This window comes from Aegilops tauschii, chromosome 7 (assembly GCF_002575655.3).
Source record: "Aegilops tauschii subsp. strangulata cultivar AL8/78 chromosome 7, Aet v6.0, whole genome shotgun sequence".
Taxonomy (NCBI): domain Eukaryota; kingdom Viridiplantae; phylum Streptophyta; class Magnoliopsida; order Poales; family Poaceae; genus Aegilops; species Aegilops tauschii.
Genome location: NC_053041.3, coordinates 617,403,885 through 617,475,973, shown reverse-complemented (window position 1 = coordinate 617,475,973; position 72,089 = coordinate 617,403,885). Strand labels below are relative to the sequence as shown.

The 72,089-nt window shown below is 43.2% G+C and overlaps 1 long non-coding RNA gene across 1 annotated transcript; it reads right to left on the bottom strand.

Moving 5' to 3' along the window:
• Nucleotides 1-22,654: 22,654 nt before the first annotated feature.
• On the bottom strand, nt 22,655-23,216 carry LOC120969703 (uncharacterized). The gene is made up of 2 exons (XR_005764059.3): nt 23,073-23,216; nt 22,655-22,957 (listed from the first exon to the last, which is right to left on the bottom strand). It is a non-coding gene; the product is annotated as an uncharacterized lncRNA (long non-coding RNA).
• Nucleotides 23,217-72,089: the final 48,873 nt, after the last annotated feature.

Genomic DNA, 72,089 nt, shown 5'->3' with positions numbered 1-72,089 from the left:
CGCAAGAGAGAGCGAGAAGAGAAGCAACGGAACAGTCGTCATCTAGCAATGACCAAGAAGTGATCCTGAACTCCTACTTACGTCATACATAACTCAGAGCGTGTTCACTTCCCGGACCCCGCCGAGAAGAGACCATCACGGCTACACACGCAGTTGATGTATTTTAAATTGGGTCAAGTGACAAGTTATCTACAACCGGACATTAACAAATTCCCATCTGCCTCATAACCGCGGGCACGGCTTTCGAAAGATAATACCCTGCAGGGGTGTCCTAACTTAGCCCATCATAAGCTCTCACTGTCAACGAAGGGTAAACCTTCTCCCGGAAAGACCCGATCAGTCTCGGAATCCCGGTTTACAAGACATTTCGACAATGGTAAAACAAGACCAACAAAACCGCCCGATGCGCCGACAAATCCCGATAGGAGCTGCACATATCTCGTTCTCAGGGCACACCGGATGAGACATCCTACGAATAAAACCAGACCTCGAGTTTCCAGGAGGGGGCCCCGCAGTCTACTCAGTTCGGACCAACACTCGAAGGAGCACTGGCCCGGGGGGCGGGGTTAAAATAAGATGACCCTCGGGCTCGCGAAAACCCGGGGGAAAAGGCTTAGGTGGCAAATGGTAAAACCAAGGTTGGGCCTTGCTGGAGGAGTTTTATTCAAGGCGAACTGTCAAGGGGGTCCCATAAATCACCCGACCGTGTAAGGAACGCAAACTCAAGGAACATAATCCCGGTATATCAGTAACTAGGGCGGCAAGAGTGGAACAAAACACCAGGCATAAGGCCGAGCCTTCCACCCTTTACCAAGTATACATAGATGCATTAATTAAATAAGAGATATTGTGATATCCCAACATATCCATGTTCCGACATGGAACAAACATCAACTTCACCTGCAACTAGCAACGCTATAAGAAGGGCTGAGCAAAAGCGGTAACTTAGCCAAACAACGGTTTGCTAGGAAAGGATGGTTAGAGGCTGACATGGCAAAATGGGAGACATGATATAGCAAGTGATAGGTAGCGGAGCATGGCAATAGAGCGAACAACTAGCAAAGCAAAGATAGAAGTGATTTCGAGGGGTGGTCATCTTGCCTGCAAGGTTCTCAGAGTTGTCGAAAGCTTGATCCTCGTAAGCGTACTCAACAGGTTCCTCGTTCACGAACTCGTCTCCCGGCTCTACCCAAGACAAGAACACAAACAAACGGAACCACAATCAACAACGAGAAATGCACAAGCAACATGATGCAAAACATGTATGATATGCAAGATATGATATGCGATGCATATGCGTGCTCCGGAAGGAAAATGATGAACAAGGCAGTAACTTGGCAAACCAAGCATGCCACTGGAAAGATGAGATGATTTCGGTCGAAATCGATATAAAGATCACCGGAAACGGATGCACGGTTTGCAAATGGCAAGCAAAACAAGAATGACACGAATCTGCGATTAACAGCATGATAGCACTTAAAATGCAACAAACAACAATGCTACATCACCCCAACATAGCAACAAAGCATATGACAGTAATCTACAGGAGATGCTTGACAAAAGATGAACACTGAGCTACGGCTAGATCACAACATATCAAGCTCAAACAAGCATGGCAAAAGTGCAAAAGATATGATGGCAAGCATGTAAACATAGCAAGTTTCGTTATCAGGTTTCAGACTTGGCAGAAAACAGAGCATGGCAGAAATAATAATATGAAGGCCTCTTTGTGAGCTTGATGCACTCACTACAGAGCAATGCATGACAAACCAAGCATACCTACAGCAAGATGGAATGTTTATGAAGCTATCCATGGCAAGAACAAAAGCATAGCAGGTATGGATCAACTACAACAAGCTTGGCAAATTACATATCATGTTAAGAATCTGCCAGAAATATTTTATAGCAAAAGTAGAGCAAGATTGAGTCATGCCATGGCACTCCATAATTGCAAACAAGGGCAGGAATGGATCCATTACAACTATAGCTACAAAACATCCTTACTGAACATCACCAAAATATGCATGGATCTCTCTGTAGCATCAAGTTTACATGGCAACAAAATAACAGCAGACAAAGACTTGGTGAAATTACTAAGTCCCTGAAATCAGAAACATTACGGAGCCTACTTTGCATGATTGTGCTAGTCACCACAGAGATCCAAAAATTACATGGACTACACCACTGGAAAGATGGCATGGCATACAAAAAAACACATGTAGAGCTATGCTCATAAGATGCACAGATTAAATGATACAAAAATGACAAATCTCCAAGTTCTTATAAGAACCAGCAGATAACAGCAACTAGCCCTCTTCCAACAGAGATTTGGGCATCAAGATGACCTCTAATGAACATGGTGCAATTTAACAAAATGAAGAGCATCACGAGGCGAACAATTTGACATATTACACGCGCGAATCGGAGCTACATGCAAGGAGTTATGGCATCACGAACAAGTGCACATATCATAAGAAATCAATCACTTAGCGAAAAAAAGGGGAGGAAGGAGGTCAACGCACGGGCTACAGTACCATATCGGATCGGGCCGGGCTCCTCGAGCTCTCCTCCGGCGACGGGAGGAAGGGAAGAAGGAGGCGGCGCGGCGGGGCAGAGAGGCGGCGCCGGCGGCGGGAGGCGGAGGCGGCGGGACCGAGGTCGGCGGGGCCGGCCGGCGAGCACGGCGGCGGCGCGGCGAGGCGGAGCTCCTCGCCGTCAATGGCGACGGGCGGCGGCCGGGTCGGGCGACGGAGGCGCGCAGGGGCGCGCGGGCTCGGGCGGCGGCGGATCTGGGCCGGGAGGGCCCCGTACGGGCTCTCCGGGCCGGCGGCGGCGACACGTGGCGCTTCCCGATTGGGCGCGAGCGGCGGCGGAGATTTGTCCGGCGCGGACGGACACGTCCGCCAGCGTCGGAGGGCGAGGTTAGGGTTTGGACTGCAGATGTATACGGGAGGGGATGGAGTTTTATAGGTAGAGGGAGCTAGGAGAGTCCAAATGAGGTGCGGTTTTCGCCCACACGATCGTGATCGAACGACCTAGAGCATGGAAGAGATTTTGGTGGGTTTTGGGCTGGTTTTTTAGGGGGTTTTGCTGGACACTCAGATGGACATTGCGGATCCCCGGTTAACCGTTGGAGTACCAAACGACCTCCAAATGGAACGAAACTTGACCGGTGGTCTCCGGGTGGTATATTAAGGCCACTTGACAAGCCTCGGTCCATTCGGAGAAAGTTTGACACCCGCACACGAAAGAAAACAAGAGGGATGCGCCGGAGGAGATAGGAGCGCCGGATTGCAAAACGGACAACGGGGAAAATGCTCGGATGCAAGAGACGAACACGTATGCAAATGCAATGCACATGATGACATGATATGAAATGCATGACATGACAAAAAAACAAAACGAAAGACAAAACCCGACCACGGAGGGAATATCATAACACATAGCCGAAAATGGCACGAGTCGGAGTTACAAATATGGAAAGTTACATGCGGGGTGTTACAACAACGTGGGCCATTTGATCTACAAGACATATTGTAAAGATTTTAGACTAAGTTCATGATAATTAAGTTCATCTAATCAAATTATTCAATGAACTCCCACTCAGATAGACATCCCTCTAGTCATCTAAGTGAAACATGATCCGAGTTAACTAGGCCGTGTCCGATCATCACGTGAGACGGACTAGTCAAGATCGGTGAACATCTCCATGTTGATCGTATCTTCTATACGACTCATGCTCGACCTTTCGGTCTTCCGTGTTCCGAGGCCATGTCTGTACATGCTAGGCTCGTCAACTCAACCTAAGTGTATTGCGTGTGTTCCGAGGCCATGTCTGTACATGCTAGGCTCGTCAACACCCGTTGTATGCGTACGTTAGAATCTATCACACCCGATCATCACGTGGTGCTTCGAAACAACGAACCTTCGCAACGGTGCACAGTTAGGGGGAACACTTTCTTGAAATTATTATAAGTGACCATCTTACTTACTACCGTCGTTCTAAGAAAATAAGATGCAAAACATGATAAACATCACATGTAATCAAATAGTGACATGATATGGCCAATATAATTTTGCTCCTTTGATCTCCATCTTCGGGGCGCCATGATCATCTTCGTCACCGGCATGACACCATGATCTCCATCATCGTGTCTTCATGAAGTTGTCACGCCAACGATTACTTCAACTTCTATGGCTAACGCGTTTAGCAATAAAGTAAAGTAATTTACATGGCGTTATTCAATGACACGCAGGTCATACAAAAATAAAGACAACTCCTATGGCTCCTGCCGGTTGTCATACTCATCGACATGCAAGTCGTGATTCCTATTACAAGAATATGATCAATCTCATACATCACATATATCATTCATCACATCTTTTTGGCCATATCACATCACAAGGCACATGCTGCAAAAACAAGTTAGACGTCCTCTAATTGTTGTTGCAAGTTTTTACGTGGCTTCTATAGGTTTCTAGCAAGAACGTTTCTTACCTACGTAAAACCACAACGTGATATGCCAATTTCTATTTACCCTTCACAAGGACCCTTTTCATCGAATCCGTTCCGACTAAAGTGGGAGAGACAGACACCCGCTAGCCACCTTATGCAACTAGTGCATGTCAGTCGGTGGAACCTGTCTCACGTAAGCGTACGTGTAAGGTCGGTCCGGACCGCTTCATCCCAATATACCGCCGAAACAAGATAAGACTAGTAGTCGCAAGAAAAATTGACAACATCTACGCCCACAACTGCTTTGTGTTCTACTCGTGCATAGTAACTACGCATAGGCCTGGCTCATGATGCCACTGTTGGGGATCGTAGCAGAATTTTAAAATTTCCTACGCATCACCAAGATCCATCTATGGAGTATACTAGCAACGAGGGGAAAGGAGTGCATCTACATACCCTTGTAGATCGCGAGCGGAAGCGTTCTAATGAACGGGGTTGATGGAGTCGTACTCGTCGTGATCCAAATCACCGATGACCGAGTGCCGAACGAACGGCACCTCCGCGTTCAGCACACGTATGGAGCAGCGACGTCTCCTCCTTCTTGAACCAGCAAGGGGGAAGGAGAGGTTGATGGAGATCCAGCAGCACGACGGCGTGGTGGTGGATGTAGCGGGGATCTCGGCAGGGCTTCGCCAAGCTTCTGCGAGAGGGAGAGGTGTTGCAGGGGGAGAGGGAGGCGCCAGGGGCTGTGGTGCTACTGCCCTCCCTCAACCCCCCACTATATATAGGCCCCCTGGGGGGGCGCCAGCCCTGGATCCCATCTACAAGGGGGGGCGGCGGCCAGGGGGGTGGCTTGCCCCCCAAGGCAAGTGGGGCGCCCCCCACCCCTAGGGTTTCCAACCCTAGGCGCAGGGGAAGGCCCAAGGGGGGTGCCCCAGCCCACTAAGGGCTGGTTCCCTTCCCACTTCAGCCCATGGGGCCCTCCGGGATAGGTGGCCCCACCCGGTGGACCCCCGGGACCCTTCCGGTGGTCCCGGTACAATACCGATAACCCCCGAAACTCTCCCGGTGGCCGAAACTGGACTTCCTATATATAATTCTTCACCTCCGGACCATTCCGGAACTCCTCGTGACGTCCGGGATCTCATCCGGGACTCCGAACAACTTTCGGGTTTCCGCATACTAATATCTCTACAACCCTAGTGTCACCGAACCTTAAGTGTGTAGACCCTACGGGTTCGGGAGACATGCAGACATGACCGAGACGACTCTCCGGTCAATAACCAACAACGGGATCTGGATACCCATGTTGGCTCCCACATGTTCCACGATGATCTCATCGGATGAACCACGATGTCGAGGATTCAATCAATCCCGTATACAATTCCCTTTGTCAATCGGTACGTTACTTGCCCGAGATTTGATCGTCGGTATCCCAATACCTTGTTCAATCTCGTTACCGGCAAGTCACTTTACTCGTACCGTAATGCATGATCCCGTGGCTAACTCCTTAGTCACATTGAGCTCATTATGATGATGCATTATCGAGTGGGCCCAGAGATACCTCTCCGTCATACGGAGTGACAAATCCTAGTCTCGATCCGTACCAACCCAACAGGCACTTTCGGAGATACCCGTAGTGCACCTTTATAGTCACCCAGTTACGTTGTGACGTTTGGCACACCCAAAGCACTCCTACGGCACCCGGGAGTTGCACGATCTCATGGTCCAAGGAAATGATACTTGACATTGGAAAAGCTCTAGCAAACGAACTACACGATCTTTGCGCTATGCTTAGGATTGGGTCTTGTCCATCACATCATTCTCCTAATGATGCGATCCCGTTATCAATGACATCCAATGTCCATAGTCAGGAAACCATGACTATCTGACCCAACGAGCTAGTCAACTAGAGGCTTACTAGGGACACGTTGTGGTCTATGTATTCACACATGCATTACGATTTCCGGATAACACAATTATAGCATGAACAATAGACAATTATCATGAACAACGAAATATAATAATAACCATTTATTATTGCCTCTAGGGCATATTTCCAACAATACATGCAATAAAAGAGCTGACCTATATAGAGAGACTTAATGACAGAAGTAGTACTACTTACAGACAGTAGCAAGTGATCGTTGTTTTATCGAGGGCCTTTTGATTGTAAAACTGGATGAAATCCTCAAATGGAACATTCAGCAGATCAATTCCAACGAGGTCATGCTCCGGTTTAACTGTCAGCGTCAAAGTATTCATCCCATCAGACTCTCTGCAGGTTTTCATGTACCAATCATGTAGTCTTCGCGTCATCGTTGTTAAAGATCTTTCATCTTTGACGAGAGGCTTCCCGTAATGGTATTTGTGTTCGTCGACCTCCATGACTTCATAATGTACATCGTCGGGCAGTTAATCTCCAAGATTGCTATAACCGGCCACCATCCTCGGATCATTAGCAACGATGTCTTTTGACACCTTGAGCGGCGGGCACGATTGGTTTGCTTGTTCGCCGAGCTGGGCAATTTTTTTCCCAGCTCGTCGTTCTTTTAACCTCTCATCACTGACAGTACTTCCCGACCGCTGCGCTTCGGCATATGTCTTTGCAAGAATGCGCTCATAGTTGCCTCTCGGCAGAGACTTGGGTGGTTTTGTCAGGGCAGCCAGAGTGCGCTTTGCTTTCACCGGATCTACCTTCTCCTCCGGAGGTGGATGTTTCTTTGCTTTCACCCCTTCAAAGAAGTTTGTCACTTTGGCTCGCACGATCTCCCTGGTTTCCTCCTCGGTCCTCTCGTATGGTAACTTCTCTGGAGTCTTCAGAGAAGGACCGAATCTGTATTGCCTCCCGCCTCTGCAGCTGTACTGCTAGACGCCGGCAGAGCAGACGGAGCGGCTGCGGCTGTCTTCTTTCCTTGCTTACGAGGCGGAGGAGAAGGACTACGATGCGCCGGAGCAGCCGGAGCGGCGGCGGGTCTCTTCCGCCCTTGCTGACAAGGCGGAGAAGGAGGAGGCTGGCTGCTCTGGCGCGCCGGCGCAGGCGGAGAAGGAGGCGGAGTGCCGCCACGCGCCGGAGAAGGAGGATGAGTGCCCTGATCACTCGCCGGAGGAGGAGGCGGAGTGCCGCCACGCGCCGGAGAAGGAGGCTGAGTGCCCTGATCCCTCGCCGGAGGAGGAGGCGGAGTGCCCTTACTCGCCGGAGCCGTCCAGTTCGGAACGTTGATGAGCTCCTTCCGCCATAGGCATGGAGTCTTCAGAGCTGAACCCAGCCGAGTCTCCCCTTCACCGGTAGGGTGGTCAAGCTGGAGGTCCTCAAATCCCTCCGTTATTTCATCCACCATCACCCTAGCATATCCTTCTAGAATCGGCCGGCAGTGGTAGGTTGCGCCGGGTTCAGGAGGTAAAATAGAGCCAACAACCGCCTTGACTTTGAAGTTCTGCCATTGCACCATAAGGTGGCAATGTTGAGACTCCATGATAGCATCCACGGGGTAGCTAGCAGGAGCCGTCAAGACATGCTCCGGCTGAAGCAGCTCGGTGGAAGCCACGCTGCTTCTCTACTGAGATGGCGGTGTAGCTGAGGGGGTAGTTTCGGCATGTCGATTGCCGTCTCGTTCCTCTAGCGCTTGAACCCTTTCGTGCAGCTTCTGAATTTGGATCCGCTCCACTTTTTTCCTCCTCTCCTGGCTTTTGTAACCGCCCGCGTCCGGAAAACCAGCCTTCCACAGAACGGAGCCTGGCGTGCCTCGTGTCCGTCCAGGGTGCTCAGGATTCCCGAGGGCCATTGTGAGCTCGTCCTTCTCTCTGTCGGGAACGAACGTCCCTTCCTGCGCTGCATCGATATATTGTTGAATCTTCTTGACTGGTATTCTCAAAAGCTCGTTCGTCCAAACGCACCTCCCTGATATAGGGTCCAAGGTTGCGCCAGCCCCGAAGAACCAAGTCCGGCAACGGGCTGTCCAGTTCATTGTCTGTTGTTCGATCCCTTTTTCAAGGAGATCATTCTCAGCCTTGGCCCACTTAGGCCGGGCTTTGAGGTGGCCACCTGACCCCGTGCGATGGTGAAGCTTCTTCTTCACAGCATTCTTCTTGTTTGTCGCTGACATCTAGTTACTCTTTTTCGATGTCTTGTGGGCCACAAATGCGGGCCCGTGATCTCTGATCTTCTCATACTGGCCGGTGAATTCTGGTGTCTCTTCTTTGTCGACAAACGTTTTCAGCTCATTCTTCCACCTCCTGAATAGGTCTGCCATCTTCTTATTACTTATGTATTTTACTTTATGATAATTCCTTTTGCTATTAAAGTTTCTATCATAAAAAGTTCTTTATGAAAATTCTTTTTACTGTATTTAGTTTTTTTGTTTTCTTTTTTGCTTTATTTATTTTGTTTTGTTTGTACTTACAACAAAAAACTTATTTATTTTATTTTATTTTGTTTCTAATTACTTATTTATCTTACTTTATGATAATTCTTTTTGCTATTAAAGTTTCTATCAAAAAAGTTCTTTATGAAAATTCTTTTTGCTTTTAATGATTTTGAACAGAAAATACTTCGATAATTTTAGTTGCATCAATTTTATATGATTTTAGTTTCAATAATACTAGAGGTTTCTTATAATGTTTTGAACAAAAAATACTTTGTTAATTTTACTTTCATAAATTTTATTAAAGTTTATTTTATTTTGTCGTAACACAAGAAGTCTGGAGTTGTAATAAGTTATTAAAAATAAAAAAGAGGCGCAATGCTCGTTGATTTGCTTCAAGCCTTTCGGAATAGTGTAGACTGCACTGCACATAGCTCCATGCAGTCTACCTTATTCCTCAAGGCTTGAAGCTAACCAACGTGAAGGTGAGCATTGCACCTCTTCTTCATCGTCTCTGCACTCAGGGCTTATAAACCGCTCCTAGTGCCTCTCAGCCAACGAGGTGGGACTAAAAAACTGCTTAGTAAGAAACTCTAGTACCGGGTCGTGCCACGAACCGGTACTAAAGGTGCTCGTGGGGCCACAGCCTCATCAGTACCGGTTCGTGGCACCAACCGGGACCAAAGGGTGGAATTGGTCCCGGTTCGTGCCACCAACCGGGACCAATGGCCTTGCACAGCGGCGTGGCGGTGGGAGTTTAGTCCCACCTCGCTAGCTGAGAGAGAGCCACACCTGTTTATAAGGTGCGGTGCGCCTGAGCTGTCGAGCTCCTCTCTAAAGCAAGCTTACGGGCCTAACCTCTCTGTACATGCCTGTGGGCCTACTGGGCCTTCTGCGGGCCTGAATCCTGGCCCATGGATGGGTTTCTAATCGTATTCAGGTCGTGGTGGCCCAATAGGTGGCATAATTTTTAATTTTTGGCCTGTTATTTTTCATGCATTTACTAATTATTTTGAGCTATAAGACCCTAAAATTGAAAAGCATTTCAAATGAACTCTGAAAAGGTTGAAAGTTGGCATGGTATCATCATTTCATCCACATAGCATGTGCAAGAAAGTTGAGAGGCTTACGGCAAAAACTGGATGCACTTCGTGTACAAAACGGACAATGGTATCATATTCGTCTGTTACAAAGTTGGCATGGTATCATCATAATAGTTGCGGGAGAAAGTCTTCACTTTTTCTTCGCTTGTGTCATTTGCTTATTGCGCCGTAACCATGGATAATCTTCATCGTTTATCAGGATGCTTGGGTCAGCCTTGACTTTGAAGGGAGGAATTTCATGAAACTTTTCATAATCTTCAGACATGTCAGTCTTGCCCTCCACTCCCACAATGTCCCTTTTTCCTAAAAGAACTATGTGGCGCTTTGGCTCATCGTATGATGTGTTCGCTTCCTTATCTTTTCTTTTTCTCGGTCTGGTACACATGTCCTTCACATAGATAACCTGTGCCACATCATTGGCTAGGACGAACGGTTCGTCAGTGTACCCAAGATTGTTCAGACCCACTGTTGTCTTTCCGTACTGTGGGTCTACCTGTACCCCGCCTCCTGACAGATTGACCCATTTTCACTTAAACAAAGGGACCTTAAAATCATGTCCGTAGTCAAGTTCCCATATGTCCATTATGTAACCATAATATGTGTCCTTTCCCCTCTCGGTTGCTGCATCAAAGCAGACACCGCTGTTTTGGTTGGTGCTCTTTTGATCTTGGGCGATCGTGTAAAATGTATTCCCATTTATCTCGTATCCTTTGTAAATCAATACAGTCGAAGATGGTCCCCTGGACAACGAGTACAACTCATCACAAACAGTGGTGTCACCTCTGAGACGTGTTTCCAACCAACTGCTGAAAGTCCTCATGTGTTCACATGTAATCCAGTCGTCACACTGCTCCGGGTGTTTGGAGCGCAGACTGTTCTTGTGTTCATCGACATACGGGGTCACCAAGGTAGAGTTCTGTAGAACTGTGTAGTGTGCTTGAGACCAAGAATATCCGTCCCTGCATATTATTGAGTCCCCTCCAAGCGTGCCTTTTCCAGTCAGTCTCCCCTCATACCGCGATTTAGGGAGACCTATCTTCTTAAGGCCAGGAATGAAGTCAACACAAAACCCAATGACATCCTCTGTTTGATGGCCCATGGAGATGCTTCATTCTGGACTAGCGCGGTTACGGACATATTTCTTTAGGACTCCCATGAACCTCTCAAAGAGGAACATATTGTATAGAAATACGGGCCCCAGAATGACAATCTCGTCGACTAGATGAACTAGGACGTGTGTCATGATATTGAAGAAGGATGGTGGGAACACCAGCTCGAAACTGACAAGACATTGCGCCACATCACTCCTTAGCCTTGGTATGATTTCTGGATCGATCACCTTCTGAGAGATTGCATTGAGGAATGCACATAGCTTCACAATGGCTAATCGGTCGTTTTCTGGTAGAAGCCCCCTCAATGCAACCGGAAGAAGTTGCGTCATAATCATGTGGCAGTCATGAGACTTTAGGTTCTGGAACTTTTTCTCTGGCATATTTATTATTCCCTTTATATTCGACGAGAAGCCAGTCGGGACCTTCATACTGAGCAGGCATTCAAAGAAGATTTCTTTCTCTTCTTTCGTAAGAGCGTAGCTGGCAGGACCTTCATACTGCTTCGGAGGCATGCCGTCTTTTTCGTGCAAACGTTGCAGGTCCTCCCGTGCCTCAGGTGTATCTTTTGTCTTCCCATACACGCCCAAGAAGCCTAGCAGGTTCACGCAAAGGTTCTTCGTCACGTGCATCACGTCGATTGAAGAGCGGACCTCTAGCTCTTTCCAGTAGGGTAGGTCCCAAAATATAGATTTCTTCTTCCACATGGGTGCGTGTCCCTCAACGTCATTTGGAACAGCTAGTCCGCCGGGACCCTTTCCAAAGATCACATGTAAATCATTGACCATAGCAAGTACGTGATCACCGGTACGCATGGCGGGCTTCTTCCGGTGATCTGCCTCGCCTTTGAAATGCTTGCCTTTCTTTCGACATTGATGGTTGGTCGGAAGAAATCGACGATGGCCCAGGTACACATTCTTCCTGCATTTGTCCAGGTATATACTTTCAGTGTCATCTAAATAGTGCGTGCATGCGTGGTATCCCTTGTTTGTTTGTCCAGAAAGGTTACTGAGAGCGGGCCAATCGTTGATGGTTACAAACAGCAACGCGTGCAGGTTAAATTCCTCCTGTTTGTGCTCATCCCACGTACGTACACCGTTTCCATTCCACAGCTGTAAAAGTTCTTCAACTAATGGCCTTAGGTACACATCAATGTCCTTGCCGGATTTCTTAGGGCCTTGGATGAGAACTGGCATCATAATGAACTTCCGCTTCATGCACATCCAAGGAGGAAGGTTATACATACATAGAGTCACGGGCCAGGTGCTATGATTGCTGCTCTGCTCCCCGAAAGGATTAATGCCATCCGCGCTTAAACCAAACCATACATTCCTTGGGTCAGCTGCAAACTCAGCCCAGTACTTTCTCTCGATTTTTCTCTACTGCGACCCGTCAGCGGGTGCTCTCAACTTCCCGTCTTTCTTACGGTCCTCACTGTGCCATCGCATCAACTTGGCATGCTCTTCGTTTCTGAACAGACGTTTCAACCGTGGTATTATAGGAGCATACCACATCACCTTCGCAGGAACCCTCTTCCTGGGGGGCTCGCCGTCAACATCACCAGGGTCATCTCGTCTGATCTTATACTGCAATGCACCGCATACCGGGCATGCATTCAGATCCTTGTACGCACCGCGGTAGAGGATGCAGTCATTAGGGCATGCATGTATCTTCTGCACCTCCAATCCTAGAGGGCATACGACCTTCTTTGCTGCGTATGTACTGTCGGGCAATTCATTATCCTTTGGAAGCTTCTTCTTCAATATTTTCAATAGCTTCTCAAATCCTTTGTCAGGCACAGCATTCTCTGCCTTCCACTGCAGCAATTCCAGTACGGTACCGAGCTTTGTGTTGCCATCTTCGCAATTGGGGTACAACCCTTTTTTGTGATCCTCTAACATGCGATCGAACTTCAGCTTCTCCTTTTGACTTTCGCATTGCGTCCTTGCATCGACTATGACCCGGCGGAGATCATCATCATCGGGCACTGGTTCCTCTTGATCTTCAGCAGCTTCCCCCCTTGCAGCATCATTGGGCACATCGTCTGGTTCCTCTTGATCTTCAGCAGCTTCCCCCCGTTGCAGCATCACCGTATTCAGGGGCACATAGTTGTCATCGTCCTCTTCTTCTTCTCCGTCTTCCATCATAACCCCTATTTCTCCGTGCCTCGTCCAAACATTATAGTGTGGCATGAAACCCTTGTAAAGCAGGTGGGTGTGAAGGATTTTTCGGTCAGAGTAAGACTTCGTATTCCCACATATAGGGCATGGACAACACATAAAACCATTCTGCTTGTTTGCCTCAGCCACTTCGAGAAAATCATGCACGCCCTTAATGTACTCGGAGGTGTGTGTGTCACCGTACATCCATTGCTGGTTCATCTGCGTGCATTATATATAATTAAGTGTGTCAAAAACCATTACAGAACATCATGAATAGATAATTAAGTGACCAAATTAATAGAAGTTCATCATCACATTAAAACCAAAGTACATACATAGTTCTCATCTAACAACATATATATAGCTCTCCAGAGCATCTAATTAATTAAACCATACATTGAAACTATGTATACCATTTCAATGTGAAAACAAATGCGATCATAATCGCAACCAAGGTAACAATTGATCCAACGGCATAATGATACCAAGCCTTGGTATGAATGGCATATTTTCTAATCTTTCTAATCTTCAAGCGCATTGCATCCATCTTGATCTTGTGATCATCGACGACATCCGCAACATGCAACTCCAATATCATCTTCTCCTCCTCAATTTTTTTTATTTTTTCCTTCAAGTAATTGTTTTCTTCTTCAACTAAATTTAACCTCTCGACAATAGGGTCGGTTAGAATTTCCGGTTCAACCACCTCCTAGATAAATAAAATCTATGTCACGTTGGTCGGTATATTTGTCATAAACAATAAATGAACCAAATAGTTATAAAAAGATAATATATACTACATCCGAATCATAGACAGGACGAGGGCCGACGGGGGCGGATACCAAAACCATCGCACCATGTAATAAGAAGGAATAATAAAAGTAACAAAATTAGACAAGTAACTATCTAAAGTAAGAATTTTTTCCTTTCAGAAAAAAGATAAGAGCAAGAGGCTCACCACGGTGGTGCTGGTGACGAATTCGGCGCGGGCGATCGACGGTGGTGAAGACGGGGACGGGACGTGACGGACCGCTAAACCTAGACAAATCTCGGGGAAAATGGAGCTCGGAGGTCGAGTTTCGAGAGGAGAAAGATTAACTAGTGTGGCTCAGACATTTCATCGAACACCTCATGTGCATAGGAGGTGTGCTAGAGCACCCAAATGCCCTCTCCTCGCCGGCCAGAAAAAACAGAGCACTCTGGAGTGCTCTGCTGTGGCGATGGGGTATATATAGGCAACTCATTGGTCCCGGTTCGTGGCACCAACCGGGACTAAAGGCCTTTGGTCCCGGTTGGTGCCACGAACCGGGACCAATGCCCCCTTTAGTCCCGGTTGGTGGCACCAACCGGGACCAAAGGCCTTGTGCTGCCCCGCGTCAAAAGTTTAGTCCCACCTCGCTAGTTGAAAGAGCTCGGGAGTGGTTTATAAGCGCTGCTGCGCCCACCCTCTTGAACTCCTCTCAACTGCAGGCTTTCGGGCCTAACCGTTCTCTTTGCCTGTCGGGCCTACTGGGCCTTCTGCGGGCCTGAATCCTGGCCCATGGATGGGTTTCTAGTCGTATTCAGGCCGTGGTGGCCCAGTAGGTGGCATAATTTTTTTCCTCTGTTTTTTTTCTCTTTTGCTTTATTTGTTTTGTTTTGTTTCTACTTACAACAAAAAACTTATTTATTTTATTTCTAATTACTTATGTATTTTACTTTAATTATTTTATTTTTATTTATTTTACTGCTGCTATTTTTATTTAATTTAATGCTGCTATTTTTACTTAATTTATTAAGGTTTATTTATTTTAGTTACTATAGTTTATTTTATTTTATTTTATTAAGGTTTATTTATTTTTATTTATTTTATTAAGGTTTATTTATTTTATAAATATAAAAAATGAACATAGATGCGCTTATAGAGAAAATTCAACCTAAATTCATAATAAATTTCTATGAAATTTACTGTGAATTTAGGTCAAATTCCCTGTATAAGGAATCTATTTTCACTTTAAGAGGAGATCAACAAGGCAGAGAGGGACGGGCTTATAAACTGGTGTGAGCGCCCTTCGGTTGGCGATGTGGGACTAAACACTGGCCGCAACTAGGACCAGCCCTTTAGTCCCGGTTTGTGGTATGAACCGGAACTAAAGGGCTGTGGGCCAGGAGCGTGACCCATTGGTCCCGGTTTATCCCACCAACCGGGACCAAAGGGTCCGGACGAACCGAGACCAATGCCCCCACGAGGCCCGGCAGGCCTCTGGCCGCACGAACCGGGACCAATGCTCACGGGACCAATGCTCACATTAGTCCCGGTTCGTGACTGAACCGGGACTAATGTGAATACTGCCCTGTGACCAAAGCCCAGTTTTTTACTAGTGCGATGTATCCAATGATGTGCATTTGGTATTCTAGATTTGCCTACTTTTCTCAATAAACATGGTCAAAGTTTGTAATGTTTGACTTTTGCAAAATTCTATAGGCACTACATTATGGAACGGAGGGAGTACTAAATACCATTGACCTGCATCTAGTACATGAATGGTTCCCTAAGGTTCACACCTCTATCTGGTACAGGGGAAAAACGGAGATATTAACCTACAGAGGAAGCGAAGTTATGGCTAATTGTAACATTAACTGGTAGTGGGGTAGGTGTTGATCCATCGGAAATTCCCTTGAAGCATCCATGCCAATTCATTAAGTCTTTATAGTATGCGAGAGGACCTGGAAAGAAAATAAATGCGATCGACATTACCATTCTAAGCAAAGAAAAATTATGATATAGGTGGAAAATGAGTGGAGGGAAGTGTGTGTAGTACATACACAATAAGAATGGATTAGCGTAGTAACACGCAGGATGACAAAACGCAGTTGTCAAATCGAAGTATAAATTTATGCAACATGGTCATAAATAAGCGCAAATATCTTGGTGATATGAAACACGGAATAGAAAAGACCAGAAATATATGAACATGAAAGATGGGCAGCACAATCTTATTCCAAAACATATTTTGTACCTTGGCCATCAACTACAGTAAGCAAAATCCAGTTCAGGGGAATACATGAGAACATTTATGCTCTATCATTTGTTCATGGTGTCACAACATAGCAGTTTTACCAATTACCATTTCAGTGAAAAATCTCTATTCTACAAAATTTCAGGAGACATGTGTTATTATATTCATATACATGAATTACATTCTTAAGGATTTCTTTGCCTTCAAGCAATAATTAGCCAGCAGTTCGTCCAAATAGACCTGATCATGAAGAGAGAAGAAAACAAGGACAAGCATAAAAAAAAAGTTTAACGAGCTCAGTTATAAAAATATCTTGAGATTACATATTAGGATATGGCTTAAGAAAATTAATTGTGGACCGCCATATAAATGCTAGGGTTCATACCAGTCAATAAAATAAAACGGCAAGAAAATAATATAATGGCAGAAAACAACAATATTTATGGGGATACTGAAGCCATTTATATAATTGTACTTGTATACAAAGTAAGCATGGACGGAACAGAGGTCATATATGTACCTGGCTACCAATTTTAGCATATGAATTTTCTATATCCATATCCTCATTGTCATCGTCCTCACCTTGCTGTACAAAGACAAAGAATTACATTTCAGTGTCAACACGGTTGTTTGTGTTTCAAGTTTTTTCAACGTGTACAATACTTACATTGACACTGTAGGATTCATCCAAACTCATATAGTTCTCCGCGGCATGTCTGTCCTCATTGAATGACAACGAGCCATCCTCGCTATTGATACATCTTCAACGTATCTATAATTTTTGATTATTCCATGGTATTATATTATCTATTTTGAATGTTCTATATGCATTAATATGCTATTTTATATTATTTTTGGGACTAAGCTATTAACCTAGGGCCCAGTGCCAGTTCTTGTTTTTCTTTGCTTTTTAGTTTTGCAGAAACGAAATACCAAACGGAGTCAACCTTCACGGTGATTTTTCTTGGACCAGAAGACAGACTTGGAGATGAAGTCGGAGGAGCCACGAGGCGGGCACAAGGATGGAGGGCGCGCCCCCCACCCTTGTGGGCCTCCCGTGCCTCTCCTGACATAATTCTTTCGCCTATATATTCCCAAATATCCCCAAACCATCAGAGGCATCCACGAAAACACTTTTCCACCGCCGCAACCTTCTGTACCCGTGAGATCCCATCTAGGGACCTTTTCCGGCACCCTGCCGAAGGGGGATTCGATCACGGAGGGCTTCGACGTCAACTCTATTGCCCTTCCAATGAAGCGTGAGTAGTTTACCATAGACCTACGGGTCCATAGCTAGTAACTAGATGGCTTCTTCTCTCTCTTTGATTCTCTATACCATGTTCTACTCGATGTTCTTGGAGATCTATTCGATGTAATACTTTTTTGCGGTGTGTTTGCCGAGATCCGATGAATTGTGGATTTACGATCAACTTATCTATGAATATTATTTGAATCTTCTCTGAATTCTTTTATGCATGATTTGATATCTTTGATATTTTCTTCGAACTATCGGTTTGGTTTGGCCAACTATATTGGTTTTTCTTGCAATGGGAGAAGTGCTTAGCTTTGGGTTCAATCTTGCGGTGTCCTTTCCTTGTGACAGCAGGGGCAGCAAGCACGTATTGTATTGCTGCCATCACATAGATAAAAAGATGGGGTTTTCATCATATTGCTTGAGTTAATTCCTATACATCATGTCATCTTACTTATTGCGTTACTCCGTTCTTTATGAACTTAATACTCTAGATGTATGCTGGATAGCGGTCGACGTGTGGAGTAATAGTAGTAGATGCAGAATCGTATCGGTCTACTTGACATGGATGTGATGCCTATATTCATGATCATTGCCTTAGATATCGTCATAACTTTGCACTTTTCTATCAATTGCTCAGCAGTAATTTGTTCACCCACCGTATTATTTTCTATCTTGAGAGAAGCCTCTAGTCAAACCTATGGCCCCCGGGTCTATTTTCCATCATATAAGTTTCCGATCTATCATATTATTTTTCGATCTACTATTTTGCAATCTTTTACTTTCCGATCTATAAACCAAAAATACCAAAAATATTTACTTTATCGTTTATCTATCTCTATCAGATCTCACTTTTGCAAGTAACCATTAAGGGATTGTCAACCCCTTTATCGCATTGGTGCAGGTTGTTTGATTGTTTGTGCAGATATTCGGTGATTTGTGCGTTGTCTCCTACTGGATTGATACCATGGTTCTCAAACCGAGGGAAATACTGATCTCTACTTTGCTGGATCACCCTTTCCTCTTCAAGGGAAATACCAACACAAGCTCAAGATGTAGCAGCTGTCGCCATCATCTTCATCGTAATCGTTATCCCGATCCATCTGTACACGTGCAAATATAGTATTTTATCAATTCAAAAATCACGTAACATAACTATAAATATAATCATAATATGAATATATCTCCTAGTCTGGGGAGGCGATGGCCAACAGCGTTGTAGACGCACATACACCATGCGGCCGATGGATCGATCGATCCTCAATGTGCAATTAGTTACACGGCAAACAATGGCGTTAGGCTCGAGAAACCCAGCGCGACAATGACCAACGCGTGTCTATGACTAGATCGATTAGAGGAAGGAGAAGCACCGCCATCAGAGGCATCGGCGACAGTTGTACCCAAGAAGAAGTGTAGAGAAAGACGAACATGCGTTCTTGTCGCCTCGGAAAGGGCGTCAACAGTCGTCGTTGCCGGTGGCGGTGCAGTTAGGGCTCCCCATCGACAAGAAAACGGCGGCGGCAAACGGTTGCCTACCCTAGGGTTTCAACTGCTGTCGGCGGCGGGCCGACCCGTATGAGTTTTTTCCCAAACAGCAGCGGGCGGGCGCACGCGGACGGGCTACGACAGCGGGCGGCCGTACTCGACCGCCACGTACGTCGATGCGGGCGGCGTACATCGGGTGGGTATGCACCCCGTATGTCGACGCGGGCGGGGGCAGGCGTACGTCGGGCGGTATGCATACACGCTGTGAAATGAACCCCCTGCCCTTTATACGTTTGGGGGGGGGGGGGGGGGGGTGTCGTACCGAACCGCTTCTCTTGAAAAAATAACTCTCTGAAATATCACGTACAAATCTAACTCACAGCGATTCTAAATTAAAATTGCTAGGAAAGAATTAGTGCAGTGCTAACACAACTCCATTCCCATGAATGGAGCAATAATTAAATAGCATGGCACAATGTGAAGTTGATGGAAAAAGAAGCAATAGTATAGTACAACGGTTGGATGAAGACTGCACTAAAAACTGGTTTTGCAGTTAAGAAAGGCCAGACAGATCATAGATTAGGAATTTTCATCAAAAATTTTGTTTTATCAAACAAATTTAATACACCATTAATATTATTTGAGAGAACTAAATATCAGTAGACAATTCGTATATAAATGAAAGAACACAAAATTAGCTGAAATAGCTACTGTGTAATAGAAGACCAGCATACCTAATATGAGTATTTGAGTAAGTCATAGCCAACAATTTAAGAAAAAACAAGATATACCAATAATAATATAGGATGAAAAAGGCACACCAATAGGCAGGCCACATCATATGTCGGTTTAAATGTTTTTTCTCATTCCTGCGTCCAAGTACAAGACGTTTATGGTACTATGGTTAGAGGTTGTTGTTAAGTTTTGGCTTGATGTAGTTGTTTAGTAGTTCAGTAAAAATTCTCAGAACTATACCGAGGTGGATATGATCCTACCTATTTGTCTTATCAGTTTCATTGAGAAATGAAATGGGGGCAACCCCTTACTTTGAGAATGGAACACATAAATTTAATTTCAAATATGAGTTCACCCTCATTGGATGTATAACGTGCTAAGCATATTTTTTACTAATACAATATGGTGTAATGCAGAATAAGTTATTGTATCATCGCATTGAGATATAAGAATAATGTTTTGAATTTTCTATTGGGCCTATTGTTGTTAAACTGAGCTAATGATAGTTAGAATTGCTTCTTTGATAGGAAAATAATCGGCAGACCATCTTACCCTTGACCCAGCATCCCAGTTTTCCTAAACATATACATGGTTCTTAATATGATTTAACATGTTTGCTAAGTTATAATAAGCTCTAACTATCATTTACACCTTTGGATCTTCTTTATTATTTTCGTAAATAAGAAACAACATAGCGTATTGTTTCAGTTGGATAAACCATTTATTGGTAACATTGACATTTACTTGTGGTTTTGAACTTTAGTCCTGATCAAACTATTTTCATATTTGATCAGGATGAGCCCAATAGGTATCTTACTGAACCTGATATAGGAAAACTTTGGTAATGAATTGCAGCTCAGAAGCTAGGTGGCATCATACCCGACCCTTTAGGCTCTGGACAATGGCGCTTCGCGCTGCACCTTGCATGCACTGAAGGTGCATATCCGGACGAAAATGGACATCTTCGTATGTTACTGAGAAGAAGGAATACCCGAACCTTCTGAAATACATGATACTAGATTCAATTCTTCGGGATTAAGGCAATAGTACGTTGGAATAGAAAGGAGTTTCAGCCACTTTCTGCTTAGCTGCACCACAGGATCCCCACTAACTGAATTAATCATGTCACATTTGCAAAAAAACAAATTGAGTAGAGCCTTTGCTTTTTCTTGGAACGATAATACCACCAGAATCACCATTGATGTGACCGTCGCCTCCCTACTCTTGCTGCCCTGTAATTACTGATTCTCTTCTGTCGATTTCACCAATATAGGATTCAATCTAAGAGTCACCTTTCACAATCTCGATTTCTTGCATAATACCACCAGAATCACCGTTGATGTGATCGTCCAAGTAGAGAAAAAAATGAGATCTAGCCACTTCTTACTGGAACGTACAGAGGAACTGGCGTTAATAGATCTGTTTTTGATACTGAGAGATGCATGTGAAGGTGATCCCTGACCATGGCGCTTAGATAGACGAGGACATGATCAGTACGTGAGAGATCGTACCAGATTCTTCCTTCCGTCTTGCTACCCATCATCGTTCCCCCCAGGACTCCTCCTTGCCGTTTAGTGGAGTTTAGGAGTTTGAACACGACGTGGAGAGAGAGAGAGAGAGAGAGAGAGAGAGAGGGGATGCCATGGGATGGGATCAACTCGCACATCCCGAGGAAAGATCAATCAGGTGCTGGTGTCTGTCGCCCGGAACTCATCGACAGTAACATCAGGGGACGGACGGCGGCGTGGGTGTAGTAGGAGAGGGTCGTGTGGAGAGGGCAGGTTATTAAGAAGTTGTTTATTTTCCTAGGTTTTTTTTGAGACGTTTTATTTTCCTAGGGTTAGGGCTATAGTAGTTTTTTTTCCTTTTACAGAGTGTAGGGGCAAATTTAATAGCGTGAGACCATGTAAAAGGATTTTCTCAGCGTGGTTTTTATCTCTAAAAAACCATTAAAGGACTATGGGCCCTATTAGTTTTTTTGTCAAGTATTATATGAGTTAATCTACACCGTAATAATTCGGTCCCACCAGATGAATGGTTATTATTTTCTTATTAACGTGATAATTTCTCGGGAGTCTCTAATTAGTATGGGTGTAGATTGCTGCCTAATCCTGTAATTACTGAACATATTATGCTGAGAATTTTATTTATGGATTGGTTGTTGAGCCATTGTGCTAAGAATTTGAATTTCACGTTTCATATTTCGAAATTTCTAATTCGAATATAGATTACAGGGAAAAATAAATTAAACATGAGCGAATAAAATAATGTACACACGGTTAGAAAGAAAACAACGTGTGTGATGAAAAAATAGAGAACAGACGGTTATTTGACATGAAACATTTGCGATGCCCGACAGACGTACACACGATTTCGTCTCATATGCGTGTGTGATTCATGGTAATACGACAAACGTTTCAAACCTGTATGCGTGTGTGATAGGAATACCTATCGCAAACATTTGTGAAGATGGTACGTTGGCGATAGTAGAGGCACCGCACACATTTTACATTTTTGAACTGTGTGTGATAATGTACCTATCGCAAACATATCGATAGATTAAATGTTTATGATATCCACCTTTTTCATATGACTATAGCGGCATAATTGTTTCGGACGTCTCTCGGATCGGAAACGTAATGTCGAGACGTAACATGTGGGACTGGTGTGACTTCTCATATGTTTATTCTATGGCGATCGTCAGTAGCTGCTCGCCTATCCCCGACAGATTTTGGGCCGTGTGGAAAGGACCCCCTATCGCCCACACTCACTAGGTGACGGTTTAAAAATCCATCATGGAAAGGGGTTAAAACCCATTTGTATAACACGTAACGGTACCAGTGAACGACTACGATAAGGGATATGCTATTGCTTGTTATGTGATGGTGCGATACTTCCAACCTTGTTGATTAATTTTTCGTTGTTTTACGTGATAATCATGATTTATTTTGGTCCATGATGATCAAATGATTTGGGACACAACGAAAAATTATATAATAAATCAACAATTCTCAATGGTTTATTGATTGTTTTGTATGAACTAAATAAAGTTCACCCAAACTATTTATTCATTCTCCTTCAGGCAATATTTCTAGCAAATATATAAACTCATTTCATGGCACTTCTCAGTCCTTTACACAGCAGCAGGAGCTACTTCTGCCTGGACAACAACTGCTCTTATCCCTGTCATAACCTTGGGCAGCGCAGCAAGCCTTGCACAGAATGTTACCAGTAGCTCGTTCTGGTGGCGAACAGTGGTCGTCAGCTCCAGCTGCACACATGTCAGTTGCACCTATGCACAAAGCACAATAGAGATACCTCAATAAAAAATATATCCCACCAGGAAAATAAATGTTTGTGTATCCAAATACGAGTGAGAGATCATGAAAGAACGAAGAAAACCATACCTATGTAACTCCTGGTTGCATGGCCTGAGACCAAAGTGGTGGCTATGGCTACAAGAGCTACAAAGCCTAGGGCCCATGTGTAGTTCCTCATATGTGGCACGGGAGATAGTTAGCTATTCCTTTTCATTTTTGTGTTGTTGGTTGCTGCGGAAGTCATGTTCGTCCCCTGGGTGCTGGTGTTTATATCGAAGGAAAGCAAGCAGCTCTAAAGATTAACACGGAAGGAAATCCCACCCTCATTAAAACCCCAAATCTCCACTATCTAAATATTGATGGCTTATCAAGTTGTCCCCCCTGCTTCAGTTATGTACCTGAGGAAATCCCACCGGCATCGGTTTTTTAATAGGCCGTGATTTTCGCATGCCAGCCTTGCCTGGTAATCATAATTTTCTCATGCAAGTTTCCATATCTTCTCCTTTATTTTCTTTGAGATGAGATCACCTTCCCACCAAAAGACCCAATCAGTACAATATCTTTCCTAACAATATCTTTTCTAATAAATGATAATCAATCCGTGCCTTCACCCTCCCTGCTCGTTCATCGTTCCTCTCTTCGGAGCCAATCGGGCACAACTAGCACACCAAACAAAAGAAGGTACACAAACAGCCACAAAGCGCGTGAGGTGGCGAGGCACGGTTTATTTTCATCCCACCACTTTCATCTCTACCCCTAATGTCTGAGTTGGTTGAATAGTACCACGGTTTATTTTCGTCCCACCACTTTCAACCGTTTTATTTCGCTAGTTTTTTTCAGCCCTTCACCTACCCCTCCAACTAGATTTTTCTCCTCCCATTAAAACCCCAAATCTCCACTTTCTAAATATTGATGGCTTATCAAGTTGTCCCCCCTGCTCCAGTTACGTACGTGAGGAAATCCCACCGGCATCGGTTTTTTAATAGGCCGTGATTTTCGCATGCCAGCTTTGGCTGGTGATCGTAATTTTCTCATGCAAGTTTCCATATCTCCTCCTTTATTTTCTTTGAGATGAGACCACCTTCCCACCAAAAGACCCAATCGGTACAATATATTTCCTAACTATATCTTTTCCAATAAATGATAATCAATCCGTGCCTTCACCCTCCCTGCTCGTTCATCGTTCCTCTCTTCCGAGCCAATCGGGCACAACTAGCACACCAAACAACACGACGTACACAAACAGCCACAAAGCGCATGAGGTGGCGACGCACGGCTTATTTTCGTCCCACCACTTCATCTCTACTCCTAATGTCTGAGTTGGTTGAATAGTACCACCGTTTATTTTCGTCCCACCACTTTCAACCGTTTTATTTCGCTGTTTTTTTTCGTCCTCTCCCCCCACCCCTCCAACTAGATTTTTCTCCTCTCATTAAAACCCCAAATCTCCACTATCTAAATATTGATGGCTTATCAAGTTGTCCCCCTGCTCCAGTTATGTACGTGAGGAAATCCCATTGGCATCGGTTTTTTAATAGGCCGTGATTTTCGCATGTGAGCTTTTGCTGGTAATCGTAATTTTCACATGCAAGTTTCCATATCTCCTCCTTTATTTTCTTTGAGATGAGATCACCTTCCCACCAAAAGACCCAATCGGTACAATATCTTTCCTAACAATATCTTTTCTAATAAATGATAATCAATTCGTGCCTTCACCCTCCCTGCTCGTTCATCGTTCCTCTCTTCCGAGCCAATTGGGCACAACTAGCACACCAAACAGCCACAAAACGCGTGAGGTGGCGAGGTACGGTTTATTTTCGTCCCACCACTTTCATCTCTACTCCCAATGTCTGAGTTGGTTGAATAGTACCATGGTTTACTTTCGTCCCACCACTTTCAACCGTTTTCTTTCACTGGTTTGTTTTCGTCCCATCCCCCACCCCTCCAACTAGATTTTTCTCCTCTCATTAAAACCCCAAATGTCCACTATCTAAATATTGATGGCTTATCAAGTTGTCCACCTGCTCCAGTTATGTACGTGAGGAAACCCCACCGGCATCGGTTTTTTAATAGGCCATGATTTTCGCATGCCAGCTTTGGCTGGTAATCGTAATTTTCTCATGCAAGTTTCCATATATCCTCCTTTATTTTCTTTGAGATGAGATCACCTTCCCACCAAAAGACCCAATCAATACAATATCTTTCCTAACAATATCTTTTCTAATAAATGATAATCAATCCGTGCCTTCACCCTCCCTGCTCGTTCATCATTCCTCTCTTCCGAGCCAATCGGGCACCACCAGTATTGCAGAACCGGGTTTTAGCACCGGTTCATAAGGCCCTTTAGTGTCGGTTCTGCAACCGACACTAAAGTGTGGGGACTAAAGGCCCCCCCATTAGTACTGGTTCAACATGAACTGCCACTAAAGGGCCATCACGTGGCATGAGGCGCGCCGTGGTCTGGGGGATGTTTAGTCCTGGTTGGTAATTTGTTTTTGAATTTTTTTTTTGAAATAAAGCAAAAACAGCCCACCTACTAGGCCGAAACGGCCTGCATACGACTAGAAACCCAACCTCTAGTTGGGCCAGGATGCAGGCCCGTACGGCCCAGTAGGCCCCACAGGGCAGAATACTTGCAATAGGCCCACAAAGGCCTGCTTAGAGAGGAGCTCGACACGGTAGCCGTGGAGGGGCTTATAAACCGGTGCGAGGTCCTCTCAACTAGCGAGGTGGGACTAAACATTGTGCACTGCGGGTGGCAGTGCACCCCTTTAGTGCCGGTTGGTGGCACGAACCCGTACTGAATGGGGGGTCTTTAGTACCGGTTGGAGCCACCGACCCGTACTAAAGGCCACCACCTCTTTAGTACCGGTTCGTGGCACGAACCGGTACTAAAGGTTCGCCACGAACCGGTACTAATGAGCGCCGCCTGTCTAGCAGTTGGAACCATCACTAATGGTCAAATTAGTGCCGATTCAATTACAAGCCGGGACTAATGAGCATCACATTAGGCCCTTTTCTGCTAGTGAACTAGCACACCAAACAACACGAGGTACACAAACAGCCACAAAGCACATGAGGTGGCGACGCACGGTTTATTTTCGTCCCACCACTTTCATCTCTACTCCTAATGTCTGAGTTGGTTGAATAGTACCACGGTTTATTTTCGTCCCACCACTTTCAACTGTTTTATTTCGCTGGGTTTTTTTCGTCCCATCCCCCCACCCCTCCAACTAGATTTTTCTCCTCTCATTAAAACCCCAAATCTGACCTATCTAAATATTTATGGCTTATCAAGTCGTCCCCCTGCTCCAGTTATGTACGTGAGGAAATCTGACCGGCATCAGTTCTTTAATAGGCCGTGATTTTCACATGCCAGCTTTGGCTGGTAATCGTAATTTTCTCATGCATGTTTCCATATCTCCTTGTTTATTTTCTTTGAGATGAGATCGCCTTCCCACCAAAAGACCCAATCAGTACAATATCTTTCCTAACAGTAGCTTTTCTAATAAATGATAATCAATCTGTGCCTTCACCCTCCCTGCTCATTCATCCTTCCTCTCTTCCGAGCCAACTAGCACACCAAACAAAAGAAGGTACACAAACAGCCACAAAGCACGTGAGGTGGCGAGGCACGGTTTATTTTCGTCCCACCACTTTCATCTCTACTCCTAATGTCTGAGTTGGTTGTATAGTACCATGGTTTATTTTTGTCCCACCACTTTCAACCGTTTTTTCGCTGGTTTTTTTCGTCCCACCCCCACCCCTCCAACTAGGATATTCTCCTCTCATTAAAACCCCAAATCCCCACTATCTAAATATTGATGGCTTAACAAGTTGTCCACCTGCTCCAGTTATGTATGTGAGAAAATCCCACCGGCATCGGTTTTTAATAGGCCGTGATTTTCGCATGACTGCTTTGGCTGGTAGTCGTAATTTTCTCATGCAAGTTTCCACTCGTCCTTTATTTTCTTTGAGATGAGATCAGCTTCCCACCAAAAGACCCAATCAGTACAATATCTTTTCTAATAATTGTTAATCAATCTGTGCCTTCACCCTCCCTGCTCGTTCATCGTTCCTCTCTTCCGAGCCAATCAAGCACAACTAGCACACCAAACAACACAAGATACACAAACAACCACAAAGCGCGTGAGGTGGCGAGGAAGGATGGTCAGAGGGGCCAGTTCCGGGCGACGAGGCGCTGGGAGGCACGGAGCAGGGGTTGGCAAAGAATTGCTCCGAGTCATGGCGGCGAGATCCACGCAGGCCATCTACGTGGCCGGCTGGACCAAGAACTCGGACGTTGAGAGGCCTCCGAGCCTGATCCAAATGCACAAGATGGCGCAGGAACGGGGGCGCGAGCTTGGTGCCAACGCAGTAGCGCGATGGGGCATCGACGATGTGTGGCCGTTGGCACCGAGCCGCGATGGTCGACTGTGCTGACGGATTAGGGTTCCAAGTTTCGACGAGGATCCCTGCAAGCGACGCAATGATTGCCACCGGGCACTGGAGCAGGATCCACCGCGGTTCCAATTCTCGATTGCGAGCCAAAGTTTCCCATCAAAGGTGAAGCCACGGGTTAGCACCACAGGTGAGTACAAGATCGATGATTATGTACAGATGAAACAATATGGACTTCAAAACCAGTGCAGATTTCGCTATTGTCTTCTACAAAGTTTGTTGGAGCATGTATCTTTTTCTTATGACATCTATCCAAATGGTCAGATTGTTTCTATGTGTTACAAAGAAGGCCAATAAACGTGTTATTATCAAGGAAACTGAACTAAAAATGAAACTAAATTGGTCATCCTATATATTGTTTAATGTTTGTCGGTTGCTTGTTTGTCAGCCTTGACTGGGACAACTGTATGTCTTCGGCTTTACATGGTATTTTGAGTTCTATATGAGATGTACTACAACTTTTTCTTCTTTTTATTTACTGGAGCAAGTTGGCATTTTTGTAGGAGGAAATTAAATATTTATCACTTTACAAACAAAAATCACATGGCATTGTGTTCGACACATATTTCTTAATTAGGAAATTTTTCCCCTGGCATTTTTTTCATTTTCCGTGGCAACACATGGGCATTAAGGTAGCTGAGCTGGTTTGGTTTGGTGATTATTCTAAAACCGATATATACCTGATTATATGTTATATCTGTCTGCACTGGTTTATCCTCTAGAGCTTTTCAAAATAGAGTTCCACTATACATAAGGGAACCATCGGTGTCACATGAAGATGCACAAACAATTTTTTTAGTTCCCACAAAAAGTGAAGGTTTTTTATTTCATTTCAGAGCACCGAAGGTGCCATATCTGCACCAACCCCTTCTATGTGATATCTCTAATGTTGATCAACATTCACAAAAGACCCCAGAGACAGGTAATTGCATATAATTTCTTACAATTCAACACATTGGATATGCATATACATAATCTGGTTTTTCAATGACAATTGTCTGAATAGTGATGTCCTCACAAGACTTTATCCCCATTTTGTAAAATATGCAGCAGATCGTGTTCATATCTTTCCCTACAGAAATGTACATTGAGGGAAAAAGGAAAGAGATCCGCTCCATACAGGAATATGGTCTCTCTCAAAAAATTTCCCTCAAGTGGATGACCTAAAGTTTATCAATCCGTGGGAGGTGTAGGATGAAGATGGTCTCTCTCAAACAACCCTGCAACCAAATAACAAAGAGTCTCTTGTGTCCCCAACAAACCCAATACAATGGTAAATTGTATAGGTGCACTAGTTCGGCGAAGAGATGGTGATACAAGTGCAATATGGATGGTAGATATGAGTATTTGTAATCTGAAAATATGAAAACAGCAAGGTAACTAATGATAAAAGTGAGCACAAACGGTATTGCAATGCTAGGAAACAAGGCCTAGGGTTCATGCTTTCACTAGTGCAAGTTATGTCAACAATAATAACATAGTTAGATCATATAACTATCCCTCAACATGCAACAAAGAGTCACTCCAAAGACACTAATAGAGGAGAACAAACGAAGAGACTATGGTAGGGTACGAAACCACCTCAAAGTTATCCTTTCTGATCGATCTATTCAAGAGTCTGTAGTAAAATAACACGAAGCTATTCTTTCCGTTCGATGTATCATAGAGTGCGTACTAGAATAACAACTTAAGACACAAATCAACCAAAACCCTAATGTCACCTAGATACTCCAATGTCACCTCAAGTATCCGCGGGTATGATTCTACGATATGCATCACAAAATCTCAGATTCATCTATTCAAACCAACACATAGTACTTCAAAGAGTGCCCCAAAGTTTCTACCGGAGAGTCAAGACGAAAACGTGTGCCAACCCCTATGCATAGGTTCATGGGCGGAACCCGCAAGTTGATCATCAAAACATACATCAAGTGGATCACGTGATATCCCATTGTCACCACAGATAAGCACGGCAAGACATACATCAAGTGTTCTCAAATCCTTAAAGACTCAATCCGATAAGATAACATCAAAGGGAAAACTCAATCCATTACAAGAGAGTAGAGGGGGAGAAGCATCATAAGATCCAACTATAATAGCAAAGCTCGCGATGCATCAAGATCATGCCGAATCAAGAACACGAGAGAGAGAGAGAGAGAGATCAAACCACTACTAGGAAAAGGCTAATTAGTGACGCACCTGTTTTTGCCACTAATGGCGCACTACAGGTGCGCCACTATTATCACACCACTAGTAACAAATACTAACGGCGCACTATAGGTGCGCCATTACTATATGTGATAGTAATGGCGCACCTATAGTGCGCCATTAGTATGCGTAGAAGTGCGCCATTACTACTTAATAATGGCGCACCACATAGAAGTGCGCCATTACTAACAATTTTTTTCAGAAATTTTTGTTTTAATTATTTTTCATTTTTTTCTTAATCTTGGGTCACTATGGCTTAATCTCGGGTCAATATGCTTAATCTCAAGTCAAATCGCACTAATTGGTCAAACTTCCCGGAAGGTCACCCATCCTCACACTACTCCAGCCCAAGCACGCTTAACTTCGCAGTTCTATCCAACCCCAGCACCACCTCACTTAACAGGCACTTGTTGATATATCTATCATATCAATCCTATTAAACCTTGTTGATGTCTAGCACTTTGTTCATGTTCATGATTGTGAAGAAATTTTGAAAAAAATTCAAACTTCCCCGTCATATTACGTATCATGTTTTCAAAAACATTTCCAAAAAAATTCGAAACCAATTTTTTTTCTGTTACTAGTGGCGCACCTAGCAAATGGTGCGCCACTAGTAAGTTTGAATTATTTTCCATTTCCCCCCCTCTAGATCTTAAAAGCCCACTATCTTTCGTTTTGTTAGGTTTTTGGGGATTCTAAAAATCTTGAACTGGGTTCCCCGAATTCAATTCGGATGTAACTTTTCGAGTAGATGATTTTTCATATAAAAAACTTTTTAATCCGAGTTCGTATGCAAAAGTTATGCCCATTTTACTAAATTCCAGAGAGATTTTGCAAATAAAGTCGAATTTCATATTTGTAAATTTTCCCAACAACTAGACCACATATCACGTGGGAAACTTATTTTCTTTTATTTTTTTGACATTTCCATCATTTTCTTTTATTTTTTTGAAAACTGAAAAGGCGGTCCACGGGGGGGTGCATTTGGTCAAAGCTACCAACAGCGCACCGCCAACCAATGCACTATTAGTAACCCTGATTACTAATGGCACACCTATTACATGGTGCGGCATTACTAGTTTTGCAAAAAAAAATTGTCAGTAGTGGCGCACTGTGGTTGTGGTGCGCTATTACTAGTTTGAACTAGTAATGGCGCACTATACCCTGGTGCGCCATTACTAGTTTTGAAAAAACAATGTAAAAAAAATTGTTAGTAGTGGCGCACCGTGGGTGTGGTGCGCCATTAGTAATGAGGACACTAATGGCGCACCTGTATCTGGTGCGCCACTCATGGTGCGCCATTAATGTCCATATTAGCTATAGCCCTTTTCCTAGTAGTGAACACATAGCTACTGGTACATACCCTCAGCCCCGAGGGTGAACTACTCCCTCCTTGTCATGGAGAGTGCCGGGATGATGAAGATGGCCACCGGTGAGGGTTCCCCCCTCCGGCAGGGTGCCGGAACAGGGTCCCGATTGGTTTTTGGTGGCTACAGAGGCTTGCGGCGGCGGAACTCCCGATCTATTCTGTTCCCCGATGGTTTTAGGGTATATGGGAATATATAGGCGAAAGAAGTCTGTAAGGGGAGCCACGAGGGGCCAATGAGGGTGGAGGGCGCGCCCAGGGGGTGGGTGCCCCACTGCCTCGTGCCCTCCTCGTTGATCCCCTGACGTGCACTCCAAGTCTCCCATATTTCTTTCTTTCCAAAAATAACTTTTCCGAAGGTTTCATTTCGTTTGGACTCCGTTTGATATTCCTTTTCTGCGAAACACTGAAACAAGGGAAAAAGCAGGAACTGGCACTGGGCTCTGGGTTAATAGGTTAGTCCCAAAAATAATATAAAAGTGTTTAATAAAGCTCATAAAGATCCAAAACAGATAATATAATATCATGGAACAATCAAAAATTATAGATACGTTGGAGACGTATCAGCATCCCCAAGCTTAATTCCTGCTCGTCCTCGAGTAGGTAAATGATAAAAACAGTGGAATGCTACCTAACATATTTATCCATGTAATTCTCTTTATTATGGCAAGAATATTCAGATCCATAAGATTCAAGACAATAGTTTAGTATTGACATAATAATAATAATACTTCAAGCATACTAACTAAGCAATCATGTCTTCTCAAAATAACATGGCCAAAGAAAGTTCATCCCTACAAAATCATATAGTTTGGTCATGCTCCATTTTCGTCACACAAGAATGCTCTCATCATGCACAACCCCGATGACAAGCCAAGCAATTGTTTCATACTTTAGTAATCCAAACTTTTTTCAACTTTCATGCAATACGTGAGCGTGAGCCATGGATATAGCACTATAGGTGGAATAGAATATAATGAGGGGGTTATGTGGAGAAGACAAAAAGAAGAAAGTCTCACATCGACGCGGCTAATCAATGGGCTAGGGAGATGCCCATCAATTGATGTCAATGCAAGGAGTAGGGATTGCCATGCAACAGATGCACTAGAGCTATAAATGTATGAAAGCTCAACAAAAGAAACTAAGTGGGTGTGCACCCAACTTGCTTGCTCACGAAGACCTAGGGCACTTGAGGAAGCCCATTGTTGGAATATACAAGCCAAGTGCTATAATGAAAAATTCCCACTAGTATATGAAAGTGACAAAACAAGAGACTCTCTATCATAAAGATCATGGTGCTACTTTGAAGCACAAGTGTGGTAAAAGGATAGTAACATTGTCCCTTCTCTCTTTTTCTCTCATTTTATTCGGGCCTTCTCTTTTTTTAGGGACTTTCTCTTTTTTTTTCCTCACTTGGGACAATGCTTTAAAAATGATGATCATCACACTTCTATTTATTTACAACTCAGTGATTACAACTCGATACTAGAACAAAGTATGACTCTATATGAATGCCTCCGGCGGTGTACCGGAATATGCAATGACTCAAGAGTGACATGTATGAAAGAATTATGAATGGTGGCTTTGCCACAAATACTATGTCAACTACATGACCATGCAAAGCAATATGACAATGATGAACGTGTCATGATAAACGGAACGGTGGAAAGTTGCATGGCAATATATCTCGGAATGGCTATGGAAATGCCATAATAGGTAGGTATGGTGGCTGTTTTGAGGAAGATATAAGGAGGTTTATGTGTGAAAGAGCGTATAATATCACGGGGTTTGGATGCACCGGCGAAGTTTGCACCAATTCTCAATATGAGATAGGGCAATGCACGGTACCGAAGAGGCTAGCAATGATGGAAGGGTAAGAGTGCGTATAATCCATGGACTCAACATTAGTCATAAAGAACTCACATACTTATTGCAAAAATCTACAAGTCATCAAAAACCAAGCACTACGCGCATGCTCCTAGGGGGATAGATTGGTTGGAAAAGACCATCGCTCGTCCCCGACCGCCACTCATAAGGAGGACAATCAAAGAACACCTCATGTTTCAAATATGTTACATAACGTTTACCATACGTGCATGCTATGGAACTTGCAAACTTCAACACAAGTATTTCTCAAATTCACAACTACTCAACTAGCACAACTTTAATATCACTATCTCCATATCTCAAAACAATCATCAAGTATCAAACTTCTCTTAGTATTCAATGCACTTGTATGAAAGTTTTTATTATACCCATCTTGGATGCCCATCATATTAGGACTAGTTTCATAACCAAAGCAAACTACCATGCTGTTCTAAAGACTCTCAAAATAATATAAGTGAAGCATGAGAGTTCGTCTATTTCTTCAAAATAAAACCACCTAGAGGATATAAGTGAAGCACTAGAGCAAATGACAAACTACTCCGAAAGATATAAGTGAAGATCAATGAGTAGTCGAATAATTATACAACTATGTGAAGACTCTCTAACATTTAAGAATTTCAGATCTTGATACTTTACTCAAACAGCAAGCAAAACAAAAGAAAATAGAATGACGCTCCAAGCAAAACACATATCATGTGGTGAATAAAAATATAGCTCCAAGTAAAGTTACCGATGAACGAAGACGAAAGAGGGGATGCCTTCCGGGGCATCCCCAAGCTTAGACGCTTGGTTATCCTTGAATATTACCTTGGGGTGCCTTGGGCATCCCCAAGATTAGGCTCTTGCCACTCCTTATTCCATAGTCCATCGAATCTTTACCCAAAACTTGAAAACTTCACAACACTAAACTCAACAGAAAACTCGTAAGCTCCGTTAGCGAAAGAAAACAAAACACCACTTCAAGGTACTGTAATGAACTCATTATTTATTTGTATTGGTGTTAAACCTACTGTATCCCGACTTCTCTATGGTTTATAAACTATTTTACTAGCCACAGATTCATCAAAATAAGCAAACAACACACGAAAAACAGAATATGTCAAAAACAGAACAGTCTGTAGTAATCTGTAACTAACACAAACTTCTGGAACTCAGAAAAATCTACCAAAATAGGACGACCTAGATAATTTGTTTATTGATCTACTGCAATTGGAATCAGTATTTTATAACGTTCTGGTGATTTTTAACAATTGTTTTCGTGAACAGAAAGTTTCTGGACTTTTTAGCAAGATCAAATAACTATCATCCAAGAAGATCCTATAGGTCTTACTTGGCACAAACACTAATTAAAACATAAAACCACATCTGAAAAGAGGCTAGATGAATTATTTATTACTAAACAGAACCAAAAATCAAGAAACAAAAATAAAATTGGGTTGCCTCCCAACAAGCGCTTACGTTTAACTCCCCTAGCTAGGCATGATGATTTCAATGATGCTCACATAAAAGAAAAAATTGTAACATAAAGAGAGCATCGTGAAGAATATGACTAGCACATTTAAGTCTAACCAACTTCCTATGCATAGGGATTTTGTGAGCAAACAACTTATGGGAACAATAATCAACTAGCATAGGAAGGCAAAACAAGCATAACTTTAAAACTTTTAACACATAGAGAGGAAACTTGATATTATTGCAATATGTAGAAGCATATGATCCTCTCTCATAATAATTTTCAATAGCATCATGAATGAATTCAACCATATAACCAGCACATAAAGCATTCTTTTCATGATCTACAAGCATAGAAATTTAATTACTCTCCACATAAGCAAATTTCTTCTCATGAATAGTGGTGGGAGCAAACTCAACAAAATAACTATCATGTGAAGCATAATACAATTGAAAATTAAAATCATGATGACAATTTTCATGGTTATATTTATTCTTTATAGCATACGTGTCATCACAATAATTATCATAAATAGGAGGCATGCTTTCATCATAATAAATTTGCTCATCAAAACTTGGGGGACTAAACATATCATCTTCATCAAACATAGCATCCCCAAGCTTGTGGCTTTGCATATCATTAGCATTATGGATATTCAAGTAATTCATACTAACAACATTGCAATCATGCTCATCATACAAAGATTTAGTGCCAAACATTCTAATGCATTCTTCTTCTATCACTTGAGCACAATTTTCCTTCCCATCATTTTCACGAAAGATATTAAAAAGATGAAGCATATGAGGCACCCTTAATTCCATTTTTTTGTAGTTTTATTTTATAAACTAAACTAGTGATAAAACAAGAAACTAAAAGATTCGATTGCAAGATCTAAGATATACCTTCAAGCACTAACATCCCCGGCAACGGCGCCAGAAAAGAGCTTGATGTCTACTACACAACCTTCTTCTTGTAGACGTTGTTGGGCCTCCAAGTGCAGAGGTTTGTAGGACAGTAGCAAATTTCCCTCAAGTGGATGACCTAAAGTTTATCAATCCGTGGGAGGTGTAGGATTAAGATGGTCTCTCTCAAACAACCCTGCAACCAAATAACAAAGAGTCTCTTGTGTCCCCAACACACCCAATACAATGGTAAATTGTATAGGTGCACTAGTTCGGCGAAGAGATGGTGATACAAGTGCAATATGGATGGTAGATATGAGTATTTGGAATCTGAAAATATAAAAACAGCAAGGTAACTAATGATAAAAGTGAGCACAAACGGTATTGCAATGCTAGGAAACAAGGCCTAGGGTTCATACTTTCACTAGTGCAAGTTCTCTCAACAATAATAACATAGTTAGATCATATAACTATCCCTCAACTTGCAACAAAGAGTCACTCCAAAGACACTAATAGAGGAGAACAATCGAAGAGATTATGGTAGGGTACGAAACCACCTCAAAGTTATCCTTTCTAATCGATCTATTCATGAGTCCGTAGTAAAATAACACGAAGCTATTCTTTCCGTTCAATCTATCCTAGAGTTCGTACTAGAATAACACCTTAAGACACAAATCAACCAAAACCCTAATGTCACCTAGATACTCCAATGTCACCTCAAGTATCCGCGGGTATGATTATACGATATGCATCAAACAATCTCAGATTCATCTATTCAAACCAACACAAAGTACTTCAAAGAGTGCCCCAAAGTTTCTACCGGAGAGTCAAGATGAAAACATGTGCCAATCCCTATGCATAGGTTCATGGGCGGAACCCGCAAGTTGATCACCAAAACATACATCAAGTGGATCACGTGATATCCCATTGTCACCAAAGATAAGCACGACAAGACATACATCTAGTGTTCTCAAATCCTTAAAGACTCAATCCAATAAGATAACTTCAAAGGGAAAACTCAATCCATTACAAGAGAGTAGAGGGGGAGAAGCATCATAAGATCCAACTATAATAGCAAAGCTCGCGATACATCAAGATCGTGCCGAATCAAGAACACGAGAGAGAGAGATCAAACACATACCTACTAGTACATACCCTCAGCCCCGAGGGTGAACTACTCCCTCCTCGTCATGGAGAGCGCCGGGATGATGAAGATGGCCACCGGTGAGGGTTCCCCCCTCCGGCAGGGTGCTGGAACAGGGTCCCGATTGGTTTTTGGTGGCTACAGAGGCTTGCGGCGGCGGAACTCCCGATCTATTCTGTTCCCCGATGGTTTTAGGGTATATGGGTATATATAGGCGAAAGAAGTCGGTAAGGGGAGCCACGAGGGGCCCACGAGGGTGGAGGGCGCGCCCAGGGGGGTGGGCGCGGCCCCCTGCCTCGTGCCCTCCTCGTTGATCCCCTGACGTGCACTCCAAGTCTCACGTATTGCTTTCTTTCCAAAAATAACTTTTCCGAAGGTTTCATTCCATTTGGACTCCGTTTGATATTCCTTTTCTGCGAAACACAGAAACATGGGAAAAAACAGGAACTGGCACTGGGCTCTGGGTTAATAGGTTAGTCCCAAAAATAATATATAAGTGTTTAATAAAGCCCATAAACATCCAAAACAGATAATATAATAGCATGGAACAATCAAAAATTATAGATACGTTGGAGACGTATCAGGTCCCCGTTCCGGCACCCTGCAGGAGGGGGGATCCATCACCGGTGGCCATCTTCATCATCCCGGCGCTCTCCATGACGAGGAGGGAGTAGTTCACCCTCGCGGCTGAGGGTATGTACCAGTAGCTATGTGCTTGATCTCTCTCTCTCTCTCTCTCTCTCTCTCTCTATCTCTCGTGTTCTTGATGTGGCACGATCTTGATGTATCGCGAGCTTTGCTATTATAGTTGGATCTTATGATGTTTCTCCCCCTCTACTCTCTTGTAATGGATTGAGTTTTCCCTTTGAAGTTATCTTATCGGATTGAGTCTTTAAGGATTTGAGAACACTTGATGTATGTCTTGCATGTGCTTATCTGTGGTGACAATGGGATATTCACGTGATCTACTTGATGTATGTTTTGGTGATCAAGTTGCGGGTTCCGCAACATTGTGAACTTATGCATAGGGGTTGGCACACTTTTTTGTCTTGACTCTCCGGTAGAAACTTTGGGGCACTCTTTGAAGTACTTTGTGTTGGTTTGAATAGATGAATCAGAGATTGTGTGATGCATATCGTATAATCATACCCACGGATACTTGAGGTGAAATCGGAGTATTTAGGTGACATTAGGGTTTTGGTTGATATGTATCTTAAGGTATTATTCTAGTACGAACTCTTGAATATATCGATCCAAAAGAATAACTTTGAGGTGGTTTTGTACCTTACAATAATCTCTTCGTTTGTTCTCCGCTATTAGTGACTTTGGAGTGACTCTTTGTTGGATGTTGAGGGATAGTTATATGATCCAATTATGTTATTATTGTTGAGAGAACATGCACTAGTGAAAGTATGAACCCTAGGCCTTGTCTCCTAGCATTGCAATACCGTTTACGCTCACTTTTACCGCTTGCTACCTTGCTGTTTTTATATATTCAGATTACAAAAACCTATATCTACCATCCATATTGCACTTGTATCACCATCTCTTCACCGAACTAGTGCACCTATACAATTTACCATTGTATTGGGTGTGTTGGGGACACAAGAGACTCTTTGTTACTTGGTTACAGGGTTGTTTGAGAGAGACCATCTTCATCCTACACCTCCCACGGATTGATAGACCTTAGGTCATCCACTTGAGGGAAATTTGCTACTGTCCTACAAACCTCTGCACTTGCTGGCCCAACAACGTCTACAAGAAGAAGGTTGCGTAGTGCATATCAAGCTCTTTTCTGGCACCGTTCCCGGGGAGGTGAGTGCTTGAAGGTATATCTTTAGATCTTGCAATCGAATCTTTTAGTTTGTTGTTTTATCACTAGTTTAGTTTATAAAAGAAAACTACAAAAAATGGAATTGAGGGTGCCTCATATGCTTCATCTTTTTAATATCTTTCATGAAAATAAGGTTTCCGATAATTGTGCCAAAATGTTAGAAGAAGAATGCATTAAAATGTTTGGCACTGAATCTTTGAATGATGAGCATGATTGCAATGTTGTTAGTATGAACTCTTTGAATATCCATAGTACTAATGATGATTGCACTTCTCATGATGAAAATGTCTCTTATAAGCATGTCAACTTTTGTGGAGTGCATAGAGTTTGCAAGTACACACCAAATAGGGAAGATAGATTTTGCAAGAGACATAGGTATTTAGAAACTAAATGGTTGCAAGAAAGGTTAGATGTTTGTGCTGAAAATTTAAAATTTCTTTGCCATCCTTGTGAACTTTGCAATGAACGTGATCATTTAAATCTCCAATGCAAATTGTTTCATGATCGAATTGTGTCCAAAAATTGTGATGACTTGATTTCCCTTGCACCTCATAATGAACTCAGTTTGCTTTTGGGTTATGAAGAAATGAAACATATCACTAAGGATATGCTAGAATTTGTCCTTAATAAAGTTCTTGATTTTGATCTAGAAGAAATTTTTATGTATTGTGCGGTGAATTGCATTGAAAATCCTTATATTGCCAATTACATAAAGAAAAGAAAACAAATAGAAGATGAAGAGAATACTAATGAAAGGGAAGAGGCTTCCCAATATCCTCCTATTATTTCTTATGATGAATCAGGTAACGAGGAGGAGCCTTCTATTCAACCAATCTCATTAATAAGGAGCTCAAAAAGGAGGATTAAACCCACACATGATGTGAAGAAGAAAAAGAAAAGATGGAGAAACAAAGGTAAAAATGTATCCCTCCCAAATGATGTTGCTCCTATTACTCATTGTGATGATGATAATTGCTATACTATTGGTGCTATCCATACTATTAATGATGAGAGTGATTATGCTTATGATATGAAAAGGCCCAAGCTTGGGGATGCTATGTTTGATGAGAATGACATGTTTGAGAATATATTTGCTGCAATTAATGTTTGTCCCAAGCTTGGGGATGCTACGCTTAATGAAAATGATATTTTTAGCCTCCCAAGTTTTGATGAGCAAATTTATTATGATGATAGCATGTCTCCTACTTATGATGATTATATTGATGAAAGTGGGTTTGGAAGAGTGTCACCTTTAGAAAGTAATGATCGCACTATTCTAGAGGATGTTGAACCTTATTGTGATAAATATGAAAGTGGATTTGGAGAGGTCATGACTTTATTTAGTGATGATTCCACTATCTTGGAAGAGGTTTCAATTCATTATGATGAGAACCAAGTTGCTACTTATGATGATTATTGTGATGAAACTTATGCTATAAAAAGTAGTGATGTTTATATTTATAAAACTTGTCATGATTATGATTACCCTTTTTCTGAACATTACTCTTTTAATATGGAAACAATTTATAGTATTCGAGTTTCTTATGATACTCCCACTATTCCGAATGAGAAGAATTTTGCTTATGAGGAGAGTAATAAAATTTCTATGCTTGTAGATCATGAAAAGAATGCTTTATGTGATGGTTATATTGTTGAATTCATTCATGATGCTACTGAAAATTATTATGAGGGAGGAACATATGCTCGTAAGAATTGCAATAATATCAAGTTTCCTCTCTATGTGCTTAATGTTTTGAAGTTATGCTTGTTTTGCCTTCCTATGCTAGTTGATTATTGTTCCCATAAGTTGTTTGCTCACAAAATCCCTATGCATAGGAAGTGGGTTAGACTTAAATGTGATAGTCATATTCTTCATGATGCTCTCTTTATGTTTCAATTCTTATCTTTTATACGAGCATCATTGAAATCATCATGCCTAGCTAGAAAGGCATTAAAGAAAAGCGCTTGTTGGGAGACAACCCAATATTTACCCCTACTGTTTTTGTGTGTTCACATGATTAAGATACTGTAGTAATCATGTTTTATAGCTTTTGTTTCAATAAAGTGCCAAGTAGAACCTTTGGGAAGACTTGGGTGGAAGTTAATGTGATCTTGCTGTAAAAAACAGAGACTTTGCGCTCACGAGTTTAGTAGTCAGTTTTTTACAGAAGAGTTATTTTAAGTTGATTCTTTTTTCAGAAGATTAATAGACAAATTCCTCAGGTCCACCAATTTATTTCATAATTTTTGGAGTTCCAGAAGTATACGTTTGATACATATTACTACAGATTGTTCTGTTTTTGACAGATTCTGTTTTCTATGTGTTGTTTGCTTATTTTGATGAATCTATGAGTAGTATCGGAGGGTATGAACCATAGAGAACTTGGAATACAGTAGATATTACACCAATATGAATTTATAATGAGTTCACAACAGTACCTAAGTGGTGATTTATTTTCTTATACTAACGGAGCTTACGAGTTTTCTGTTGAGTTTTGTGTTGTGAAGTTTCAAGTTTTGGGTAAAGATTCAATGGACTATGGAATAAGGAGTGGCAAGAGCCTAAGCTTGGGGATTCCCAAGGCACCCCAAGGTAATATCCAAGGACAACCAAGAGCCTAAGCTTGGGGATGCCCCGGATGGCATCCCCTCTTTCGTCTTCGTCCATCGGTAACTTTACTTGGAGCTATATTTTTATTCACCACATGATATGTGTTTTGCTTGGAGTGTCATTTTCTTTTGTCAGTATTTGCTTGCTGTTATTTAGAATAAGATTTTGCATCTCTAGTTTCAATAAAAATGTCAAGGATAGCTTTTACCATGCTTATTTTGCAAGTATACTTGTTGCTGTTTCAAAACAGAAAGTTTACCGCTGTTGCAAAAATTCCCTAGAAAAGTCAAAATATGATAAAATGTTGAAACTTTTTGCATATTGAGCTCTGATAAATTTTCTACAGTGTGGTAGCATTTCATAATGTTTGGAGTTAGGGAAGTATGATGAATCTTGCATTCTTTACAGACTGTACTGTTTTGGCAGATTGTTGTTATGTTTGCATTGTTTGCATATGTTTGCTTGTTTAATGATTCTATTTGAGGATAGGAGTATCAAATATGCAGAGGCATTTAGTATGCAATGTTGTATAATAGTTTTAGTGATTTGTTACAGTAGAAAATGATAAGGTTTTTGCATTGGTTTATACTAACACTAGTAGAAAAAGGGGCTTTCGTTCAGGCCTAGCCAGCCCATTAGTCATGGTTCTGCCACGAACCGGGACCAATGGAGGCATTTGTCCCGGTTCGTGAGCCCAGGGTGCCGGCCGGGGCATCGTGGGCATTGGTCCCGGTTCGTCTGGGCCCATTTGTCCCCGTTCTTGGCACGAATCGCGACCAATGGGCCTCGCTCCTGGCCCACAACCATTGGTCCCGGTTCATGGCATGAACCGGGACAGAAGGATGGCCTTTAGTCCCGGTTCCAGCCATGAACCGGGACCAATGAGTTACCTATATATACCCCATCGCCGGCGAGCAGAGCACTCCACAGTGCTTTGTTTTTTGCTGGCCGGTGAGGGGGAGGGCATTGGGTGCTCTAGCTCACCTCCTATGCACATGAGTTGTTCGATGAAATGCCCGAGCCACATTAGTTAAGCTTTCTCCTCTCGAAGCTCAACCTCCGAGCTCCATTTTTTCCGAGATTTGTCTAGGTTTAGCGGTCCGTCATGCCCCGTCCTCGTCTTCACCGCCGTCGATCGCCCGCGCCGATCTCATCGCCGGCACCACCGTGGTGAGCCTCTTGTTCTTATCTTCTTTCTGAAAGAAAAAAATCTTACTTTAGATAGATACTTGTCTAATTTTCTTACTTTTGACACACATAATTATATATAATGCACGCAGATGAACCGGCAATGGATGTACGGTGACAGACACACCTCTGAGTACATTAAGGGCGTGCATAATTTTCTCGAAGTGGCTGAGGCAAACAAGCAGAATGATTTTATGTGTTGTCCATGCCCTAATTGTGGGAATACGAGGTCTTACTCTGACAAGAAAATCCTTCACACCCACCTGCTTTATAAGGGTTTCATGCCACACTATAATGTTTGGACGAAGCACGGAGAAATAGGGGTTATGATGGAAGACAGCGAAGAAGAGGAGGACGATGACAACCATGTGCCCCCTGAATACAGTGATGCTGCAACGGGGGAAGCTGAAGATCAAGAGGAAGCTGAAGATCCAGAGGAACCAGAAGATGTGCCCGATGATGATCTCTGCCGGGTCATTGTTGATGCAAGGGAAAAGTGCGAAAGTGAAAAGGAGAAGCTGAAGTTCGATCGCATGTTAGAGGATCACAAAAACGGTTGTACCCCAATTGCGAAGAAGGCAACACAAAGCTCGGTACCGTACTGGAGTTGCTGCAGTGGAAGGCCAAGAATGTTGTGCCTGACAAAGGATTTGAGAAGCTACTGAAAATATTGAAGAAGAAGCTTCCAAAGGATAACGAATTGCCCGACAGTATGTACGCAGCAAACAAGGTCGTATGCCCTCTAGGATTGGAGGTGGAGAAGATACATGCATGCCCTAATGACTGCATCCTCTACCGCGGTGCGTACAAGGATTTGAACGCATGCCCAGTATGCGGTGCATTGCGGTATAAGATTAGACGAGATGACCCTGGTGATGTTCAGGGCGAGCCCCGCAGGAAGAGGGTTCCTGCGAAGGTGATGTGGTATGCTCCTATATTACCACGGTTGAAACGACTGTTTAGAAACAAAGAGCATGCCTAGTTGATGCGATGGCACAGTGAGGACCGTAAGAAAGACGGGAAGTTGAGAGCACCCGCTGACGGGTCGCAGTGGAGAAAAATAGAGAGAAAGTTCTGGGCTGAGTTTGCAAGTCACCCAAGGAACGTATGGTTTGCTTTAAGCGCGGATGGCATTAATCCTTTCGGGGAGCAGAGCAGCAATCACAGCACCTGGCCCGTGACTCTATGTATGTATAACCTTCCTCCTTGGATGTGTTGTGTAACGTAGCAATAATTCAAAATTTTCCTACGTGTCACCAAGATCAATCTAGGAGATGCTAGCAACGAGAGAGAGGGAGTGCATCTTCATACCCTTGAAGATCGCTAAGCGGAAGCGTTACAAGAACGCGGTTGATGGAGTCGTACTCGCGGCGATTCAAATCGCGGAAGATCCGATCTAGCGCCGAACGGACATCGCCTCTGCGTTCAACACACGTACAGCCCAGGAACGTCTCCTCCTTCTTGATCCAGCAAGGGGTGAGGTGAAGTTGAGGGAGAACTCCAGCAGCACGACGGCGTGGTGGCAATGGAGCTCGTGGTTCTCCGGCAGGGCTTCGCCAAGCACTACGGAGGAGGAGGAGATGTATGAGGAGGAAGGGGCTGCGCCAAGGGAAGGGTGTGGCTGCCCTCCCACCCCCTCACTATATATAGGGGGAAGGGGAGAGGGGGCTGGCCCCTCTAGATGGATCTAGAGGAGGAGGCGGCGGCCAGGGGAAACCCTAGATGGGTTTGGGCACCCCCACCCCCTAGGAAACTTGCCCCCCAAGTTGGGAGGGGCGGCTGCCCTAGGGGTGGCGCCCCCACCTCTCCTGGTTACGTGAGAGAGGTTGGGAGGGGCGCACAGCCCCTTAGTGGGCTGGTTTGCCCCTTCCCCTTGGCCCATAAGGCCCCCCAACGCTTGTCGGGGTCTCTGAAACCCCTTTCGGACATGATGGCCATAGCCTGGTACCCCTGGAACAATTCCGGACTCCAATACCCTTCGTCCAATATAACGATCTTCACCTCCGGACAATTCCGGAGCGCCTCGTGATGTCCGGGATCTCATCCGGGACTCCGAACAACCTTCGGTAACCACATACTATTTCCCATAACAACTCTAGCGTCACTGAATCTTAAGTGTGTAGACCCTACGGGTTCGGGAACCTTGCAGACATGACCGAGACACCTCTCCGGCCAATAACCAATAGCGGGATTTGGATACACATATTGGCTTCCACATGTTCCACGATGATCTCATCGGATGAACCACGATGTCGGGGACAAGCCCGTATACAATTCCCTTTGTCTATCGGTATGTTACTTGCCCGAGATTCGATCGTCGGTATCCCAATACCTCGTTCAATCTCGTTACCGACAAGTCTCTTTACTCGTTCCATAACGCATGATCCCGTGGCTAACTCATTAGTCACATTGAGCTCATTATGATGATGCATTACCGAGTGGACCCAGAGATACCTCTCCGTCATACGGAGTGACAAATCCCAGTCTCGATTCGTGCCAACCCAACAAACACTTTCGGAGATACCAGTAATGCACCTTTATAGCCACCCAGTTACGTTGTGACGTTTGGTACACCCAAAGCATTCCTACGGTATCCGGGAGTTGCACAATCTCATGGTCTAAGGAAATGATACTTGACATTAGAAAAGCTCTTAGCAAACGAACTACATGATCTTGTGCTATGCTTAGGATTGGGTCTTGTCCATCACATCATTCTCCTAATGATGTGATCCCGTTATCAATGACATCCAATGTCCATGGTCAGGAAATCATAACCATCTATTGATCAACGAGCTAGTCAACTAGAGGCTTACTAGGGACATGTTGTGGTCTATGTATTCACACATGTATTACGGTTTCCAGTTAATACAATTATAGCATGAACAATAGACAATTATCATGAACAAGGAAATACAATAATAACCATTTTATTATTGCCTCTAGGGCATATTTCCAACCAGATGTGCATGAAGCGGAAGTTCATTATGATGCCAATTCTCATCCAAGGCCCTAAGCAACCCGGCAACGACATTGATGTGTACCTAAGGCCATTAGTTGAAGAACTCTTACAGCTGTGGAATGGAACAGGTGTACGTGCGTGGGATGAGCACATGGGGGAAGAATTTGACCTAAAGGCGTTGCTGTTCGTGACCATCAATGATTGGCCCGCTCTCAGTAACCTTTCAGGACAGACAACCAAGGGATACCACGCATGCACACACTGTTTAGCTGACACCGAAAGTATATACCAGGACAGATGCAGGAAGAATGTGTACCTGGGCCATCGTCGATTTCTCCCGACCAACCATCAATGTCGAAAGAAAGGCAAGCATTTCAAAGGCGAGCTAGATCACCGGAAGAAGCCCGCCATGCGTACCGGTGATCACGTACTTGCTATGGTCTCTCATTTACATGTAATATTTGGAAAGGGTCCCGGCGGACTAGCTGTTCCGAATGACGCTGAGGGACGCGCACCCATGTGGAAGAAGAAATCTATATTTTGGGACCTACCCTACAAGAAAGAGCTAGAGGTACGCTCTTCAATCGACGTGATGCACGTGACGAAGAACATTTGCGTGAACCTGTTGGGCTTCTTGGGCGTGTATGGGAAGACAAAAGATACACCTGAGGCACGGGAGGACCTGCAACGTTTGCACGAAAAAGACGGCATGCCTCCAAAGCAGTATGAAGGTCCTGCCAGCTACGCTCTTACCAAAGAAGAGAAGGAAATCTTTTTTGAATGCCTGCTCAGTATGAAGGTCCCGCCTAGCTTCTCGTCGAATATAAAGGGAATAATAAATATTCCAGAGAAAAAGTTCCAGAACCTAAAGTCTCATGACTGCCACGTGATTATGACGCGATTGCTTCCGGTTGCATTGAGGGGGCTTCTACCGGAAAACGTGTGATTAGCCATTGTGAAGCTATGTGCATTCCTCAATGCAATCTCTCAGAAGGTGATCGATCCAGAAATCATACCAAGGCTAAGGAGTGATGTGGCGCAATGTCTTGTCAGTTTCGAGCTGGTGTTCTCACCATCCTTCTTCAATATCATGACGCACGTCCTAGTTCATCTAGTCGACGAGATTGTCATTCTGGGCCCCGTATTTCTACACAATATGTTCCCCTTTGAGAGATTCATGGGAGTCCTAAAGAAATATGACCGTAACCGTGTTAGGCCAGAAGGAAGCATCTCCATGGGCCATCAAACAGAGGATTTCATTGGGTTTTGTGTTGACTTCATTCCTGGCCTTAAGAAGATAGGTCTCCCTAAATCACGGTATGATGGGAGACTGACTGGAAAAGGCATGCTAGGAGCGGACACAATAATATGCAGGGACGGGCATTCTTGGTCTCAAGCACACTACACAGTTCTACAGAACTCTACCTTGGTGACCCCATATGTCGATGAACACAAGAACAGTCTGCGCTCCAAACACCCGGAGCAGTGTGACGACTGGATTACATGTGAACACATCAGGACTTTCAGCAGTTGGTTGGAAACACGTCTCAGAGGTGACACCACTGTTTGTGATGAGTTGTACTTGTTGTCTAGGGGACCATCTTCGACTGTATTGACTTACAAAGGATACGAGATAAATGGGAATACATTTTACACGATCGCCCAAGATCAAAAGAGCACCAACCAAAACAGCGGTGTCCGCTTTGATGCAACAACCGAGAGGGGAAATGACACATATTTTGGTTACATAATGGACATATGGGAACTTGACTACGGACATGATTTTAAGGTCCCTTTGCTTTAGTGAAAACGGGTCAATCTGTCACGAGGCGGGGTACAGGTAGACCCACAGTACGGAATGACAACAGTGGATCTGAACAATCTTGGGTACACTGACGAACCGTTCATCCTAGCCAATGATGTGGCATGGGTTATCTATGTGAAGGACATGTCTACCAGACCGAGAAAAAGAAAAGATAAGGAAGCGAATACATCATACGATGAGCCAAAGCGCCACATAGTTCTTTCAGGAAAAAGGGACATTGTGGGAGTGGAGGGCAAGACAGACATGTGTGAATATTATGAAAAGTTTCATGAAATTCCTCCCTTCAAAGTCAAGGCTGACCCAAGCATCCTGATAAACGATGAAGATTATCCATGGTTATAGTGCAATAAGCAAAGCACACAAGCGAAAAAAAAGTGAAGACTTTCTCTCCACAACTATTATGATGATACCATGCCAACTTTCAATCTTTTCGTAGTTCATTTGAAATGCGTGTTGTAACCGACGGGTTTCCGTATGAAATCCTGATACTTCGAAACAGATTGTCCGTTTTGTACACGAAGTGCATCCAGTTTTTGCCGTAACCCTCTCTACTTTCTTGCACATGCTATGTGGGTGAAATGATGATACCATGCCAACTTTCAACCTTTTCAGAGTTCATTTCTAGTGCTTTTCAATTTCAGGGTCTTGTAGCTCAAAATAAACCGTAAATGCATGGAAAATAACAAATATCATAAAAAATAAATAAGTAATTAGAAACAAAATAAAATAAATTTTAATAAAATATATAAGTAGAAACAAAATAAAATAAACTTTAATAGCATAAATAAAATTTATGAAACTAAAATTATCAACGTATTTTCTGTTCAAAACATTATAAGCAACCTCTAGTATTACTGAAACTAAAATTATATAAAATTGATGCAACTAAAATTATCAAAGTTTTTTCTGTTCAAAATCATTAAAAGCAAAAAGAATTTTTAGAAAAAACTTTTTTTGTTAGAAACTTTAATAACAGAAAGAATTATCATAAAACAAAATAAAATAAATAAAATAAGTATTTTGTTGTAAGTAGAAACAAAATAAAATAAATAAAGCAAAAAAGAAAAGAAATAAACTGGGAAAAATAAAAAAACGCCCGTAGAAGGCCCAATAGGCCCACAGGTAGATACAATGTGTTTAGGCCCAAAAGCCTGCATTTTAGAGGAGCTCGAGAGGGCAGCGGGAGTGGGGCTTATAAACCACTCTCGAGCTCCCTCAGCTAGCGAGGTGGGACTAAACTTTCGTGCTGCGATGCGGGCAGCACAAGGCCTTTAGTCCCGGTTGTGCCACCAACCGGTACTAAAGGCATACATTGGTACCGGTTCGTGGCACAAACCGGTACCAATGCCCCCCCTTTAGTCCCGGTTTATGCCACCAACCGGGACCAAAGGCCTCTGCTTCCCGCCCTTTGGGCTGCTGAAAAGAGGCCTTTGGTCCCGGTTGGTGGCACCAACCGGGACTGAAGGTGGGCTTTGGTACCGGTTCGTGCCACGAACCAGGACTAAAGCCTTCCCTATATAAGCCAGCACTTAGCATTTTTTCAGATTACATGGCCAGTTGCCGCCCGACGACTCCGACCTCCTCGACGCCGCCAGGCTGCCCCGCCGCCGTCGCCCATGCCCCCGAGCCCACGCCGACGCCGTCCGCCGCCCTCGAGCCCACGCAGTCGCCGGCCGCGCCCCTGCGCCACGCCCCGACGCCGTCAAGCCCCGCCCCGACGCCGTCAAGCCCCACGCCTCCCCTGCCCCGAGGCTGCCTCCTCGTCGCCGTCGCCGCGCACCCTGTGAGCGCCGCCCCGATCCCCTCCTCCTCCTCCCTGTAATGGCCGCCGCCGCGCCACCGCGCCCCCTAGCTATTATATATGTGTAGTTTAGATTTGTAATTTAGTTGTATTAATTTGGATGTGTAGTTAGATGTGTAGTTAATTTAGTTGTAGTAATTTAGATGTGTAGTTTAGATTTTTTGGTGATATTATTATTGAATATGCAAATGTTTGTATGTTCATATGCAAAGAATATGTCAATTTTTTCATAGAATTTTTATGTTTTTTTCTGTTGTAATTTTGTTCATAGAATTTTTATGATTTTTTTTGTTCATAGAATTTTGTTTGTCAATTTATGTATATGTTCATATTGTGTAGGAATCTGAAAATTGTGTATGATCAAAGTCATTTATGTATGCTCATATTTAGAAGAAAAAGAAGGAGAGAAAAAGGAAAATAAGAAGAGGAAGAAGAAGAAGAAGAAGAAGAAGAAGAATAAGAAGAAGAGGAGAGGAAGAAGAGGAGAAATAAATAAGAAGATGAAAAAGAAGAAAAAAAGAGTAGAAGAAGAAGGAATAGAGGAGAAGAAGAAGAAATAGAATAATATATTATTCTATTTTTTCTTCTTCTCCTCTATTCCTTCTTCTTCTCCTCTTTTTTTCTTTTTTTTCTTCGATCTCCTCCTCTATTCCTTTCTTCTCCTCCTCTTTTTTTCTTCTTCTTCCTCTTCTTTTTTTTATCGTGTATGTCGTTGTCGATATACGTACCCCCCTCCCCGATAACTTTTAGTAAGTACTACTAGAAAGTGTTTAATAGAATTCGTTAGAAAAATAATAGAACTAGTTAAACTAGCTAGTTTATTTTTAGTAAGTACTACTTTATTCTATTTATAGTAAGGAAATTAATAGAACTAGTTTGTTTTTTAGTTAAAACAATTATTCCCGCATCGACGTCGACGATGCCTATCCCGCATCCTCGTCGTCGACTCCGCGGAGGAGGCTGGCTTGATCAGAGGGGCCATGTCCGGGACTGGGCTCCGCCGGGCTGGTTTTGGGAGGTGCTACCTTTCGGGGGGCGTAGGTTGGTGAGGAGCCAGCCCGTCGTTGACCCGATCCTTGTTTGGTGGCGGTCGCATGGGCCAGTGACGGTGCCGAGGCTTCCGGACACCGCGGAGGTGGTACGTCACCGTGTCAGCGAGGAGGACCAGCACGTCCGTCGGTACATGGTTGCGTTGGAGGGCAGGTTCGACAATACCTGGCAGGTTCTTCTGGGATCTCACTGGAGCTATGATCATGTGATGGTTCCTTCCCTTTGGGTGTCAACCGCCCGCGCCGATACCCGTCGGGCACTACGGTTCTAGCTGTACAGGCGATGCTATATGTATGATAGTATTCGAGGTGTATTAGTGATAATATTCGACGATGTACGGACGCATGGAGATGATGTAGTTTTGCTTATTATTGAATGCATCCTAATTTGAATACTACTTTATTTTGCGATTTGATTTTGCTTATTGAATGCTTAAATTGGAAAAGTACTCCTACTTTGAATGCTAAAATTGGAGAGCACTATGCAAGGCATATGCATATGATTAGTTGATAGCTTATAGGGTTTTTGTTTTCACAGAAATCTAGGAGCCCCCGGCCCGTCCATCATCCCCGCCGTCGTCCCCGTCACCGACCCACTCCGACATCGAGGTGAGACCAGCCAAATCCTCTTTTAGAAAGATAATTAAACGATATTTCGGGTTGACTTTAAGTCTGTCGAGTCTCCACCATATATGAGAGGACGAAGAATCCCGACTGTTGTCGTGGGGGTAGCTTCTCCTTCATTCCCGTGTGCTAGACAATTTGGTGTAATGCACTCGGTAACGAAAGGAGGAGCTACCATCACCGACGGTCGCAAATGTCAGAGAGGAAGCAGTGAGGGAGAGTTCCACCATATATATACATGAGAGGACAAAGAATCCCGACTGTTGTCATGGGGGTCGCTTCTCCTTCGTTCCCGTGTGCTAGACATTTTGGTGTAATGCACTCGGGGACAAATGGTGGAGCGACCATCACCTACGGTCAAATGTATACACCACGTGAGCTGAGAGTTTTCAAGAAAAGACTCGACAAACCGATAGTCAACCCGTGATGAATAATAATGATCTAATTTAGTTTTTGTAGTACATATATTTAATTGTACACGTTTAATCTTTGAATTATGAACGTAGGAAATGTCATCATCGGACGATGAAAGTCTCCCGGGCAGTGTGGGTGGTGCCACGACGATCGAGGTTTGTGCGACAGGCCTCTCATGGACGAAGGTCGGCGCTTCAGCATTAAGCTCGAGGCGACCTTCGATGTTGAAACAGTACGCAACGGCGACAAGTGTTTTTTTCGTAATTAAGCATGACTGCAACTATTTCAATGTGTAATTTTCATCTTTTACAATTCGAGTATAGCTTATCCCATGCCATGCAAGACGCTATGACTTGGAGAGGATGGATTTTGAAGACCATGAAAATTTTGAAACGAAGAAAATTCACCTAAGGACCCATCATGATGTGATTTTGAAGTAAATCTGTATAATGCTGAGAGCGTAACCCATTTTGGTTGCAAAAATTAGGAAGCATTTTGCAAGATGTATGGTTTTGATGAGGGTATGCTTGTCACCATGGATCTTGGTGATCATGAAATCGAGCAAGACAATATGGACATTTGGGTCCTTGTTGATACGCCTCCAGTTCTACCACTATGTGAGTTTCTCAAACATAGTTATTAGCTAATTTATATTGTTTATTTCAAAATAGTTGATAGATTATTTCCATTGACAGCTTACTTTTATTGTTCAAACAATGTGTGGAACATGGTAGACAAAACCCACTACACCGATGGCTCCGAATTAACTTATCAGGAGAAAAATCATCTGGTCGGATTTTGTACTGATATTGAGAATTACAATATCTACAATCAAACTCCTCGACATTATGGTCAATACGTGCCACCAGTGCGCGTGTTGAACTACGGTAACTACCATGGAGATACCCTGGTAAGATATTTTACTATTACGACATCCATGCATCTTTTGCATACTTCTAAAACTAGTACATCATTGCTAACTATGAAGTTATTACTATGTTTTTCAACAGAGAATCCCAGAGGATTGTGTGCCTCATTTGATGTATCAGAATGGCAGCCTTCGTGTTTTGAACATATATCCAGGTCATCCTACGAATCTCAACTGTCCATACCGGATTTCTCAAAGAAGTGGAGACATGCTAATCAATAAATGGAAAAAATGTATGGACAGTCGTAAGGAGGTTCTTGGAAGCAAAAGGAGGCGAAGCGCAAGAATTGGAGACAGGATGATCTCCATTCTCCATAATGGAGAGTCAGGGTCTATATTGTTTTATGCTATTTTACCTTAAAGAGGGTATTTAGGTCCTACCTAATACTGATGATCATGTGCTGAGAACAAAGTAGGGTTGGTTCGATGACTATCAGGATGATGATCGTATGACTTGTTATTAATAACAAGTAGAAGTTGTATGATGATGATTAGTAGGACTTGTTATTATGATGATGCATGATGCGAGCATGAAGAGTTATTATATATCTGTGGATGAAATGAACATGGATTGGATTGAAGTGAAGGCAACATGCATGTGGTGCATGTCGAAAGTAGTACAATCCAAAATTGATCAAGTCATGGATTGGATTAGTATTACTTTCGACATGCACCACATGTTGCCTCACTTCAATCTAAGTCATGTTTAGGCATAGCAGTAGCAGTAGCACGGAGATAAGAGAGGACACATCTCTCTATTAGCTACCTATACCAACCTATATTAACCCCCAAAACCCCTAAACCACCTCCTTTCAAAAAAAACTAGCCGCTGAAATGCTGACGCTGGAAGCTTATTGGTCCCTGTTGGTGCTACCAACCAGGAGCAAATGCCCTCCTGCATGGGCTCGCCGGAGCGGCCACGTGGAGGCCCATCTGTCCCGGTTTGTATAAGAACCGGGACTAAAGGCCTAGGGCATTAGTAACGACCCTTTAGTCCCGGTTCCCCAACCGGAACAGATGGGCCTTATGAACCGGGACAAATGGGCCTTTTTCTACTAGTGTAACTTATCTCACGAGTTCTTGTTGAGTTTGGTGTGGATGAAGCTTTTGAGATTTAGGAAACCGTGATATGAGAGGAATTAAGGAGACACAAAATCTCAATCTTGGGGATGCCCAAGGCACCCCAAAATAATATTTCAAGAAGTCTCAAGCATCTAAGCTTGGGGATGCCCCGGTAGGCATCCCACCTTTCTTCTTCAACAATTATTGGTTAGTATCGGTTGAGCCTATGTTTTTTGCTTCACATGATGAGTGCTATCCTTGAAATGTCGTTTTATTTTGTTTTGCTTGTTGTTTTAATAATATCCCAAGATCTGAAATTCTTAAATGAGAGAGTCTTCACATATCTACATAATTATTTAACTACTCATTGATCTTCACTTATATCTTTTGGGAGTAGTTTGCCATTTACTCATGTGCTTCACTTATATCCTATGAGTAAATAGTTAAATGATTTCAATATCATAAATCTGAAATTATATATGTTTCATATGCTTATCCCATGGGGAGTAATGCCTTCATATATAAGAAGTAGAGGTGGTAAATTTTTTGAAGGTTAGCAAACATTGTATTGGTCGCTTGAAAAATTCATGAAAGGATATTGAAGGAAGAGAGATTTCACATATAAATATACTATCTTGGACATCTTCTATGATTGTGATCCCCATTAATTATTTTCAAACCTGAGCAAATTAGTTGAAGTTGGACAAGGAACACAACATAATGAGTTATGCTTGGGTATATTTGTATAGAAGTTATATTGTTATGGATCCTCTAACATGTGGTGCTTGCTCTTTAGAATCCTTTGCTAGCCAAATTATCTGTACTAAGCGGGAATACTGGTTGTGCATCCAAATACCTGGAACCAAGTTTATTCCATCAGTGTCCACCACATCTACCTGTATGCGGTATTTACCTGCCGTTCCAAGTAAATTTGCATGTGCCAAATTCTAAACCTTCAAATAATAATCTGTTTTGTATGCCCAAATCGCTCATGTAGCGATTAGGGGCTGTCAGTATCTTCCATGCTAGGTGGGTTATTCTCACGATGAGTGGAGTCCGCTCAACATTCACGAGAAAATGGCTGGTAACTGGGATGCCCAGTCCTATGATCAAAAGATCGAAAACAAATTCGCAAATAATTTAAACAAACTCCCCAGGATTGTTGATAGTTGGACGGCACCCGTTGTTTCGGACAAGCCGTGGAGTGTGATTATTGGTGGAGGGGGAGTAAAATCTTTACCTTTCTGTTTGGGAACTGCCTATAATGGGAACTCTTGGTCGTTATGTTGACAATGAAAGCATACCTCTCAAAATTATTTTCATCTCTGTTTTAAAGCTTCGACCTCTGGCACCTCTGCAAATCCCTGCTTCCCTCTGCGAAGGGCCTATCTTTTACTTTGATGCAAGAGTCAGTAGTATTCCTTCTCATTCCAACATACTCTTTAGTTGGCAAGCATCATGTGATGGAAAGATCTAAGCATATATGGCCATTCAAATATATTTGATCATGAATTATTAATGTTGACATTACCCTTGAGGTAAAAGGTTGGGAGGCAAAACATTAAGCCCCTATCTTTCTCTGTGTTCGATGAATGCTATTTGTTCTAAAAATATGCTTTGAGTGGTAGCAATCATGGAAGACTATATGATAGTTGAGTATGTGGAATTTGCTAAATCAAAGCTCTTACATAGACCCTTCCCGAAAATAAGATGAATTGCAATTTATTGATGACTGATAACATAGTTTGTTAGTTTTCAAGAAAGTTTATGATCTATACTTTAACATGTGAATAGCTTGTTACTTGATCATGAGAAGCTTTATGATATGAGCTACTGTTATGACATATAATGATGCTAGACAATGTGATTAAAATTATCATTGATCAAACATGTGCACCTGCTAGCATTCACACTTCATAAATTATTTCTTTTATCATTTACCTACTCGAGGACGAGCAGGAATTAAGCTTGGGGATGCTGATACGTCTCCAACGTATCTATAATTTATGAAGTATTCATGCTATTATATTATCCATCTAGGATGTTTTATATGCACTTATATGCTATTTCATATGATTTTTGGGACTAACCTATTAACCTAGAGCCCAGTGCCAGTTTCTGTTTTTTTCCTTGTTTTTGAGTATCGCAGAAAAGGAAAACCAAACGGAGTCCAATTGACCTGAAAATTGACGGAGCTTATTTTTGGACCAGAAAAAGGCCATGGAGTAAAAGAGTTGGGCCAGAAGAGTCCCGGGCTGCCCACGAGGGTGGGAGGCGCGCCCACCCCCCTGGGCGCGCATCCATACCTCGTGGACAGCCCGGAGACCCCCCTAACTTGTTCCCGACGCCAAAACCTCTTATATACACAGAAACCCCTAGAACATAACCTAGATCGGGAGTTCCGCCGCCGCAAGCCTCTGTAGCCACCAAAAACCAATATAGACCCTGTTGCGGCACCCTGCCGGAGGGGGGATCCATCACCGGTGGCCATCTTCATCATCCCGGCACTCTCCATGACGAGGAGGGAGTAGTTCACCCTCGGGGCTGAGGGTATGTGCCAGTAGCTATGTGTTTGATCTCTCTCTCTCATGTTCTTGATGTGGCACGATCTTGATGTATCACGAGCTTTGCTATTATAGTTCGATCTTATGATGTTTCTCCCCCTCTACTCTCTTGTAATGGATTGAGTTTTCCCTTTGAAGTTATCTTATCCGATTGAGTCTTTAAGAATTTCAGAACACTTGATGTATGTCTTGCATGTGCTTATCTGTGGTGACAATGGGATATTCACGTGATCTACTTGATGTATGTTTTTGTGATCAACTTGCGGGTTCCGTAACATTGTGAACTTATGCATAGGGGTTGGCACACATTTTCGTCTTGACTCTCCGGTAGAAACTTTGGGGCACTCTATGAAGTACTTTGTGTTGGTTAGAATAGATGAATCTGAGATTGTGTGATGCATATCGTATAATCATACCCACGGATAATTGAGGTGACATTGGAGTATCTAGGTGACATTAGGGTTTTGGTTGATATGTATCTTAAGGTGTTATTCTAGTACGAACTCTTGAATAGATCGATCCGAAAGAATAACTTTCAGGTGCTTTCGTACCCTACAATAATCTCTTCGTTTATTCTCCGCTGTTAGTGACTTTGGAGTGACTCTTTGTTGCATGTTGAGGGATAGTTATATGATACAATTATGTTATTATTGTTGAGAGAACTTGCACTAGTGAAAGTATGAACCCTAGGCCTTGTTTCCTATCATTGCAATACCGTTTGCGCTCACTTTTACCGCTTGCTACCTTGCTGTTTTTATATATCCAGATTACAAAAACCTATATCTACCATCCATATTGCACTTGTATCACCATCTCTTCGCGGAACTAGTGCACCTATACAATTTACCATTGTATTGGGTGTGTTGGGGACACAAGAGACTCATTGGTATTTGGTTGCACGGTTGTTTGAGAGAGACCATCTTCATCCTACGCCTCCCACGGATTGATAAATCTTAGGTCATCCACTTGAGGGAAATTTGCTATTGTTCTACAAACCTCTGAACTCAGAGGCCCAACGACGTCTACAAGAAGAAGGTTGCGTAGTAGACATCACAATCCTCTTCTCTGCTTCATGTGTGCGTGGGGATGATAGTGAGAGAGATGGTTGTATGAGCCTGAGAGTGTGAGCGTGTGGCCTGAGCAGAAATGGGCTCCCTAGTGTAGGAGATATGCCCTAGAGGCAATAATAAATGTTATTATTTATCTCCATGCTCATAATTATGTTTATGTTCCATGCTATAACTATTGTGGTTCCCGAGCCCGTATATCCATAAAGGCTCTGGCGAAAACCCATGTGCACGTGTGGAATAATAAATGGTAAAATGTATTCCTAGTCATGCCTCTAAGACTAGCTCAAGTGTTGCATGATGATTATGTTTTCCCAATCATGGGCATGTATATGCCAGCAACTTTGAGGGCACAATGTTAGAAGAACATTTGTGTTGAATCGACCCGAATTGATGTTATGCTATGAGATACATTCGTCACAAGTTTATGGTTAATAACACAGAGATGGTTAATGTTTGCATAATTCCTTACACCATGAGAGTTTCGAGTTTCTTCAAACTTGCTTCATGAACTTTGGGGTTTGTTAAACGTCATCCGTAAATGGGTGGCTAATACAGTGGCTTACGGGTTCATGGAAAAGTGTGTCAAGTAACTTGATAGGCCAAGATTGGGATTTGCTCCTCCGACGATGGAGAAATATTATCGGGCCCTCTCGGTGTTACGGTATCCATCATCGTCTGGCCAGACACAGTGTGATTTCATCACAGGGATGCCGCAACACGGAAACGAGAAAAAGAACAAAACCGGTACCGAGGTAACTAGCATAGTGGACAAGTTGTTGATCCACGGAGATGCAAGTAAATCTCACCTCGGGCATTTGTAACATATCGCGAAGCAACAGGAATAGCACACGGCAACTGGAGGTTCACTCGAATATTCATTCGTGTGGGTATAGGGGTCAATATGGGTGTCCCCGACTCCGATGTTGATCATTGATCGGAAAGAGTTCCGGTCATGTCTATACTTCATCGAACCTATAGGGTCACACGCTTAAGGGTCATCTATCTGTTGAATACTAGACAGGGAGTCTGAGAGAAATTCAACGAAAAAGTTTCGGACACACCGGATAGGTTCCGGAGAGAGAACACCGGAATAGTTTCGGTAAAACCGAAAAGTTGTCTCAGGGTATTCCATTAAGTCAAATTGGTTCCGGGACATGCCTGATAATTCTTGGAGGGTGCCAAAATTATTCTGGAAACTTCTGGGAATTTTCCGGGGTAAAAACCGAAAATGTTCCGGAGCTGCTGAAACCTCTTTAGATGCTTTTCACAGATGAAAATCACTAATCTGGAATTGTTCTGGAATGCATTGATAATTATTTTAGTGGGTACTAGAAATGTTCTAAGCCCGCACAAATATTTTCAGTTTGAACGGACGCTGAAAAATGTCGTCGTGAATAGTGGAAGTGCTTTTTGATATTTTTATGGAAACTTGACCTGAAACTTGACGGAGCTTATTTTTGGAGCAGAAAAGGCCATGGAGTAAAAGAGTTGGGCCAGAAGAGTCCCGGGCTGCCCACGAGGGTGGGAGGCGCGGCCACCCCCCCCTGGGCGCGCCTCCATACCTCGTGGACAGCCCGGAGACCCCCCTAACTTGTTCCCGACGCCAAAACCTCTTATATACACAGAAACCCCCAGAACATAACCTAGATCGGGAGTTCAGCCGCCGCAAGCCTCTGTAGCCACCAAAAACCAATCGAGACCCTGTTGCGGCACCCTGCCGGAGGGGGGATCCATCACCGGTGGGCATCTTCATCATCCCGGTGCTCTCCATGACGAGAAGGGAGTAGTTCACCCTCGGGGCTGAGGGTATGTACCAGTAGCTATGTGTTTGATCTCTCTCTCTCTCTCTCATGTTCTTGATGTGGCACGATCATGATGTATCACGAGCTTTGCTATTATAGTTGGCTCTTATGATGTTTCTCCCCTTCTACTCTCTTGTAATGGATTGAGTTTTCCCTTTGAAGTTATCTTATCCGATTGAGTCTTTAAGGATTTCAGAACACTTGATGTATGTTTTGCATGTGCTTATCTGTGGTAACATTGGGATATTCACGTGATCTACTTGATGTATGTTTTTGTGATCAACTTGCGGGTTCCGTAACATTGTGAACTTATGCATAGGGGTTGGCGCACATTTTCGCCTTGACTCTCTGGTAGAAACTTTGGGGCACTCTATGAAGTACTTTGTGTTGGTTTGAATAGATGAATCTGAGATTGTGTGATGGATATCGTATAATCATAGCCACGGATAATTGAGGTGACATTGGAGTATCTAGGTGACATTAGGGTTTTGGTTGATATGTATCTTAAGGTGTTATTCTAGTACGAACTCTTGAATAGATCGATCTGAAAGAATAACTTTGAGGTGGTTTCGTACCCTACAATAATCTCTTCATTTATTCTCCGCTATTAGTGACTTTGGAGTGACTCTTTGTTGCATGTTGAGGGATAGTTATATGATACAATTATGTTATTATTGTTGAGAGAACTTGCACTAGTGAAAGTATGAACCCTAGGCCTTGTTTCCTGGCATTGCAATACCGTTTGCGCTCACTTTTACCGCTTGCTACCTTGCTGTTTTTATATATCCAGATTACAAAAACCTATATCTACCATCCGTATTGCACTTGTATCACCATCTCTTCGCCGAACTAGTGCACCTATACAATTTACCATTGTATTGGGTGTGTTGGGGACACAAGAGACTCTTTGGTATTTGGTTGCAGGGTTGTTTGAGAGAGACCATCTTCATCCTACGCCTCCCACGGATTGATAAACCTTAGGTCATCCACTTGAGGGAAATTTGCTATTGTCCTACAAACCTCTGAACTCAGAGGCCCAACGACGTCTACAAGAACAAGGTTGCGTAGTAGACATCACAGTCCTCTTCTCTGCTTCATGTGTTCGTGGGGATGATAGTGAGAGAGATGGTTGTATGAGCCTGAGAGTGTGAGCGTGTGGCCTGAGCAGAAATTGGCTCCCTGGTGTAGGAGATATGCCCTAGAGGCAATAATAAATGTTATTATTTACCTCCATGCTCATAATTATGTTTATGTTCCATGCTATAACTATTGTGGTTCCCGAGCCCGTATATCCATAAAGGCTCTGGCGAAAACCCATGTGCACGTGTGGAATAATAAATGGTAAAATGTATTCCTAGTCATGCCTCTAAGACTAGCTCAAGTGTTGCATGATGATTATGTTCTCCCAATCATGGGCATGTATATGCCAGCAACTTTGAGGACACAATGTTAGAAGAACATTTGTGTTGAATCGACGCGAATTGATGTTATGCTATGAGATACATTCGTCACAAGTTTATGGTTAATAACACAGAGATGGTTAATGTTTGCATAATTCCTTAGACCATGAGAGTATCGAGTTTCTTCAAACTTGCTTCATGAACTTTGGGGTTTGGTAAACGTCATCCGTAAATGGGTGGCTAATACAGCGGCTTACAGGTTCATGGAAAAGTGTGTCAAGTAACTTGATAGGCCAAGATTGGGATTTGCTCCTCCGACGATGGAGAGATATTATCGGGCCCTCTCGGTGTTACGGTATCCATCATCGTCTCGCCAGACACAGTGTGATTTCATCACAGGGATGCCGCAACACGGAAACGAGAAAAAGAACAAAACCGGTAACGAGGTAACTAGCATAGTGGACAAGTTGTTGATCCACGGAGATGCAAGTAAATCTCACCTCGGGCATTTGTAACATATCGCGAAGCAACAGGAATAGCACACGGCAACTGGAGGTTCACTCGAATATTCATTCGTGTGGGTATAGGGGTCAATATGGGTGTCCCCGACTCCGATGTTGATCATTGATCGGAAAGAGTTCCGGTCATGTCTATACTTCATCGAACCTATAGGGTCACACGATTAAGGGTCATCTATCTGTTGAATACTAGACAGGGAGTCTGAGAGAAATTCAACGAAAAAGTTTCGGACACACTGGATAGGTTCCGGAGAGAGAACACCGGAATAGTTTCGGTAAAACCGAAAAGTTGTCTCAGGGTATTCCATTAAGTCAAATTGGTTCCGGGACATGCCTGATAATTCCTGGAGGGTGCCAAAATTATTCTGGAAACTTCTGGGAATTTTCCGGGGTAAAACCGGAAATGTTCCGAAGCTGCCGAAACCTCTTTAGATGCTTTTCACAGATGAAAATCACTAATCTGGAATTGTTCTGGAATGCATTGATAATTATTTTAGTGGGTACTAGAAATGTTCTAAGCCCGCATAAATATTTTCAGTTTGAATGGACGCTGAAAAATGTCGTCGTGAATAGTGGAAGTGCTTTTTGATATTTTGATGGAAAGCCACCTTTTAGGGATTTTCCCAAAAGGCTTCTAGAAGGACTTGTGGATCACGGAACCCCCTTTGGGGGCCCCCGTGAAGGTGGGACGTTCAAAGGTGCAGCTCCTCCATGGAGCTCCACTTGTCATTCCTTTATGCCCTTTATCTGTGACATAAAGTGTGGGTGTTTTGGGTTTTTCATGTTTCCCCCTACCCCTTGGGTTTTCCTATAAATAGAGGTGGAGAGGCACTCCGCACACTCACTCCTCACATACAAATGCCATGCATGATCTGTCCTTCTCTCTCCCTCGCAGTGAAATAGTTTCGTAAAGCCGAAAGTCTGTCTGGGTTCCGGCAGGAACGAGTTCTGGACAGCGGAACCCTGCCAGATAGATGACACCGTATGTGTGCAACTCTGTAGAGAGATCATAGTTTTGGTCTTAGTTAGAGAGTGCCTCCCGAAGGGCTGTCCAAGTGACCATCCGAGTTTCAAAGTTCCTCCCGAAGGGCTGTCCATGTGACCATCCGAGTTCTGAAGGTCCTCCCGAAGGGCTGTCCGCGACATCGTCCGAGGGACTTTCCGACCGCCTCCCGGAGGGCTGTCCGAGGGGTAGACAAGGGAATACATCCTCGCAGTTGGGAGGTTGTACATCCTAGCTGCGGGGATCTGCAGCACCGGTCGTGATCGACTCTACTTCCGCTGCGCTACGTGTCGGTATTGAAAAAGATCAAACCTTGTATGCAGTCTCCATAGTGGTCCTGGGCTGGTGTGTAAGTCGAATTTTTTTGTTATCTGTCGCGTTCCCCAATAGTGGAATCATGAGCCATGATATGCATAGATGCAGGTTGCGATCTAGAATACATAGAGATGTATGGGTGTTGCACAATATAATTTGTAGTAGATAAGTTCTATTACTGAAAATTATTTGTGCGGGCAGCTGATTAAATCTGTTACCCGATGTTCTTCTTGCTTCCCTGGAATTTGCACATTTCTGATCTTGATAACGGCATGGTGGATTTTCAATGTTCTGGCAATCTGCACCTTATTGATCAACGAAGTGCTAACAGTTTGTTGAAATCCACCATAGTTAGAAAGAAAGATCAAATTGCGCAGACAAAAGGCAATGCAGATATGATCTTCATGGGGGTCATGCGTATGACGAAGTTCAGTATGGGGCTTAAGATTTTATTATATCATGTTTCATACACCCTGCAAAGTTAATCTAGCGACTTGAATAAATCATACTTGATGATGGACGTAGGTAGCTTCGGTTTGTTTCGAAACCCCAGAAACCACGTAAAACCTTGTTTGTAGGAACCGATTAGAGGCGTCAAGCTTGGTTTTGCAGGATGGTTTGCATGTGATGTGGTATAGCAGTGCTCATAATAATTTGATTATGTATGAGATGACTATATAAGGTAAATTAACAGGACCTGCGTGTCATGATTCAGCATGATGGTTGGAGCCATATGATTGTCACTTTAATGACCTGTGTGTCAACCTTAAGTAATGCACTTATTTTCTTAGCTATAGAGATAGCAATATTATCTGGTGCATCGACAAGGTGGTGGCAATCTTCGCCAAAGTGATCACCGACGTGAATGTCGAAGACGAAGAAATACAAGACTTCTCCGTCAGAAAGGGCAATACCGTATCATGCTATTATGAATTGCCTGAGATGTTTGTCCCTTTGGTGCACCCTTCTTGATTGCGCGGTAGTCTCTTTTCTTAGGGTGATCTCTCACAAAAATATAAAGTAGTTAGTGTTCTCCCAAGTGTAGCACCGTCACAACATGTATCCCTTTGGGGTGCCACATGCAACCGTGGGCACGAACGACTGGAAAGTGTAAGGCGGGTGAGGTCAAACCGCACTGCAAGATCACTTGGTTGTCTTGACGTTCAGGCAGGAAAGTCCTGAGCTTGGAACACATGCATCGAAAGATGAACAAGAATCACATAAAGATGTGATTGGCAAGCTGGCCTACCGGTTGAGATTTTAGTCATCTGTGATGCTACCATCGTGGTGAACAATCAAACTCGGGTCTTGAATCATTCACAATCAATTATGAGAGATATTGATTTGAGTGGGAGCACACTTTAGAATTAACCTGTTTAAATTCTCAGTCCAATCAATTTTGAACACTGTCTAAATGTGATTTGCAAAATAGTTGTAGAATAATGGCTCGCATTTCCACCTTCCATGTTAAAATTGAATAGCTGTTAAATATCTGGTTAAAACCTTACGGTTGGTAACGTAATGTGAGGAATGTCCTCAAGAGTGCTGAGAAGGACTTTGTCCTATCGCATGCTTTCGGTATCCTCCCGCAAATGCTATGGATGATGTGACTCTCGTCCTTCAATCCAAAAGCTAGAATTCCGTTACGCTCAAGTACAAAATGTTTGCTTCCATGAGACCCGAACTTTGAAAGTTTGGGGTAGTTATGTGATATTCATGGAACTGAAAATCATTTTCAGATACAAACAAAGCAATGTTTGTTTGCAAAGAATTAGTAAAGTGTTTACTGGGCATTTGACTGTTAGGAGAGGGATCCAGAAGAATGTCTGTCTTGTGACGATGGTGAATAAAACAAACACTTAAAGAGAAAGGGAATGTCCAAAGGATGTTAGTGAGACTTTCACCCCTAGGAAGTCCAGGGCTGACGCCACTCTTAAGTTGGGTGCTTTTTCTAAGAATAGAAGAAATACTAAAAGTTAAACTATTAGAAATATAAAGGCGGAAAGAAAGAAGACTGGAATATCCAGCTCATGTATGAATGTCATACACGTTTTTGATGTATAGAAGGCTGATCAAAGATATAGTTCTTGGGAATGATGGTTAAACATGTTAATCACTAATTCTTGGGCATTGTGAGTTAATCCCTACTTCCCTCTACGAAGGGCCTTTCTTTTACTTTATGCAGTTTTCATTCTGAGTCTCCATCTTCTCTTACAAAAGCACCAATTAGGAGGCAATATGATCGTGCTTAAGTATTGGGTGTAGCTAATATTCGAGTATGTTTCATGAATGGATCAATGTTTGAGCATGATGGGCTAGGGATAACTTGTTTTAGCATTGATATTATGAAAGACATGGTTGCTTCTTGATATGCTTGAGTATCTAAATTATTATGTCAAAACTAGACTATTGCTTTGAATCACATAAAAGTCCAAATGTCCATGCTATAAAGAAAAGAATATGATATGACTTGAGGAAGAGCACTCCACATCAAAAGTTCTGTTTTTATCACTTACCTACTCAAGGACGAGTAGGAGTTAAGCTTGGGGATGCTGATACGTCTCCAACGTATCTATAATTTTTTATTGTTCCATGTTGTTTTATTACCAATCTTGGATGTTTTATAATCATTTTGTAGTCTTTTTATATCATTTTTTGGGACTAACCTATTGACACAACGCCAAGTGCCAGTTGTTGTTTTTCCATGTTTTTTACATCGGAGGAAATCAATATCAAACGGAGTCCAAATGCCACAAAACTCCACGATGATATTTTATGGGCCAGAAGGAAGGCAATGGGCCCTGGTTGCACCTGGGGGCGAGGGGGGCACAACCGACCAGGGCGCTCCAGGAGGCCCAGGCGCGCCATGGTGGGTTGTGCCCACCTCGGGTGTCCCCCAGACCGCCTCTTTGCTCTATAAATACCCCAAACATCCACAAACCCTAGGGGAGTCGACGAAACATTCATCCAGCCGCCGCAGAGTCCAGAACCACCAGATCCAATCTAGACACCATCATGGAGGGGTTCACCACTTCCATTGGTGCCTCTCCGATGATGCGTGAGTAGTTCTTTGTAGACCTTCGGGTCCGTAGTTAGTAGCTAGATGGCTTTCTCTCTCTCGCTGAATTCTCAATACAATGGTCTCTTGGAAATCCATATGATGTAACTCTTTTGCGGTGTGTTTGTTGGGATCTGATGAACTTCAAGTTTATGATCAGTTATATCTTTTTATATCCATGAAAGTTATTTGAGTTTCTTTGATCTCTTATATGCATGATCTCTTAGAGCCTCGTATTTCTTCTCCGATGTTTGGGTTTTGTTTGGCCAACTTGATCTATTTATCTTGCAATGGGAAGAGGTGCCCGGTAGTGGGTTCGATCTTATGGTGCTTGATCCCAGTGACAGAAAGGGAACCGACACGCATGTATCGTTGCTACTAAGGATAAAAAGACGGGATCTATATGTACCGCCATATAGATAAACGGATCTTGTCTACATCATGTCATCGTTCTTATTGCATTACTCCGTTTTTCCATGAACTTAATACACTCGATGCATGCTGGATAGCGGTCGATGTTTGGAGTAATAGTAGTAGATGCAGGCAGGAGTCGATCTACTAATCTTGGACGTGATGCCTATGTAATGATCATTGCCTAGATATCGTCATGATTATTTGAAGTTCTATCAATTGCCCAACAGTTATTTGTTTACCCACCGTTTGCTATTTTCCTCGAGAGAAGCCACTAGTGAAACCTATGGCCCCCGGGTCTTCTTCCTCATATATTTGCCTTGCGATCTACATTTACTTTGCGTTTTTATTCAGATCTATTAAATCAAAAATTATAAAAATACCTTGCTGCACTTTATTTTATTTGCGATCTATTATTTCAATCTATTACAATTTTTCTCCCGTCAACTAGCCATTTCTGGCGCCGTTACCTGAAAGGGATTGACAACCCCTTTAACACCTCGGGTTGCGAGTGGCTGTTATTTGTGTGCAGGGGATGTTTACGTTTTGTTGCTTGGCTCTCCTACTGGTTCGATACCTTGGTTTCATTACTGGGGGAAATACCTACCGTTGCTATGCTACATCATCCTCTCCTCTTGGGGGAAACACCGACGTAGTCTTAGCAAACATCATCAAAAGTTACAAACCTATTCCAAATCAGACAAGTGCTACTTTGTAGGTTATTCCAAGTTATTGGGTATTCCCCCACCACTATGCCGAGGCAATGGTTTTTGCCACAAAACGGTATGCTTTTAAAGACAATAGTTCTTGCGAAAAGGTGAGTGGGAGGACAGTGCAACTCGACGAGATAACAAGTATCTTCGCCATCAGGTCAAAGGAAAGGAACCTTGGAAGTGATTCCAGAGTTTCCTACTGCGATTGATACGGAAGCATCTACATGAGATGTATGGACTTTGGTCGAACTTGCAGCTGAACAACATAGGCAAAGCTCGTGCAAACCTCTCAGGTGCGCAAATGAGATATTGTTGTTAGACAACAGTATACCTAAGATACACAAGGAAGCGTTGATGGGCCCTGACTCCAGAATTGGCTAAATGCCAATATAATCCGAGGTAGTTTCCACAAATGATTTAAGATTTAAATCTTTATAAACCCTTCGAAAGACTTAGAGTCTAACGGATTGTAATGGGACTATAAACTGATCCGGATAAAAATGTTTTATCCATTAAGCTCGACTTGTTGCAATAACAAGTTCAAGGAGTTGACTACAATGAGATTGTCTCACCGTAGCAATGCTTAAAGTCGGTTCGGGTTAAACTAGCAATTAATACATATTACAAACATGAGATATGAAACATGGAAGACAAAGAATTTCCATGGAATGGAAATACAACCTAGGACTTGTATGTGATACAATCCAAAGTATTTTGTCGGTCCAGAGGATGCTAGTAAGTATGCAAACTTCGGAGCTCCAGCAATGGGCAGAAGAGAGCAAAATGGAGTTGGAATCTTCGTTTTTGATGGAATGGTCAAAAGGGTTTGACTTCATAAATGGGTAATGAATATGCTTGTGGTTTAAAGAAAGTAAGTGGGAGAATAATAATATTTCTGAAAACCTTGTGTGCTTGACACATTGTTAATTGGAAATAAAATTCTTGACACGAATTAGGACTTCATTCGAAAATAGTTTTTCTATGAAGTGCTTGCACTACTGCAGGATGGTCCAAACGTGACACTACGATCAGAGACCCTTCGACGAAACTGTGCGCGATGCCATAATCGCAAATGGTGGTGTAAAAAACCATCAAAACAGGTGCAAAACATTTGCGATGACCGACACATCAAACACGGTTCAGAATTTAGTTGCGTGTGCGATGCTGGGCATACGGTTCAGCTCATTAACGGTTTGGGATGAGGAGGAACAGAAGAAACGGGCAGCCAGATGAAGGCGTGTGCTATATACAGCATACGGTTTACTAGGATGAACTGTGTGTGATTAGGCAACACAATGGAAATGGTTAAACTGAACAAGATGTGTGTGATACGCGGCAAACAGGTCCATAATCAGAAATGTGTGCGAAGACCAATAATAACACAGACGGTTGCTGCTAATAAGCCATGTAAATTGCTCTATCTATAGTGGAATAACATGTATATATATATAACTAAAATAAACATCCAATTACATAAGTGACTATACAGATCATTCGCACACACCTCAATAAACAATTGCATGCATTCTAAAGTAGGAGAAACGATCGTCTAGTCATCAACTTCTTGTGACGCTCCCGCCACTGCTATGTGGCTCGATCCCTCATCTGGGTCAGGAAGAAGACATTTCCTCATGTCAACGATCCACCTGTACATCTCTTAGCTTGTGTACGCGACCATGGCCGCGTACTTGACTTGTTGTTCATCCAGTCTCTCATGCCACACACTGTGCGAGGAGTTCTTATCCTTATTGCTCTCTTCCTTCATCTTCGCATAGCAGGGGTCGATGATGGCCAAGGCGAGGTCAACCAGCGAGTTCAGTTTGTTTTTGTTGCTGCCCCAGACCTTGTAGTGGTGCTGGATGTTGACAAGATTCAGGCATTTCAAGTCCGAACCCTTGAGGTCTTATAGATCGTTGGTGGTGTCCACCGTAGCGAAACTGTAGTCGGAGCTATTGATAAACCTGGAGAAACGCTCGCAAGGCCTTGTGGCAAGGAGGTAGTGGTAGACGAGTATGTCATGTTGCACGCACAACTGGGCGACGACAACCTTCTGATCGTGCCCGACACGACCGATGGTGTACTCGAGGTCGAAGCCAACAACTCGGTACTTGTCCTCGGCAAGGAACTGCTCCATAGTTTGGATGGAGCTCTCCACCGAGACCGGATCGTTCGTGTACACCACCGAGAAGGACTTCCCCCTCACGTGGGTGTCCACTACGTGATGCGTGGTGAACTGCCTGCCGTTGCCATCGTCGGCCGTTGGGAGCGCCATTCGAGCCACGGGGAGAGCCATTAGAACCACTGGATGTCCTCTCTGTATGTGTCCTCGTGGGTGTGCTTATTGTGTCGTGTGAGACGAGAGATGAAGGTAAATAGCCGCAGGAATAAAAGGGGGCCTGGCAGCGTGGATTCTCGGCGCGTCCGCCTGGCTGTTTTTGCAGCGGGTAACTGCATCGTCCTTCCGTGCCTGCCGCAACCGCTTGCACACGTACGTGCGTGATCGTGCGCCGGCCCCAAACACTGGCAGCGCGCGTGGAGGGACGAGGGCAGAGCACCTAGAGGGACGCGAGAGCAGAGCGCGCGTGGCGGGACTGTTGGGGAACGTAGTATTTCAAAAAAATTCCTATGATCACGCAAGATCTATCTAGGAAAAGCATAGCAACGAGCGGGGAGAGTGTGTCCACTTACCCTCGTAGACCAAAAGCGGAAGCGTTTAGTAACGCGGTTGATGTAGTCGAACGTCTTCGCGATCCAACCAATCCAAGCACCGAACGTACGGCACCTCCGCGTCAGCACACGTTCAGCTCGATGACGTCCCTCCAGCTCTTGATCTAGTTGAGGCCGAGTGAGAATTCCGTCAGCATGATGGCGTGGTGATGGTGATGATGAAGTTACCGGCGCAGGGCTTCGCCTAAGCACTACGACGATATGACCGAGGTGTAACACTGTGGAGGGGGGCACCGCACACGGCTAAAGATCAACTTGTGTGTCCATGGGGTGCCCCCTTGGCCACGTATATAAAGGAGGGAGGAGGAGGAGGAGGTCGGCCTAGGAGGGGCACGCCTATAGGGGGAGTCCAACTAGGATTCCAAATCCTAGTTGGAGTCCCCTTCCTTTTCGAAGAGGGTAGAGAGGGAAGGAATAGCAGAGGGAGAAGGAAAGAGAGGGGAGCGCTGCCCACTCCCTAGTCCAATTCGGACATGCCATGGGGGGGGCCACCCCTTGAGGCCCTTCTATCCTTTCCCGTATGGCCCATTAAGGCCCACTACTTCCCCCGGCGACATCCCGTAACTCTCCGGTACTCCGAAAAATACCCGAATCACTCGGAACCTTTCTGATGTCCGAATATAGCCTTCCAATATATCGATCTTTACCTCTCGACCATTTCGAGACTCCTCGTCATGTCCGTGAACTCATCCGAGACTCCGAACAAACTTCGGTCATCAAATCACATAACTTATAATACAAATCGTCATCGAACGTTAAGCGTGCGGACCCTACGGGTTCAAGAACTATGTAGACATGACCGAGACTTATCTCCGGTCAATAACCAATAGTGGAACCTGGATGCTCATATTGGCTCCTACATATTCTACGAAGATATTTATCGGTCAAACCGCATAACAACATACGTTGTTCCCTTTGTCATCGGTATGTTACTTGCCCAAGATTCGATCGTCGGTATCACCATACCTAGTTCAATCTCGTTACCGGCAAGTCTCTTTACTTGTTCCGTAATGTATTATCCCGCAAGTAACTCATTAGTCACATTGCTTGCAAGGCTTATAATGATGTGCATTACCGAGAGGGCCCAGAGATACCTCTCCGATACACGGAGAGACAAATCCTAATCTCGATCTATGCCAACTCAACAAACACCAACGGAGACACCTATAGAGCATCTTTATAATCACCCAGTTATGTTGTGACGTTTGATAGCACACTAAGTGTTCCTCCGGTATTCGGGAGTTGTATAATCTCATAGTCATAGGAACATGTATAAGTCATGAAGAAAGCAATAGCAATAAACTAAATGATCATAATGCTAAGCTAACGGATGGGTCTTGTCCATCACATCATTCTCTAATGATGTGATCCCATTGATCAATTGACAACACATGTCTATGGCTAGGAAACTTAACCATCTTTGATTAACGAGCTAGTCAAGTTGAGGCATACGAGGGACACTCTGTTTGTCTATGTATTCACACATGTACTAAATTTCCGGTTAATACTATTCTAGCATGAACAATAAACATTTATCATGATATAAGGAAATATAAATAACAACTTTATTATTGCCTCTAGGGCGTATTTCCTTCAGTCTCCCACTTGCACTAGAGTCAATAATCTAGTTCACATCGCCATGTGATTTAACACCAATACTTCACATCGTCACGTGATTTAATACTCTATAGTTCACATCACCATGTGACTAATACCAAAAGGGTTTACTAGAGTCAATAATCTAGTTCACATCGCCATGTGATTAACATCCAAAGAGTACTAAGGTGTGATCATGTTTTGCTTGTGAGAGAAGTTTAGCCAATGGGTCTGCCACATTCAAATCCGTATGTATTTTGCAAATTTCTATGTATACAATGCTTTGCATGGAGCTACTCTAGCTAATTGCTCCTACTTTCAATATGTATCCATATTGAGCGTTAGAGTCATCCGGATCGGTGTCAAAACTTGCATCGACGTAACCCTTTACGACGAACTTTTTGTCAACTCCATAACCGAGAAACATATCCTTATTCTACTAAGCATAATTTTGACCGCTGTCCAGTGATCCACTCCTGGATTACTATTGTACCCTCTTGCCAAACTCATGGTGAGGTACACAATAGGTCTAGTACACAACATAGCATACTTCATAGAACCTATGACTGAGGCATAGGGAATGACTTTTCACTCTCTTTCCATTTTCTACCATGGTCGGGTTTTGAGTCTTTACTCAACTTCACACCTTGCAACGTAGGCAAGAACTCCTTCTTTGACTGTTCCATTTTGAACTACTTCAAAATCTTGTCAAGGTATGTACTCATTGAAAAAACTTATGAAGCATCTTGATCTATCTCTATAAATCTTGATGCTCAATATGTAAGCAGCTTCATCGAGGTCTTTCTTTTAAAAACTCCTTTCAAACACTCCTTTATGCTTTCCAGAAAATTCTACATCATTTCCGATCAACAATATGTCATTCACATATATTTTATCAGAAAGGCTGTAGTGCTCCCACTCACTTTCTTGTAAATAGAGGCTTCACCGCAAGTCTGTATAAAACTATATGTTTTGATCAACTCATCAAAGCGTACATTCCAACTCCGAGATGCTTGCACCAGTCCATAGATGGATCGCTAGAGCTTGCACACTTTGTTAGCACCTTTAGGATAGACAAATCCTTTTGGTTGCATCATATACAACTCTTCTTTAAGAAATCCATGAAGGAATACAGTTTTGACATCCATTTGCCAGATTTCATAAAATGTGGCAATTGCTAACATGATTCGGACAGACTTAAGCATCGCTACGAGTGAGAAAATATCATGGTAGTCAACACCTTGAACTTGTCGAAAACCTTTTGCGACAAGTCAAGCTTTTGTAGATAGTAACACTACCATCACCGTCCGTCTTCCTCTTGAAGATCTATTTATTCTCTATGGCTTGCCGATCATCGGGCAAGTCAACCAAAGTCCACACTTTGTACTCATACATGGATCCCATCTCAGATTTCATGGCCTCAAGACATTTCGTGGAACCTTGGCTCATCGTCGCTTCCTCATAGTTCATAGGTTCGTCATGGTCCAGTAACATGACTTCCATAACAGCATTACCGTACCAGTCTGGTGTAGAACGTGCTCCGGTTGACCTACGATGTTCGTAGTAACCTTATCTGAAGTTTCATGATCATTATCATTAGCTTCCCCTCTAGCTGGTGTAGGCATCACTAGGACTGATTTATGCGATGAACCATTTTCCAATTTGAGAGAAGGTACAATTACCTCATCAAGTTCTACTTTCCTCCCACTCACTTCTTTCGAGAGAAACTCCTTCTCTAGAAAGGATCCATTCTTAGCAACGAATATCTTGCCTTTGGATCTGTGATAGAAGGTGTACCCAACAATTTCTTTTTAGGTATCCTATGAAGACGCACTTCTCCGATTTGGGTTCAAGCTTATCAGTTTGAAACTTTTTCACATAAGCATCGAAACCCCAAACTTTAAGAAACGACAGCTTTGGTTTCTTGCCAAACCATAGTTCATACGTTGTCGTCTCAACAGATTTAGATGGTGCCCTATTTAACGTGAATGCAGCTGTTTCTAATGCATAACCCCAAAAAGATAGTGGTAAATCGGTAAGAGACATCATAGATCGCACAATATCTAATAAAGTACGGTTATGACGTTCAGACACACCATAACGTCGTGGTGTTCTAGGTGGCGTGAGTTGGGAAACTTATTCCATATTGTTTCGAATAAAGACCAAACTCGTAACTCAAATATTCGCCTCCTCGATCAGATCGTAGAAACT